This window comes from Lactuca serriola, chromosome 8 (genome assembly GCF_051521515.1).
Source record: "Lactuca serriola cultivar US96UC23 chromosome 8, Lser_US96UC23_V15, whole genome shotgun sequence".
Taxonomy (NCBI): Eukaryota; Viridiplantae; Streptophyta; class Magnoliopsida; order Asterales; family Asteraceae; genus Lactuca; species Lactuca serriola.
This window is the reverse complement of record NC_136415.1, coordinates 231,603,431-231,675,519: the sequence shown is the minus strand read 5'-3', so window position 1 is coordinate 231,675,519 and position 72,089 is coordinate 231,603,431. Positions and strand designations below refer to the sequence as shown.

The 72,089-nt window shown below is 33.0% G+C and overlaps 1 protein-coding gene across 1 annotated transcript; it reads left to right on the top strand.

Annotated features, from left to right (window-relative positions):
* The first annotated feature begins 20,309 nt into the window (after positions 1 to 20,309).
* LOC145071384 (wax ester synthase/diacylglycerol acyltransferase 4-like) lies at positions 20,310 to 54,089 on the top strand. The gene is made up of 5 exons (XM_079018279.1): positions 20,310 to 20,666; positions 20,856 to 21,431; positions 53,082 to 53,441; positions 53,536 to 53,673; positions 53,815 to 54,089. Exons 1-5 carry the CDS (start codon positions 20,457 to 20,459, stop codon positions 53,959 to 53,961), a joined length of 1,431 nt encoding a protein of 476 aa, XP_078874405.1. The 5' UTR covers positions 20,310 to 20,456; the 3' UTR covers positions 53,962 to 54,089.
* Positions 54,090 to 72,089: the final 18,000 nt, after the last annotated feature.

Here is a 72,089-nt window from a genome sequence, read left to right as displayed (position 1 = left end):
AGGATCTCGAAACCGAAACAATCCATATCCTTTGGGGTAGACGTAACGATCGTGCCAAATCTGCGATTACCTACTACCGTAAATGCATCATAGGGATGTAGATGGAAGCAGTAAGAATTATACAACAAGATGCAAAATTTCTAGAGTACAAAGAGGAATGACTATCATTACTTACGATCTGGCTTATCAACATGCAGCAGGAAAATGCCACCCCGCAAGAATAACAAGCGCACCCGCGAGACACCGCTCCTGCAGATGGACTCTACTACATTCCAAGTTGTTGTAACGGCAAAAGTAACCGCTGTGATGGCGCAAATCAATGCAAACAACCCCAATGGAGGCGGGAATAGCATTGACAACTCCAGCCAAAGGAACGAACGTGGAAACCAACAAGTGACAACCTATCAAGGAACTCCAAACCCCAGGCTTAAGAGCAGGAAGCAAAATCCTGGAAGTAAGAGAAAGGGACAGCCCACTCAAGGGTTCTCAAGGAAGCAACATGTTGTTGTTGTTCATGCGACCATGAACCCTATTACACCAGCAACCAGGAGACCATATGCTGGAAACCTTCCAAAACGCAACCAGTGCAAATTCCATCATAATGGAGCCTGCCGGGAGATGCGTTGTAACAAATGCAACCGAAAGAATCACACCGCCAAATTCTGTAGAACTTATCCATGCCAGAATCGTCAACCAAATGAAAATGACAACAATCGCAACAACCCTAACAACAACACCAATGATGAGACCATTCACACCTACTATGGGTATGGAGGAACCGGTCACTTCAGGCGTAGTTGCCCCAAGGATAACAATCAAGGTGCAGAAGGATCAGAAATGGTCCTGACCTGGGGTCAAGGCGAAGCAGTCCAAGACCCAACGGTTGTTATTGGTATGTTCCCACTTAACAACTCTTTCGCTTATCTCTTATTCAATAGTAAAACTGAGTGATGCTTCGTTAGTAACATATTCAAACACTTACTAAAACCACAACCCCGGAGGCTAAACTAAGCCTTAACGGTGGACCTAATAACGGGAGCCACATCAATTGCCAATTCACCCTATAGGTTAGCTTCCGGTGAAATTCAGAAGTTATCCAGACAATCAAGAAAATTTCTGAGCAAAGGATTCATCAGACCAAGCTTCTCATCCTGGAGAGCTCCGGTCTTTTTCTTCAAGAAGACGGATCCTTCGGAAGGTACATCGATTTTAGGAAATTGAATAATCTCCCTATCAAAAATCGATACCCACTTCCTCGGACTTACGATCTATTTGGCCAGCTCCAAGGAGCTAGTTACTTCTCTAAAAATAGATCTAAGAACCGGTTATCATCAACTTCAAGTCCGAGAAGACGACATTCCAAAAACTGCCTTCCGAACTCGTCGCGACCATTTCAAATTCATTGTGATACCCTTCGGTCTAACGAATGCTCCCACGCTATTCATGGACCCTACGAACCAAGTTTTCTGAACCACTCCTAGTCAGCCTTTTCATTATTTTTATCAATAGCATACTCGTCTGCTCACGAAACAAGAACAAACACTGTCAACATCTACGACCAGCCTTGAAGGCATCAAAGCCAGAGAATATCGTGAAGAAAACACTACATGGATGGATAAAACTCTTGAAGTCGAGGGACGAACTTATAGTTACGTGAGTTGAGATGGGCATTATCCGGGTGATCGTCGATAGGTTAACCCAATCCGCCCATTTCCTGCCAACACAGAAATCAAACAAGACGGAAAGATTAGTTGGGATTTATATCAAGGAGATCGTGAGACTCCATGAAATATCGGTATCTTCTATCTCGAATCGAGATAACAGAATTACTTCAAGATTTTGACAGTTACTTCAGAAGGCTATGGGAACATAGCGACACACAATCGTTGTTTACTACTCTCAAACCAATAGCCAAAGCAAACGGACCATTCAACCAATCGAATTCATGCGACAAGTCTGGGTGTTTGAATTCAGCAAGTCATGGGATACCCGGTTGCCCTTGATTGAATTCTCATACAATAACAACTATCGCACGAGCATCAAGATTGCTCCTTTCGAAACTCTTTATAGTCATAAATGCAGATCACTCGCTAGTACTCTCATGAGACCAGAAACCAGTTGCGCAACAACAGAGAAGATAATCCAAATCAAAGCTTGACTTCAAGCATCGAGAGACCGACAGAAGAGCTATTCTGACAAGTGGCGTAAGCCATTAGGATGTCAAGTCGGGGATCACGTGTTATTAAAGGAATCTCCTCAAAAAGGAATGATTCGCTTTAGGAACCGAGAAAACTAAACCCGTGATACATTGGACCGTTCGATATTCTTACTCAGATTGTTCCAAAAGCTTGCAGGCTGCAGCTTCCTGTAGAGCTCAGCAATGTACACCCCGTGTCCCATGCCTCGAATTGGAAAAAGTGCCTATCAGGCAAAACCCTTAACATTCCTTCAAGAGAGATCAGAATAAACAAGAATCTCCTGTTCGTCGAAGAACCTGTCGATGTATTGGGTAAGGAAGTAAAGCGTACAAAACAAAACCGCATTCTGACAGTGAAGGTTCGATGGAACGTCAAGAGTAGATCGGAATTCACATGTGAAAGCAAAGACCAGATGAAGCAGAAGTACCCTCACCTATTCTATCATTCATAAACCTACCTTTCGAAAGAATTTCGAGACGAAATTCCCTCTAACGGGGGGATGATGTCACAACTAGCATTTTTAGCTAGGAAATTCTATTCTCATATAAACATCATCCATTGTAAAATCCTATACTCTAAGTAAATACTATACTCTATTCTCGTTCAAATACGTCTCATATGTTCAACTAAGGGTTGAAAACCTTAGAAATCCCGGTTCAAGTTCTTTATGGACTAAGATTTTATTATTGGGCCTAAAACGAATTAGTTTACCTCTAATGTGCCATGTGGGCCAATTTGGGCCACAACAAATCCCAATATCCCTAATGGACCCTAAATCTCTTTAATTAGACTTCATTGGGCCGTGAACATCAATAAGGGCCCAATGGGCTGAGAAGTGATTATTGGGCCTCATGATTTCGAGCCAAGGCAAGTAATAGCCCAATTTAAATTCTCTTCTTCATCTAGCCCAAAATTTTCAGCCCATATTCAAAATAATAATAATAATAATGGAAGAATGCATGGACTAGGCTAATGACAACTCATAATCTCATAACATACATCTAGGTGATCACATGTATCAAGAAGTGTATTACCCTTCATGCAAAACTCCTTATCTCTTCTCCCTCTCTTCTTCTACCCCTTTGGCCGAAATCCCACCACTCCACCTCCATTTTTCTCATTCAAACTACTTCAAACTCTCTCAAGAACTCCTTCATCTTCCTCTAAAATTTCGAAAATTAGTGTGTGTTTCAAGAGGAATTTTTCATCAAAGATCATCATCATTGGTAATATCTCACAAGCTAAGTTGATTTACTACATCTTTAAACTTAATTCACTCCTCTTACCACCTCAAATTCGTGACCATGCTCCCTAGAACTTATCAAGATTTGAAGATCACTTCAAGAAGCTAGCTAGAGTCATAACTTACACCACCTTCTTCTTATCTTCATCAAAACCGAAATCCAAACCCCAAGGTGAGTTCATACCCCTTGTTTTCTGTTTTTATATGATTTTTGGGGGAGAATACAAGTTGCTTTGTGTAGATCTATGTGTATATGCATGTCTATGTGTGTTTTCCATAAATTATTTGGTGATTATGTGTTGATTTCTTCACTAATCTAAAAATATGTTAAGAAACTTGAAGTTTATCACTAGGATCTTCATATGAATCTTGAGAAAAGTATGTTTTATCACAAGTATTACATGTGAACATGTAGATCTGGGATTTGTATACTCGATATAGCAAAAACAAGTGTTGTGTTCAAAGATCTATAAACTTAACCCACAAAACAGCCCTTGACAGAAAACATATGGTCCAATCTCGGACTGTTTTGACCATTCCAATGGAAGTATTTTTCAGAACTGTTTTACATGGATAAATTTCAGATTTATACCTTTAAAATGACTACTCTCACATTTTCATACGATTTTTCTACAATATTTGGCGAATTTTACAAAACTGCCTATCATATTTGAAATAATTTCGGACCAACCTGTGAAGATGAGTAATTTCACACTAGTTTGAAGCCATCAAAAATTATGAGAAAAATTGTGAACAAAGTAGACACAATTTCCAAACTTCCAAAATTTACGGATCCAGATTTCGATTTACGATGAATTTTCTACAGATTTTCTAAAAACTAGTTCGGAAAAGCCAAAAACCAGAAAAATATGTATTTTCACAAAACGAAGCCAAAAATGATATTTTTGACAAAAATGGGTTTAAAATGCTATTTTTATCACAAAGTAGTCATCAACACAAGTTTTTAACAAAATTGGAGATTGAAGTGTTATTCATACAAAAATTGAGCCTTAATTGTAAATTTTTGGCTTATTGGGCCAAGAATGTCATTTTTACAAAAAGTGAGTTTTAGATATCAATTATGTAAATAATCAAGCTAAAATAAACAAAACAATAACAAACGGGTTAAAAACGACATTCATATCCTTATTGGGCCTGGAAATAATATACATGTTTAGTGGGCCTTAGTGTCCTTTTACATGTATATTGGGCGTAGGATAGACATTCACATTCCTTTTGAGTCTGAAAATAATAGACACGTGTAGTGGGCCTTAGTGGTTCGCTTACATGTTTATTGGGCATGGGAATGAGTTTTATATGTATTCTTTTTATGCTATTTTAGTCAATACTTGAGCTAAAACCAATGATAAACCAACAAATGGATTTAATTTGATCATTTTCTAGGTTATTGGGCCTTAGTGGCCCATTTTTATATGTTAGAGGTCCTGTATATGTTTATTGGGCCTCATTGACCCATTAACATGTGCGACGGACCTTGGATACTATTTGTGTGCCATTTGGGCCTGTAAATACTTTACATGTGAAATGGGCATTAGTTGTCCGTTCATATATAATTCGGGCCCATGTTATATAATCTCATTCCATTTGGGTCTTGAAATGATTTACATGTTTAGCGATGCCTTAGTGGTTCACTTACATGGATCATTGGTCCTGGAATGAGTTTATACCTTTTTCTTCGCATAAATTCGATTAAGGATCTACCGAGTTTTTGTCGGTTGGCACCTATTAAGTGTACGATCGTAGCCTGTAGTTATAACCAGAGTCTCTTGGAGGGAGAACGGGGATTTGTGTATAGATCTATACGGGGATGACACCCCACACCTGAGCTGTTCGCTACAGTTAGACTAACTCAGTCTAGGGTGACAGAAACCATATTCTATTTTCCGTCGATGTCCAACGACGCCAAGACAGGCGAAATTGTCATTATTTAGTATGGTTATGACGGCTCGCTTAGAGGAATTAACGTTATGAAGTTTACGGAAGACCATTCACCATTCACCATTCACCATTCACCATTCTCTTGGATTACTCGGAAACATTCTCTTACTAGTACTCAACCTCGGGGGTTGGTACGACAACTTTCTCTTGTACAGACAACATCGGGTTGTCTGGGAAAATTCTCTTTACATGCTCTTACATTCTCTCTACATTCTATTTACCTTTTTAGTCAATTAACAATAACATACATGCATTAATACAAGATCTTATGCAAACACAATAAACAGTTTTCAGAAAATATCGGATTTTCTGGTGGTTTTCAAAGTTATACAAATCATTTTCACAAACATGCTTATGAACTCACCAACATTTTATGTTGACCGTTTTCAAAATAACTTGCATTCTCAGGAAATCGTTGAAGCAGGATGAACAAAACAAACTAACGGATATTGTGTTATATTTTGTTTCATCGTACTCTTACTATTTTGGCATGTAATATTCGAATACAAAGCACGATGTAAACAATGAATGTTGTAATATTACATGTGTGATGATGATGATATTATGTTTCAATTATATTCACTGTAATGATATTTCAAGATGAAGTCACACGCGCAAGCCCCCAAACGTTTCCGCTACCATCATTTAAACCCTAACCCTAAAGCATTATGTTCAGCCGACGTTAGTAGCTTCTAGCCGCCGTCGAGTTTCTATTGTGAACCACCGAGGTAGCCACCTCCTCCCTTGCTACACCGAGTTATCGAGCAATTGCGGTTTCCTTCCTTCCGGAGAACTCAAGTGACCATCCATTCCCGTTACTTTTTCTCCCTCTCTTTCTCCAACCGCCATATTAGAGCCTTAGCCGCCACTACTGTCAAGTTATACTCCTGTGGAGGTGCAACCTCCCTTCCACACCTGCATCGGCCTTCTTCTATGACTTCTACTACCATCGTAAGATAGCCGCTGGCAACGCAAAACACCACCAGGAGGGTGGCTAAATCCATTACAAGCAAGAAATGTGTAGGTGTTTGTTTCTGTTGTAGTGTGTGTTGTGTGTAGTTTATTTTGCTGAAAAACCAAGAATCGCCACCACCACCACTATAAGGTGGTGGCTGACACCATGCACCACCGTGGATGTTTGTGTCTTAGTGATTATGTGTGTGTGTGTATTATTTGAAATTCAGCATTTGTAAAGTGTAATTAGACTTGGAATAATGAAAAGAAACCCTAACCACCACAGTGAGGTGGTGGTTGCCGCCTCCTGCCGCCACCGGCAGCCGTGTCAGGTGGCGATGTGCCTTGTTTGGTTTGTGACTCGTTTGAATGTTTGGTCAAAGCGACTACTAAACCCTAATGGGCCCAAGAAACCTTAGTGGGCCCAATGAGACCTTAATGGGCCCAATGAAGCCCTAATGGACCTAAAAGCCCAACCATTTGATTAATAGGCGAGTATTGGGTTGGAAAACCCTAACGGATTGAAACCCTAATTTTGGGGATTTATCGGGACCCGCACTTGAATTAATTAACAAACTCAAAATATTAAATTATAATCATTGGCAAATTCACCTAAGGCAATAATGGACTAAATCCTTAATGGGTTAAGTAGGAACACTTAACCCTAAATGTCATTTCATGTGAAAACCCAAATTTCACTTGGGCCTTGAGTTGGGCCCTTCTATTGGGCTTTCGTAATTGGATTATTAATGAGCCATCCAAGAATAATCATATGGACTGGAATATGTTGATGGGCTTAGGGGAAGGCCCATATGAGGGTTTGGGCCTAATTTAGGAAATTGGGCCATAGTTGGGCCTTGCTGATTATATGATATTGGGCCATTGGAAATGCCAAATGTCTGGACTGGACTAAGTAGTTGGGCCTTTAATTATGACCATGTAAAGGTTTGGGCCCAATTTGGAAAATTGGGCCATATGTTGGGCTTTGGCCCATTACTTGACTTTTGGGTCTTTGGAGGGTGAGTTGGACCTTGGGCTTGGAACCCAATTATTAATTAGGTATTAGTTGATGTTGATAGTTCGGGAATCTGTCAACCAACAGCTGGAGTTTTATATGCAGGACTTCAGCAGTGCCAGGTGAGTTATCCTCACTATACTCAAGGGTCTAAGGCACCAAGGTCGGCCGTTTTGATTGTTATTTGGTTATGTATGCTAGTATGATCTATTAGATCGGTATCCTAGGGGGTAGGATAATACTATGTGATACGTGGTATGATCGTTTAGATCTATATCCTGGTAGATAGGATGCTATTATGTACTATGTAGTATGATCCGTTAGATCATTATCGTGGTAAATAGGATATTATATGTTGCTATAATCCGTTAGATCAGTATCCTGGTAGATACGATGTGTTATGCTGTTATGATCTGTTAGATCGGTTTGTCTGCTTATAGACTATCATGTGATTATCTATTATATATGTGCACATGTTTGTTTGGCGGTTGAGGCTTATCTGCTTTGTGTAAAAGCCAACAGCCCTGGGCATTCCAACTTGTTGGTTGTGGGCCGTGAGTATTCCATCCCGAGGATGATTGGACTCATAGTATGTAGGCATTCCAACCTGTTGGTTGTGCGCATGGGGTATTCAAACCTGATGGTTGATTGGACCCATAGTGTGGTGGCATTGCAACCTATTGGTTGATGGCCTAGGGTATTCCAACCTCATGGTTAATTGGACCCATAGTGTGTTAGCATTCCAACCTGTTGGTTGAGGGCCTGGTATATTCCAACCCGATGGTTGATTGGACCCATAGTGTGTTGTTGGTGATTATATGTGTATTGTTGTATGTATGGGTATTTTGGGGGAACTCATTAAGCTTCGTGCTTACGGTTTCTGTTTATTGTTTCAGGTATTTCAGATGACTTAGGAAGGCGAAGGCGCGATCGTACACCTCCTCATGTTTTGGACTTATGGTTTCTGGGATACTCTGATATTAAAATATTTTGAAAACATTTTGTAATAACTATTGGATTTTGGGTGTTTTAAAAAGTTTTAGATTAGCTTGATTTTTATGGGTGTGAAAAAAATGGAAAATTACATGAATTGGGTGTTACAATTCTCCCCAACTTGAATTAGACTTTGTCCTCGAAGTCTACCGTAGCAAACAGATCTGGGTAATGCTCCCGTATCTCAGCCTCTGGTTCCAAGGTCCACTCGAAGCCCCTCTAATGCTGCCATCATACCTTTACCAGAGGTACTTCCTTGCTCCGCAACACCTTCACCTTTCTCTCCAGAATAGCTATGGGCTTCTCAATATAGTTCAGGCGCTCATCGACCTGAATGTCATCCAATGACACAACTGCATCCTCATCCAACACACACTACTGCAGCTGCAAAACATGGAAAATGCTATGGTTCGGACTGAGCTCCTTAGGAACATCTAATGTTGCCAACCCTGGCAACAATCCAGAATGGTCCAATATATTAGGGACCCATTTTTCCCCTCTTCAGGAAGCGAATCACACCTTTCCAAGGTGAAACTTTCAACAATACCATGTCACCGAACTGAAACTCTAACTTAGATCGACGCCGGTCGGCATATCTTTTATGCCGATTCTAAGCAGTCTGCAACCTTTGTCTGATCTACTGAATCATCAATGTAGTCTGAAGAACCACCTCAGTCCTACCCATGAATCTGTGACCAACCTCGCCCCAACATACTGCGGTACGACACTTCCGCCCAATCAAGAGCTCAAACGACGGAGCACCAATGTTGGAGTGGAAACTGTTGTTGTAGGAGAACTCAGCAAGGGGGACCAAAACCGATAACCCAAGCTCGCAACATATCCTCGAGAGTCTGAATGGTCTGCTGGCTCTGACCATCGGTGTATGGACGTTAAGCAGTACTGAAATGAAGCCTCGTGCCCAGTTCCTCATTGAACTTATGCCAAAATCGAGAGGTGAACTGAACATCACAGTCTGAAAGAATAGAGACCGGAACCCCATGGAGAGAAAAGATCTCTTGAATATACTCATCGACCAATGATACTCGACCTTGACCATCCTACAGGTCAAGAACCTCTCGACGTACTAGCCAATCTCTTTTTTCAATCATGACCACCAATAACTAAGTCTCAAATCCCAATACATTTTGGTGGCCTGTATATGGATAGAAAAGCGAGACTTTTGAGCCTCCTCCAACACAATATGTCTGACTCCACTAGACACAGGAAACCACACTTGACCGCAACGGGTCAACAAACCATGGCTTTCCGTCACAAATCTGGTGATCTTACCCCTGATTCTCTCAATCTTCCAATTCTCCTGTCGAACACCCTTAGTCTGAGCCTTCCGAATCAAACCCACAAGTGGAGAATCCACAGATGTAACAACCCGAAGTTGTTCATCGCCGAAAACCCGTTCTACCCGAATAACTCGTCGGAAATCGAAATGTCCCGTTATCGTTTTTGGGCTTAGTTATCTAAAATTTTATATTTATTTTCATTCAATGAGGGTCCAAATCATTTAGGAACTCATGAATTTAGCCCGAAACATTTATTTCATAAATTTTAGAAATATCCTCGTCGGGTGACGAAAACTCAATCGGGTGCGACCCAAAGCATCGTTTAAAGCCGGTATCGGGTAGAATTCCACCATGTCCAAGTTTTAGGGACTATATAAACATGTTTAAACACTCATTTGAAACTTTTTCCTTCTCTCTCTACTCTCTCTCTAACCTCTCTCCTAAATCCAAAGATTAAGTGTCCAAAACTCAAATTTAAGGCTTCAAATCCTTAAGGTACCTTCCTAGCCTTAATCTATAGCATGTTTAGCTTCCAAATTAGACACTTAATCATAAAATTGGACATCATATGTGAGTTTACGGCCCAGGAGGCTGCCTAGGCCGTAAACACCATTTTGAAGAGTTTTAAGCCCTTAAACTCCCTCCTTAACTCATTTGGACTTTAGATATGGCTAAGGGACTTCAAGATATGGACTTAGAACATTTAAAACTATGATTTTGGGGACTTTGAAGGAGTTTACGGCCAAGGCATAAGCTTGGGCCGTAAACTCATGTTAATGGGGTTTTTCATGCCCTTAAACCCTTCCAAATCACCTCTATGGCTTAGATATGAATTATAGGGCCTTGGTATTAGCATTTGGACACTTGAAACATGAATTTTGGGGGATTTAGATGAGTTTACGGCCAAGGATAGTTCTTGGGCCGTAAACTCCCCAAAACTTGACATAAAACCAATTCTAAGGTGTTAGAAAGTCATCCAACACCACCAAAAGCTTTGGAATAAATCAAGGGACCAACCAAAAATACTTTGAGGGCCTAAAACACATATTTTATGGGGTTTCTAAGAGTTTACGGCCAAGACCTGTTCTTGGGCCGTAAACTCCAAAACTTTTGGTGTTAGAATGCAAACTACACACCCCTACAGCCTTTAGATGAATTTTAGAAGTCCATTCATGCAAGTTTTAGACCTTGAAACACCTTGTAGCCCTCTATATTAGAGTTTACAGCCATGAAGGGGGTTTCATGGGCCGTAAACTCCATAAATCCCTCATATGTCACTTGTAAACTCATTTCTAGGCTTGTGGGAATTTTTAGAATCACATGTGATTTGTTCTAGCAACATTTAACACCATTTTCTTGGAAAAATAGTAGTTTACGGCCAAGGAGCCATGGTAGGCCGTAAACTCCCATATAACGGATCTATTTTATGTTTTAAAACTATTCCAAGTCCCTAAACCAAGTCTAGAAAATTTCCCTTAAGTGTTAGAAGCCATTTAGCACCATTTAAACACCCAAAACCACACCCACATGAGTTTACGGCCGTAAACTCATGTATGTGTGTGTTTTGTGGTTGTAAGCTCATGTAAAAGTTTACTCATGGGGAGTAAACTCAAGTCCCAAGTCCCTAGTGTCAAATTCCATCCCTAAACGCCACCCGGGTCCTTCCAAACACTTGTATCGGAGTGTTTTCGCGACTAGAAGCAATTGTCCCTATCCAACAATAAACTAAGTCCTAATTAGGTACAAATGTGTATCTTTACATTATAATTAGGAACCTCGTGTATTTACAAGCCCCGGATCAACTCATAGCATTCAAACCGTCCTACTTCTCGTCCGGTGAGTTCATACCCCTACGCCTTTTTCACTGTTTTTAACTGTTTTCAGGGGGGAATACAAGCAAACCAAAACTATTTTCAAATCATAACATTTATGTGTTTCAAATAATATCTGGCAAGCTTATAAACTCTTTTACTCCTTATGTATTATGTTGAGCATAAGGAAAGGTTTATCAATTACAACTAAATGGATTTTAGTTAAGAAAATAACCAAACTAATCAAATTATTATGGGAATAATTTGGGGTTCTATGTTTCTCTTTATATCATGTACTAATATCTGTATTAAGTTATTAGATAAACTATGTCTGATTCAGTTTAACTCCGTATCATTCGAATGTTTTGCCAGATAGTTTCAGTGTATGTATCTATTTTTCATTGTATCATGTCTTAAAATCTTTGTATGTCTGTTATCGTATGAAAATCCTGTGAATAGTTTAATACTAGCTTGTGAGATAGTCACTACCCTTTATGGATGATCAAGTAAATCCTCTCCGGAAGTGTAACCAGAGTCTCCTGGAGGGAGAGCGAGGAATTTGTGAATAGATCTATTCGGGACTGACAATCCCACACCTTAACTGCTAGCTACAGTTGGGCGGGCACGCCTGGGGTGACAAATTCTGGATATCATTCGACGTCTGACTAATGTCAAGGAGGTCTCGTTGTCGTATCAGTATGGTTACCCGACTCACAATACGTATTAATATAAACTTATTCACAGCTATGATTTCATTTTGTAATCTATATCTCGTTCGGGATGGTAATCCCATGGTTTTATGTCTATACCTCGTTCGGGATGATAATCCCATGATCTTGTGTCCATATTTCGTTCAGGATGGCAATCCCATGGTATTGAAACTAAATCTTATACGGGATGATAATCCCATGATTTTATTAATCTATCATATATCTAGTTTCGGGATAGTGATCCCATGGTTTATCAAGCTATCTTATAGCTACTTTCGGGGTAGTGATCCCATGGTTTTTATCGAATTATCTTATAACTGGTTCGGGATGTAATCCCAAGGTTTTCAAAATGCTTTCTATTTACAGTTCATCTAAATTATAGTTTTGTTTATTAAACTATACTATGTGCTATTCTATAAATCTTGCATTCAGGAAAATATGGGATTTTCCTGGGGTTAACTTATATCTGATAACAGAACTGTAACGAAAGATAACTTAACTACTTTACATAAGAAAATATGGGATTTTCTTGGATATCAAATCTTTTCAGAAAACTAAAGGAAATCGATACATTTTCACAAAACAAAACCGCTTATGAACTCACCAGCTTTATGCTGATTTTCAAACTGCTTGTATTCTCAGGTCCAAGTTAGACAGGTACCCGGCGATATCTTTTGGTGAAGATGGAGTGCTCCGAAGACTCGTCTCTTTTGTTCATATGATATATGTATAACTTTTGTACAATTTACTTTTGAACCAAATGTAAATTATCATATATATATGTAATGTAATGGTTGTTTACTGTGATTACTATGTACATTGGATTTGATACACAACATGGAGTCAACCCCGGAAACGTTTCCGCCTTTGGTTTTCGGGGTGTGACAACAGATGTCCTCAAACATGCCACCTCAACAAAAGGTCGAGTCGACTTGCGGCTCAGGGCAACCGCCACCACGTTCACTTGACTACATCCAGCCACTTGCACTGCCTTATGTTCAGGTTCGGCTGATCCATAATATGCCTGAAATGCTTGTGATCCGTGGAGATAGTACAACGGACCCTATAAAGATAATGCCTCCAAATATTGAGAGTGAAAACCACCGTTCCCAAATCAAGATCATGTGTTGGATATCTCGTCTCATGCGGCTTAAGCTGCCGCGAAGCAATAGCTATCACCCATCCTCTCAACATGAGGACTGCTCCCAAGCTGATGACGGATGAATCACAGAAAACCACAAAGTCTCAATTCCCTCCAGGAGGGTCAAAATTGGGGCCTCGAAAAGTCTCTTCCGAAGGGTCTCAAATTTGGAATGTTGCGCACGGCCCTACAAAAAATCCACCCCCTTCCTCGTTAGATGAGTGAGGGGTACTGTAATATTAGAGAAATCCTAAATAAATCTCCGGTAGTACCCTGCGAAACCCAGAAAACCCCTGATATCTGAGGGAGACTTCGGAACCCCACAATGCATCACCTCCTTGATTTTGGCTGGATCGACCAAAATTCTATCCTGGTTAACAAGGTGTCCAAGGAACTGAACCTCTCGCAACCAAAATTTGTACTTCGAGAACTTATTATAAAGTCGGTATCGCCTCAAAACGCCCAGAAACTCACGAAGATGCTCTTCATGTTGCTCTTTGGTCTTGTAATACACCAAGATATCATCAATCAACACGATAAATGAGCGATCGAGCATCGACCTGCATACCCGATTCATCAAATCCAAAAATATCGCAGGTGCATTCGTGAGCCCAAATGGCATCACCACGAACTCGTACTACCCATAAGATTCTGGATTGTGGTCTTCTCCATGTCCTTCTCCCTCACCCTGACCTGATGGTACCCAGACCTCGGGTCAATCTTAGAGAACCAATAGATGCACATCCGGTTCTTCACCGTTGAGTTGTTCAGCTCCCTATAGTCGATGCACATCCGGTGTGAACCATCTTTCTTTGTGACGAAAAGAATTAGTGCTCCCCACGGAAAATTGCTCAGAAGGATGAACTTCTTGCCTAGCAGCTCATGCAGCTGAGATAACAGCTCTTGCATCTCAGGCGATGCCAATCGGTAGGGTGCCTTCGCAATAGGGGTCACACCTGGCACAAGGTCGATCTTGAACTCGACCTGCCTCTCAGGAGGCACTCCGGGTAACTCCTCTGGGAATACATCAGCGAACTCCCTAACAACTGGAACATTGGCCACTGACACCTAATCTCCAACCCACGTATCCACCATATAAGCCAAATACCCTGCACGCTTGTGCTAAATGTATTACCAAGCCCTGGCTGACGAACAAAATACTGAACCCAACCTGGTGCCCTCTCCATAAATAACCAGTTCTTCCCCACTTGGGGTTCGAACTACCACACATTTTCCCTCACAATCGATCGTGGCACCAAAATGGCTCAGCCAGTCCATAGCCACGATCACACTGGCATCCCCCATAGGAATCGGAATCAAATCGATCAGAAAGGATAGGTCAAAGATCTCTAGAAAGCAACCCTGATAAACCGAAGAAGCAGATATCCCGTGCTCGTTGGCGAAAGGGACTTGAAACGAACACTCCAATTCCCCCATAGGAAAAAAAACTCCCTACTGAAGGACTGAGAAACAAAATGACCGACTCGCACCCGAGTCAAACAACACTAAAGTAGGCAAAGAATTCAGTAGCAACATACTTGATAGACCTACAATCATATGAATATACAACAAACATAATCAATAAGATAAAGGATAGAAACATACTAGTCACAACATCTGGTACTGTCTTGGCCTCCTCGGGCAGTGAGCTAGAAAGCACGACCTCAAACCCTCAGGGGCTCCACCTTGCCTTGACACCGATCAGTGATCCTCAATGTAGCTCACGCGGGAACCTGCGCTGGATTGGCAGCGAGCAACGGACAGTTGACCTTCACATGGCCAACCTGATCACAATGATAGCAAGTCCTCATACCCTAAATCGGGGAGGACTGGCGGTAGTCCCTCACATAATGCGCCTCATTGCCACATTTGTGGCACCACTACTAGATCGACATGCTCCAACATGAACCTTTCGACACTTCCTACAAGCACGTCCTCGTTGATCCCCAGACCTAGAATTAGCGACTTTTAACCGCTTCGGCACTAGCTGCTACTGGGTCAGGGCCTGCCTCTGCTCTGTCAACTAAAACTCTATCTCAAGCTCACGCCGTCGGGCGGCTTCCTGTAACTCCAGCAAGGGATCATACCGTTCAGAAGAAACGAACTGCCTAATATCCATCTTGAGCATGCTCAGATAATGGATCATCTGAGCCTGCTCTGAAGCAAACTCAGGGTAAAACATAGTCCTTTCAGTAAACATCCGGGTGATCTCCATCACCGACTCCGATCCCTGCCTTAGGTCTAAAAAATCCTGAGCCAACCTCTCACGCTCAACCCGAAAAATGCAGTAAGTATGAAACATCTCTCTGAACTGATCCCAAGATACCACAACCCTCTGCTCATCAGAGTACGATCCCATAACAAGTCTCCACCAATCCTTATCTCCAGACCTCAGAAGGTTTAGAGCACATCTGACCTTCTTGTTAGCAAGGCATAAACACGTGAAGAAACACCCCTCTACATCGGATAGCCACCTCATGGCCGCAATCGGGTCCTGGACTCCATCGAAAGTCGGGGGCTTCGTATTATCGAAGTCCCAATAATGAAAGACACGTCCCATCCCAACACCTGCAGCTGCCACGGCTTCGGAGGCTGCAGCAGCAGCCGTCTCAGCAATGGTTGTGTAATGATTATCAAAGAACTCCATCATTGCAGTCTTGATAGACCCGAACATCTTCGGAATCTGATCCCGGACGATGGCCACAACCTCCTCATGGAGGATCCTTTTGAACCTGGCATCCAACTCATCTTATCTCATCTGACTGTCAGTCCCTGATCCCGACCTGGATCCGATGTCAACTGGTCTCGTAGTTATTACATCCTCATTTAGTATTTTTAAAACTTTTTGAAAATCATTTTGAAAATCATTTTGAAAATCTTTTCCTTAGTTTAAAACTTGATTCGCACGAGTGTTCCTCCAGTTCACTCAAACAAAGGCTATGATACCAACTTGTAACATCCATAAAATTATGAAAATTTTTAAACTTTCAAATAAATTCAAAACCATCATTTATTACATATTTTTTCCAAAATATGTTTCACATCAGAGTTTTCCCAGAAATCATAATACAAAATACGAGGAGGTGCAAGATCAAGCCTTCGCCTTCCTGCGATCATCTAAGGTACCTGAAACATAATCAAAAATTGTAAACCTAGAGCTTAGTGAGTCTTCCACAAAATACCACCACATAAACATACCCGAAAACATTATGCATAAATGAACCTTCGGCTTGAATGGATCACCTCATAGGCCTACGACCTATCTAGACCGCTCCCGAGCCTTCAGCATGACTTGACCGATCGTAGGGCCTACAACCTATCCGAACCACTGGCCGGACATTCGGCCTGACTGGACCACCTCGCAGGGCCTTCAGTCTATCTGGGCAGCCCTGAGTCTATTGGCCTTCAGCACAAATCAGGACCGCTTCAACCTGACCACACACACACACATGTCAACATATACATAAGTCATAACCACATAATAAATCAACATGCAAGTACAAATCCTACAGATCAATAAGAATAGCGTTATCCTATATATCAGGATGCAGATTTAACCAATTACTATAGTACTCAATTACACGATAACCAGGTAACAATCCGAAGGGTCGGCCTTGGTGCCTTCGACCCAACAAGTACAGTGAGGAATAGTCACCTCACAATGTCTTTTGTAAGTTTTCCCAAGTTTAAGACTCTCTTTACTAGAAAGTAGTTTTCCTTACCTTTTATGTGAGATGATCACTATATGAATGTAACGGGAAAATGAAAGTATGCAGTAATATTGTATAAGTAAATACTGAATCACTAACTACCTTAAAAACGAGTTTGTTAATTAAGGTTAAAATGTGAGATGGTTGTAACCATACTGATATGAATAGTGTTTAACACGATGACCTAATGGCGCCGAATTGATATGATATTTGTCACCCGTAGACTTGCAAGTCCCACTATAGCTAGCAGCAAGGTGTGAGGTGTCAATCCCGTATAGATCTATACACAAACTCATGCTCTCACTCCAGGAGACTCTGGTTACAAAACGCGACCTAACAAGTATATTTCTAAGTCGTGAAGTAGGGGTTTCACATTATTTTTATCTTGTTCTTGTTATCGTATGTTCCTTCTGTTCTTGTTATTGTATGTTCCTCCTTGTTTCTCTTTATAGTATGTTCTGAACCCCTAAACTATACCTATTACAGTTTACTAGAATGTTTGTTTTGAACTGTCTCTGATTTGTTAGAAAAGGGTCGATTATCTACTGAGTTATGCTCATACTTTAAAAACGGAGTTTTATAAACAATAAAGTAAAATAACTTAAAAAGAGTTTTTGAAATGATTTTGATTACTTATAAAAACATGAGAAATCCTTTAACATGATGGTTATCACAAATAACATTTACACAGTTATCATTGTGTACAACTTGCATTCCCCCCCCCCCCCCCCCCCCTAAAAGCATTTAAAACATTTAAATGATTAATTATAGGGGTACTCGCCATATGTGGGTGATTCAATTGCAGATTCGAGTAAGGATGAGATGATCGATGAATGAATTCTCGGGACACAAACGAGTCTTAAATGACATGTAATGGCATATATATCTAATTAGTGCTTAAACAACTAATATGCAAGGAAACACCCTTAAGGACTAGGAAACACTTGCTAGGAAGTGTTACAATCACATGTGACTGACTAAAGAGAGTTTACGGCCAAAGGGGAGTGTGTTCACGGCCACACTTGAGTTTACGGCCAAGGGAGATGAGTTTACGGCTAAGGGATACGAGTTTACGGCCAAGGGAGATGAGCTTACGGCCATACCAAGTGTTTACGGCCGTAAACACTCCAAAATGATTCATTTGGGTATTGATTCTTGCTTGTAGGGTGTTCGTCTTATGAGGGTACAAGATCTTCTAATGAATTACAAGATGATAGAAGAAATACTCACACTTTGAATGACTTTAGGGTGTTCACGGCCCAAGAAGCTAGTAGGTGTTCTTGGTGAAAAGATGAAGGCTTGAAGATCTTTGAAGGAAAAGTGATGAATCAATATGAAATCAAAGACCTTTCAAGTGTACACAAGTAAAGGATGAAATACATATGATTTTGGAGTGAAATGAGAGCTTTCTTGGATGATACTTGAGAGAGAATGGGTAGTGTGCCACCAAGACTTGGAGAAATGAAGAAAAACGAAGCAAACTCTTATATATAAGGGTTAGTTCACGGCTAGAGGGTGTTTATGGCTGTGAATAGAGTTTACGGCCGTAAACCTCAAGTTTTGGGTTTTCTGGCTCGTTTTCATTCCTCAATAACTAAGTTAACTCTTCTCAACTTCCATTCCATAAGTGTACTAGACTTAAAATTCATTAGAATGACCCTTAACAAGGTTAAAAGGAAATAGAATATAGTCCGACTTTTGGTTGATTGGATTGACTTTACAAGATCAAAATAATTTCGGGTTGTCACACCACATGTCATCATCTAATTATTATTTGGATCATCATCTGCTAATTTAAATTATATCACATGTCATCATTCAAGTAGATGTTAAACTTTTTCAACATTTATTATATTTCCTAAAATATATTAACGAAATTAAAATTAATAATTCATAGATCGAAAAATGTTAATTTTAATTCAAACATTCAAAACAATTCGTAATCCGATTATTTTGGTTACAATATCAATTGCATTTCAAATATCCAATATCGAATAATATCCTAATTTGAAAATGGTATTTAATGTTGTCTACCAAATCAAATACCTTTTGAATCTTTCATAATTTTAATAAATCCTAAAAATAAGGTTTATATTACTCTACATATCTTCTTTAGACACAAATCTCCATTTAAATACATGTTGCTAGCACAAGGTTTTGCCTTGCAATCTAATTGAAAAAAATATTTTGTTACAATTTTTTTATGACATTTAATATATATTCATTTTTATATAATAATTATAAACATATCAACTATGGTTTTCTCTTCAAACCTCATAATCTTATATAAATAAGTAATTTTTGATAATTAATAATAACTAAACAGAAGGTTCTCTGTGTAGTGATGTTGGAAATATATTTTTATAAATGTCATATTTACCTGTATTATTATCAAAAAATATTTACCTACATGTTAATATTTTAATAGCACATCTTCAATTTACAACATATATACACATTCATGCATTTAAGTATATTTCACTCTAAGTCCTACATAAATTTAATTAGCAACTTATTACATTATGTACAACATCTTTTCATCATAAATAAATATTTGTAGACATAACTATACATTTTTACATGTTATAAAAATAACCAGAATTTTATTTAACTTATCACATTAATCCAGCTTACTTGCAATCTAAAAATACATTGTTTTCTATTCTGTTGACATTTAATATTATTTTTTGCCTATATAATAAAGTTTTTAAACACATCAACCATGGTTTCCATACATTATGATATATTCTTTTGTCCTTGAGCTTTTTTGAAGTTTAAATTTTGGTCTGAATTAACGTAGTTTTCTTTTGCAATTTTTGTCTGTAATTTTAACTGTAGTAACAACTTTGGTCCTGAGTTTGTTCAAAAGTTCAATTTTCAATATTGGCCTGTTGCAATTTTGGTGCGTATGGGACCGGACCCATATCTCATAACATAGGCACAAAATCGAGAAGAGAAAATAATCTGCCAACCAAAACTGAAATTCTAAAGTGTTATGTTTATTTTGTATAAATAAAGTTTGTGGCTCTTAGTTTTTCCAAGAAAATATTGAAAACTGAAAAGCATTAATTGGCAAAGAACTGAATAGAAGAGAATCTTTCCAATTAGTATTTAATTACTGTGGTGAAGGGTAAATGTAATGCCTAATTTAATCGGACAATACCTACCATGCATGTGCCGGTCTTAACTGAGATTGACCCCATTGGCATAACACATTCGTTTTAATCCACAAAGAATAAATAATATCTAAGGCTGATTCACAAATAACATGCTGCTTTTAATCTAACAATTTTTTAATATGAAGAAGCATCTTTTCTAGCTAAATAAATTGTGAGATCAGCAGGTCAAAGAAGTAGTTAACAAGCTGGTTATAAATCGAACGAGTTTCTAGAAAATTAGCAGCAAAACCGAGAGTGAGATAGATATGGATTTGAGGGTTAAGGTAGAATGTGTGCAAGATGTGGAAATATCAGAACCGGTGAGCCCAACGGGGCAGTACTTCAACACCTCGGTGCTTTCTATATCTCTAATTTGCATCTTGGAGTTTGAGAACCCCATTGATGACGCTTCAAGGCTTGCACTTCATATTATCGATGCCTTTCTTCACATTAACCCTCGTTTCTCTTCCATCATGGTAATTCCACCAGTTCTCCGTCTCTCTCTCTCTCTCTCTCGCTCTCTCTCTCTCTCTCTCTATGAATCTCTCTAGGCTGATTTCTTAACAAACGTGGATGATAAATAGGGTTAGAGTGTGTAAAAATGACACAAGATGTTTAATAGTGCTAAAGAAATCACTTTCAATAGTTTTTGGTTCTATGAACAGGTTGAAGACAAAGAAGGCGGAAAGTGCTGGAAGAGAGTTCAAGTGACGGTGGAAGACCATATCAAAGTTGCTTGTTTTCCTGAAGGATTATCATCCGAATCTTATGATCATTATTTCAGAGATTACCTATCCAAAATGGCGATGGACCCACTCCCACAAACAAAGCCATTATGGGAAATTCACATCATCAAGTACCCAACAAGCAATGCATCTGGAAACGTTATTTTCAAGCTTCATCATTCACTTGGTGATGGTTACTCTCTTATGGGTGCCCTTCTCTCTTGTCTACAACGAGCAGATAATCCTTCTCTCCCCTTAACATTTCCAGTTCTTCGGAAAACCATCAAGCCAGAAAATGAGCTCAAGAACTTAATTAGTGTCATAGCACAGTCCCTGACTGGTGCATTAAACACTTTATTCGATTTTGGCTGGAGCATTCTAAAGAGTAGTTTCCTGGAAGATAGCCGGAGTCCGATACACTCAGGAAATGAAGGGCTGGAGTTTGGGCCGATCAATATTATGGCAATGGCATTCTCTATGGATCAAATCAAGCAAATTAAGTCCCGCCTTCAAGTGGTATGCGTTTTTAAGACACACACACACACATATATATATATATATATATATATATATATATATATATATATATATATATATATATATATATATATATATATATATATATATATATATATATATACTAGGCGAATGCCCGCGCGTTGTGCGGAAACACCTATATAGTTAAAGTCTTTACAAATATATATTTTAAATATAACAATAACGTTGTTAAATTTGATATAATAATTTGTATATATATACTAAATTGATATAATATATTGATTATTTTGATTTATATGATAAAATATACATTTATTATCACTTCATAATCTTAATCGTTTGAATGACTTCTACCCGCGAGTTATACAGGAATAAAATTAAATATAATATATGATTTGATGTTATACATAGTTGTTTTTATTATTAATTAATCTTTTAAAACTTATTTGCTTAATGTTTTAATTTCTATCATTATAATTATTTAAAACATCAAACATTGTTTTTTTTTATTTTAAAACTAACAATATAATCATTTATATAGAGTTGTTTTTAACTATTGTTATTGTAAGTTATTTTAAGCTATTTATTTGAAAATTTTTAACGATTATAAAATATATTTAACAAATATTTTAGTTAAATTGAAATTAGAATTTAATTTTTGCTTTTATCACTACAATTTATCACTTTTAACTATTTACAAAATATTCTTTAGTTTTTTTAAATATAACTAGAATTTATATTTTAGTTGATAATATATATTTTTTAAAATATAACACTAACGTTGTTGTTAAATTTGATATAATAATTCGTATATTAATTTGATATAATATATTGATTATTTTGAATTATATGATAATATATAAATCTATTATAACGTCATAATCTCAATCATTTGAATGACTTCTACTCGCGAGTTACGCATCAATAAAATTAAATATTATATATGGTTTAATATTACTTATAGTTGTTATTTTCAACTAATTTTTTAAATTTTAATTGCTTAATGTTTTAATTTCAATCATTATAATTACTTAAAACATCAAACATTATTTTTTGATTTTAAAGTTAACAATATAATCTTTTATATAGAGTTATTTTTAACTGTTGTTATTATCAGTTATTTTAAGCTACTTATTTGAAAATTTTTAACGATTATATAAATATATTTAGGAAATATTTTAGTTAAACTGATATTACAATTTAGTTTTTACATTTATCACTATAATTTATCACTTTTAACTATTCACAAAATATTATTTGGTTTTTTTAGTGGAACTGAAATTTATATTTAAGTTGACACTATAATGTTATATTTAAATTAACAATTTAAGTATTTTGTCAAAATTGTTCAAAATTTGTAGCTTTAAACTGATAATGGTTTAGATGTAACAACATTTTTAATCTAATAAATTAAGTATAATATGTTAAAATTTAAAGACATAACTTTATAAATAGAAGTAAAGATATTATTTTAAAATTGAAATTTAGTCTATTTATGATTACACTTTAGATTTGATATCTATTTAACCTTATTAACCAACTTACAATCATTATTAGAAAGACACTACAATTTATCATTTTTAACTATTTATAAAATAATCTTTGGGTTGTTTAAGTTAAATAAAATTTATATTTAAGTTGAGCCTATAATGTTATATTTTAATTAATAATTTAAATATTTTATACCAATTATTATAAAATTATACATTTAAAATGATAATGGTTTACATCCAATAATATATTAAAACTAATATATTAAGTATTATATGTTAAAAGTTAAAAAACATAATTTTATAAGTAGAATTAAAGATATTATTTTAATATTGAAATTTAGTTTATATATGAATACACTTTAGATTTGATATTTATTTAACCTAATTACCAAATTATAATTATTATTATTATAAGGAAATTGAAAAGTCATGGAAGTTTCAAATGAATGTGGTGAAAGGAAAAAAGAATGGGGGTTTCAAAAGCATGAGATTTAAGAAAAAATGCTAGCTTTATATGTATGATATATATATATATATATATATATATATATATATATATATATATATATATATATATATATATATATATATATATAGGGAAGAGTTCAATTGAGAAAAAAAAAGTTGAAAATCGGGGAATCATTCTCAGTCAATCATTTATTTTTGCCGCAAAATCCTCCATTGTACCGGCGGAAATGGGAAACGAATGCACATGTGTTTTCCAACATAACATATTTCCTTAAACTATGCTAATCATTACCTTACTATATACAAAAACATAGTTTTTTCGTTTTTTTTTTTAATTTTTATAAGCTATTTTTATCAAAAAATGATTTTAAATATACCAAAATTCATGATTTTTTATTCTCTACAAATAGACATCCATATTGATATAGTTTTAAGATAAAATAATTTTTTTTTTATATATTTTCAGCTATCGTTATTCATAAGTGAATAAAAATGAATCAGGTTTTTACTATAGTACATTCGTTATTCAGTTATGAATAAAAACTATGATTACTTTTTTTTTTTTTTTACAATTTAAGTATCATTCATATATGAATATAGCATATAATAAACATAGTATATTCATATTTAAATATTAGACGATTATGCATTCAGTTATGAATATTACATAGTATATTCACTTGTGAATATTAGATGGTATATTCACTTATGAATATTAGATAATATTTTCATATCTGAATATTACATAGTATTACATGGTATATCACATGTGAATATTACATAGTATATTCATTTGTGAATATTAGATGATATATTCACTTATGAATATTACACAGTATATTCACATATGAATATTACAAGGTATTTTCACAAATATATATAATTTTTATATGTTATTCACATATGAATAACATACAGACTTGCATATTTGTTTTTTCGTTTTAATAATCATATACTGAGAAAACATATTCATATATGAATATAACGTGGTAATTTAGTTCATGCATTTCATCAAACAGTTGGAGTGCATACAATTTAACTTTTTTTAAAAATGTTAAAAACATGATATTGTGAACATTTAAATCTTACAAAAGAATAGATTGATAGAGAATTATATGAAATTTTTCAAAAAAAAAATATTTGATATTTTTCTCACCTCAATTTTCAAGTTTTATTTGATAATCGATGTTGAATGAATGATATGAAGTGGATTTTTGTTGATTATCGATGATGTTGATCTAATAACGCTAGGAGAATAATTAATCATAGATGTTGAAGATCTGATCGTATTCAAACACAATTGAAGGTTGAATTAAAAGAACCAAAAACGAATTTTTGTTGTTAACTGTTGAATCGTGTTGATTATTGACGAAGATCGATGATTGATTAGAACTTGATGATGTTGATGATGGTTTAATTGAAGAAATCTGAATGATTGTTGAAAGTTAGAGAAGAAATTTGGATGATGAACGATGAATGGGTTTGAACTATAGATATGTATTTGAGATTGAAGGTTGTTCTCATATTTACAAGTTTGCCACCGTGTCTTTTTATGCTTGAATAAAATGAGTGGCTGAGAATGATTCCCCCATTCTCAACCTTTTTTATTTTCTCAATTGAACCCACCTCTCTCTCTCTCTCTCTCTCTCTCTATATATATATATATATATATATATATATATATATATATATATATATATATATATATATATGGGCGAAGCCATAATTTTTTTTTCAGGAAGGTCCTTATAAATTTTTTCGAGGGAGGTCCTTATAAATTAATTGAAATATATATATACATATATATATATATATATATATATATATATATGTATATATATATATATATATATATATATATATACATATATATATATATATGTATATATATATATATATATATATATATATATATATATATATATATATATATATGGCTTAGGGAATATATGGGTGTTATGTACCTAAGCTTATATATAGAACCCTCCAAAATATGTAGTTTGGATCAATTATATCTAAATTATTCATGATATCTCACTTACTAAGTTTTTTAATCATATTACTTGCTAAACCGATCGAAATTATGTTCTTTTTATTCATTGTGTCTAAGAACTTAGAGCATTAAATGTCATGACCATTTACTCAACCTTACTAAATTTTAAATAAAAGAAAATACAATAGAAGATAAAAGAAGAACATCCAATAAATCAATCAAGGTTTTCACAAATAATTGGATAAAGTTTTTCAATTGAAGGAAAAATCATTTGAGTTATATTCATTGAAAATATATTTGTTTTTTACTTTCCCTATAAACTTTAATGATTTTTTTTCGCAATAAAAAGATATAGAGTTGATCTTTTTCATTCCATAATTTAACTCAATTCAATGGTAATATATTAAAACAAATTTAATAGAAAATGCAATTGGATTTGTTTTGTTTAAAACTATGCCGTTTAAGAGGTTCTATACCTAAGCTTAGGTACATAACAGCCACATATTCGCTTTTCCCTATATATATATATATATATATATGCAAAAAAAAGCTACCTATGGGCCTACCCTGGCCCATAGGTAGCTCCGCCCTTTTATATATATATATATATATATATATATAAGATCAAATTATATGTCTAAGGCGTATGGTTAGGGGTGAAATGGTGGCCATGTAATTTGATAAGCCATTTCACAAAACACATACTACTTCTTAAAACGGTTTTTACTAGTGACGTGTCAAGAATAATAGAGAGAGAGAGAGAGAGAGAGAGAGAGAGAAAGAGAGAAAACGAAAGGTTAGTCTACTAAGTATGGGCAACGCCATAAGGCGTTATGCTGATTTGGCAGCTCCCATAATGACGCCATAACACCGGAACACCGTCCCTTTCTCATGTTATTTGGTGTTATGTTAAGAAATATTACCATGACCACGGGAAGTAACGTGAGAATCAACCAATCAGAAGTCATTATCTCACTCTCTTTTTATCTCTTAACATGTTATAACATTTGCACATCATTTCCTACATAAATGAAATGGTGTTAAAGATGACGTGGCTTATGAGTTGGCAATTTTGGGTATGATAACATGTCTTAACATCTTGCCCACACCCACCAGCCTAAGGAGACAACGAGAATAAATGAACTATCATGAAACCCCCACTCTACCATACACAACTACTACTAGAAACCCCTCTCAAAGTCGGTTTCTATGCATACACAAGCATCCATACCTCATAGTGTAACCAGTTATTAATTAGATAAGCAGAAAACAAAGTATATTTTTTGTACACTTTTTTTTACTTTAAAAAATATAGAAAAACATAATCCTTACAGAGAAACGTTTAGAAGAAAAATACAATAAAAAACCCAATTAAAAACCTTTTTTTTTTCGAACATGTGAAATTCTTTATATATGATTTTTTATATATTTTTTCAAAAAGAAAAATATAGAAATACTATAATTTACTTTTTTTAATGTTTTAAAATAAGGCATATATCATCATATTATATTATAACTAGGTGTAAGATTCATGTATTAAATGAGTTAATTAAAAAACATTAAATATGAAGGTCTAAATATTTAACAACTTTAGATTTATAAGAAAATAAGAAAACAATGTATTAATCAAAGTAATTTTTTTATCTTTTAATTTTAAATAAATAAACAAAGTAAACTAATGAGTTTTGATTTGAGAATTTTAAAATAAGAAGATAAGTACATTATTAAAATTGATATTCATTTATTACTATATTTATTATAATTATTACATTAAAGTATTACTTGAAATTCATTAAAATAGAAAAAACCAATAGAATAACATGTAGAAAAGAAATTAATTCAAAATAATCATAAAATGACATTCAAGAAATTGAATAAAAGTATAACATTTGGCAAAAAAAACCTTCATTTATTAGAATAGAGGATGAGATATTTTTCGAATTGTCATATGCATTTAAAACGTTTATAATATTTTTAAAGTTTCAATTTTTAATTTAATATAATTGATATATTAATTTTAAGATATGTTATTAAATGCAAACTATTATCTTATTATTTATAGATGCATAAAATAATTATACATACTTATAAAGCTAACATTTTTTCTTGAATATCATGCATTTGAAACCCCCATTTTTTAACTTCCTTTCACTACATTCATTTGAAACTCCCATGACTTTTCAATTTCTTTACAATAATATTATAAATAAGTTAAATAATGTTCTATAAACAAGAAAGGGTGTTTTATTACATTGTCTTCATCCCGCATCGATGTTGAGAGTAATAAGAGAACGTTTCATCTTCTATAAATAAGAAATGTTGTGAAATGTTTCAAAGGGATCAGACAATGAGAACTTCCTTATGCCTATCTTTTTAGGATGGTGATGGTATTCTTTGGTGAGATTGTCTTTATTGGCAATTGTCCATTTAAGTTTTAGAATCCCGAAAATGGTTTTGAAAAAGATTTTTTTAGGTTCAAACAGAGTTTCAGTTGAAAAACCGTTATGTAGTTTGGTATATTGAGCTGAATCGGTCTGAGTTTGATCAATTTGGACCGATAAAGGAAGCATTTTCCTTTCAGCACATGAAACTCCCATGATTTTTTCAAATTGTTTATAATAATATTATAAATAAGTTACCTAAACATAAAATTATAATTGTTTGAAAAATAAATTTGATTCAAAAATACAAAATATATACAAACCGGGTTTCAATAGAAAAAACGTTATGTAGTGTGGTATACTAAGCTGAATCGGTCCGAGTTTGATCAATTTGGACAGTAAATGAAGCATTTTCGTTTCACCACATACATTTGAAACTCCCATGATTATTCAAATTGTTTATAATCATACATACTTATAAAGCTAGCATTTTTTCATGAATCTCATGCGTTTGAAACCCCCCCCCCCCCTTTTTTTAATTTCCTTTCACCGCATTCAATTGAAACTCCCATGACTTTTCAGTTTATTTACAATAATATTATAAATAAGTTAAATAATGTTCTATAAACAAGAAAGGGTGTTTTATTATAATGTCTTCATCCCACATCGATGGTGAGAGTAAACAAGAGAATGTTTCCTCTTCTATAAATAAGAAAGGTTGTGAAATGTTTCAAAGGGACCACACCATGAGAACTTCCTCATGCCTACCTTTGTAGGATTTTGAAGGTATTATTTGATGAGATTTTCTATATTGGCAAGTGTCCAGTTAACTTTTAGAATTCGAAAAATGGTTTTGAACCGAATTTTTTCAAGTTTAAACCGTTTTTCAGTTAGAAAAAAAATTATGTAGTTGGGTATATTGAGTTGAACCGGAGCTGGATCAATTTGGACCGATAAATGAATCATTTTCCTTTCATAACAAACATTTGAAACTCCCATGAATTTTCAAATTATTTCTAATAATATTATAAATAAGTTACATAATTTTATATAAATATAAAAAATCATCTACCTAAACCTAAAATTATAACTGTTTGAAAAATCACTTTGATTCAAAAGCATGAAATATATACAAACCGGGTTTCACTAGAAAAAAAATGTATTTTGGTATATTTAGTTGAATCGGTCCGAGTTTGATCTATTTGGACCATAAAAGAAGCATTTTCCTTTCAGTACATACACTTGAAACTCCCATGATTTTTCAAATTGTATCCAATGATATTTTAAAAAAGTTACATAATGTTATATAAATATAAAAAAAAACATCTACTAAAAAATAAAATTATAATTGTTTGAAAATTCGATTTGATCAAAAGCATGAAATATATACGCATATTATATTTTATAAATGAATTCCTTTTACAATGAACTTTTGAATCTTCAAAATACATATAAACAAGCTTTGTATATTAAGTACCTAACTGAATTTATGATTTTAGAATTGAACAAAAAGTTATTCAATAAGAACTTACTTTTTTGGATAGCAACTTACGAGATTATAGAAAAAAAGAACTATTGAACAATAAAGAAAGGGTAAACAAGAGAAAGGGTGTCTTACTAAATAAGTTAAATAATGTTTTATTAACAAGAAAGCGTCTTTCATTACAATGTCTTCATCCCACATCGATGGTGAGACTAAACAAGAGAACGTTTCCACTTCTATACATAGGAAAGGTTGTGAATGGTTTCAAATGGACCAAACCATGAGAACTTCCTTATGCCTACCTTTTTAGGACGTTGAGGGTATTCTTTGGTGAGATTGTCTTTATTGACAACTGTACATTTAAGTTTTAGAATTCCGAAAATGATTTTGAACAAGATTTTTTTAGGTTCAAACAGAGTTTCAGTTGAAAAACCATTATGTAGTTTGGTATATTGAGTTGAATGAGGTATGAGTTTGATAAATTTGGACCGATAAAAGAAGCATTTTCCTTTCAGCACATACATTGGAAACTCCCATGATTTTTCAAATTGTTTCTAATAATATTATAAATAAGTTACCTAAACATAAAATTATAATTGTTTGAAAATAAATTTGATTCAAAAACACAAAATATATACAAACCGGGTTTCAATAGAAAAAACATTATGTAGTTTGGTATATTAAGCTGAATCGGTCCAAGTTTGATCAATTTGGACCGATAAATGAAACATTTTCTTTTCACCACATACATTTGAAACTCCCATGATTATTCAAATTGTTTATAATAATATTATAAGTTACATAATGTTATATAAATATAAAAAATCTACCTAAACATAAAATTATAATTGTTTGAAAAATCACTTTGATTCAAAAGCACGAAATATATACTCGATTATATTTTATAACTGAATTCATTTTATAATAACATTTTGAATCATGAAAATACATATACACAAACTTTCTATATTAAGTACCTAACTGAATTTATGATTTTAGGATTTAACAGAAAGTTATTCAATAAAAACTTGATTTTTTATAGCAACTTACGAGATTACTAAAAAATGGAAGTTTTGTACAATAAATTTTATGGATAACATTTTATTTTTATTATTTAATATTTTATTTAACAAAATGAAATTATTGGCAAATAAAGAAATGAGTTTAATTAAAATGTCTTCATCCCACATTAATCGTGAGAGTAAACAATAGAATGTATTCTCTTTTATAAATAGGAAAGATTGTGAAATATTTTAAAGGGACTAAGCCATGAGATATTCCTTGCATCTAACTTTGTAGGACGTTGAGTGTATTCTTTGGTGAGATTGTCCTTGTCGACAAGTGACCAATTAAATTTTAGAATTTCGAAAATGATGTTGGATCGTATCTTTTAGATTTGGATCGGGTTTAATAAGGATCTGAGTGTCTTCTGGCTGAGTTAGGCAAACTCGCTTCCATTGGAGGCCGAGTTTAAGTAACATGTCGAGTATTTGGTTGTGTTAGTCAAGTTTTACAACCCTGTTTGTAATACAATTTAAAGTTTTAACCTTATAAAAGATGTCACTATTATCATATGTTCTACATAATTATGGTAATATTTATTATACAAAACATTTTTTTTACTATTTAAGATAAAAAGTTGTCTCTGTTATCATATGTTGTACACAATGATAAAATTTATGATAGATAAAAAGATGTCTTTGTTATCGTATTTACTACATAATGATAATATTTAATATAAATGTTTTAATTTAATATGAAATTATTATTTAATAGATAACAATAACGATTTATTTATTTTTTATTTTTTTTCTATTTTAATCATATAACTTTATATATGCAAAACAACTTCAAGTTCCAACCTTATCTCTTATAATATAGTTCAACATAATAACAATACTAAACATCATTTTTTATATTTTTTTATGAAATTATTATTTGTAACATTCAAAATTTCAAGCAAATTTAAACTTTTAAAAACATGTCATGTTCATCAAAATATTACAAATTTGGTTTTCAAAACATTGATTATCAGAGTCTTTTCCTAGAAACATAACAGAGTAGGAGGAGCCGTACGATCACGCCTTGGCCTTGCCGCGATCCCCTGAGGTACCTGAAACCATAAAACTGAAACTGTAAGCCCGAAAGATTAGTGAGTCACCCCAAAATACCGATACACATATAGTCCACATAGCAATATCAACATTAGCGTATCATATCAATCAAAACAGAGCAGCATACACTGGGTCCCCAGCTTTACAAGCTGGACTACCCCCCGCAGGCCCTCAGTACGAGTCTGGAATGCCTACAAGGCCCTCAACTCGTATTTGGAATGCCATCGATCCCTCAGTACGAATCTGGAATGCCTACCGGGCCCTCAGCTCGTATCTGGAATGCTCTCTATTCCTCAGTATGAGTCTGGAATGCCTACCGAGCCCTCAACTCATATCTGGAATACTCCCGGGTTTGTTAGCTACCGCATGGAGCAGTACAGCCTCAACCCACCCCACCTAACATGTCGACATGTAACAGATAAATGCACATACAGGTAATCAATCAATATCACAGGCAGTCCTACACATCTACCCGACTAGCATATCAGCAGGCATACATTACTATCTCAACTAAATATATCAATGACTACTAGGATATCAAATTTAATGCGCCAGCCTTGGTGCCTTAGACCCCTTTAGTATAGTGAGGATAACTCACCTCGAAACGTCGACTCATAGAAATTAGCTCCAACCTTCGGGTTACTATCACAAATCCCACCACCTATATTGATTACGTATTGCATACATAAGATTCTGATCCTTCTAGAACTGTCCTCAAAAGTCAACAGATCAACTTAGGTTAATGGTCAAAATCCACAGTCAAGCTCAACAGTCCATGTTGACCTGACTCACCTAGTTTCCTTGGCTTCCGGTGCACTCGCCGAGTCCTCGAGTGACTTGTCGAGTTTCCCTCATTTTTCGAATGAACTCTAAAGCCATTCGTCGGGTATCCTAAGCGAAACTCGACGGGTGCATACGTGGGCATATCCTTGGGAAAGTTCATCTGACTCGCCGAGTTGTTCATCAACTCGCCGAGTTTCATGACGATCTTCATCGGACTCGCTGAGTTGTTCATCCAACTCGTTGAGTTTCATGACTTCCTTCATCGGACTCACCGAGTCATCCTTGTGACTCGCCGAGTTCGTTTGGTCTTTTTCCATACAGACTTATTTTGAGCCATGTAGTGGCTCCAATTCATAGATCTAGGCTTCTATGGTATACTTATTACGTAAAGTCACAAACTTTACGTACATGCATTGCATTTAAGGCTCTAAATGCCAAGTCTAAGCTCTTAATGGGGCTTCATGCCCAAGAGGGACCTCATACATGATCAATTTTGAGACTTTATATTTCTAGAGCTTAGAGAAGGTTCAGATCTAAAGTTACAACTTCAGATCCAACTCATTGTTCAACTTATTAACCTTTAAGGTCCATAGAAAACCCTAGAACTTCAATAAAAGGAAAACTCACAGAAGAGATGGTAATTTAGGATACCTCTGGAAGATGACAACTGAAAATAGTGCTGATTTCCCCACCTAACCTACTCCAACCTCCTCTTCCTTCAAGCCTTCTCCTTCAAAATCTTCAAATAAAGCTCCACATACTCAACAAGGCACAGTCACTCAAATCAGGGACTCTCTAAGACTGTAAAGAGACCCAAAGGAGGCTAAGGATCCTTTAAATAGGGACACAAACCCCGGGAATTAGGGGTTCACTTGCCAGATCCTACTCGGCGAGTCCCACTAGTGGACTCGCTGAGTCAGTCACTAAAGTCGCGATCGAATCCCGCTGCGACTCGACGAGTAGGGCCAAAACCAAGAAACTATAATTTGAACAATACCTGAGAATCGGGGCGTTACATTATTTAATTGTTAATAACAATGATTTGGTTATTTTTAATATAAAATATTTTTTAATATCTCACGCAAACCACGGGCATTCACCTAGTTATTATAATATGCCTGTTGGGAATTGCCCAATCGATACATGGATAGCCTCTTTGTTTGCGAAAATAGAAATATCAGAGTTTGATCTTTGGTACTAACAATAATTTGAGTATTAATATTAACACTTAACCAGTCAAGCTAACGTTCAAAAAAATTATATTATAATATATTTATTTATTATCTTAAATATTATGTTAAATCCAAAATATAAACGAAAATATAAAATAAACTTAAAAATATTTATTTAAATACTATTTTTTTAAATAATAAATATAATAAATGTAGAACGATATAATGTCCACAAAATTAATTATTAATTAAATAAGGCTTAAATGTATTCAAACATATGATTCACCAAAGTTTAATATATATATATATATATATATATATATATATATATATATATATATATATATATATATATATATATATATATATATAGATAGATAGATAGATACTTAGGTTAATCTATTCTAACTAATTATTGTGCGGATATATGATATGTGAATTATTAAGAGAATAATTTGTTTAGCAATATGAATACGTTCAATCTTACATAACTATTGTCATTAACACACATTCTCACTAATTAAATTGTCTATAAGGTTATTATACACTAATTATTATTATTCTTATTTTTGTTAGAATGTTTATTGGGTCGTATTCTTTCAGAATGAAAATGAGTGAAAAACCATGTGTGGGTACAAAAATAAATAATAATTAGTGATAATGCATGAAAATGACGATATTTTTGTAAGTTGGACGTATTCGTACTGATAAACAATTTATTCTATTAGTAATTCTCATAGCATACGATATCCGTAGAATAATTAGTTAGAATACTTGAACCTAGTTATATATATATATATATATATATATATATATATATATATATATATATATATATATATATATATATATATATATATAAACTAGATCTTTTGTTCTTAAGCTATCCCGATATATTTTGTTTTAATCTGTTCCTAATAGCTTTTAAGCTCGTTCTCAAGAAATGTGCCTTTATAAAAAGTCAACAGATACATGAATAAATGTATTTTTTTACCTAAAATGCTGAAAAATATAATACAAATGACCAAATTATGTTTGAAACTTATACAAAAAACAATGAACATAAATCTAAAAATTATCGATTACAACTCATGTTTTAAAATCTTCTAAATCACAATCATAATATACATGACTAAAAACATACAATTGTTTGCTATAACCCTAGGAGAATTTGGTTGCTTGCCAGAGAGAAGCATCTAATAAATTTGATCATTTGGGTTGCGAGTTATGATTGTTGTTTGACCATTGGGAAAATGAATTATTAAGGTAATTAACTTTTCGATATGTTTACATATGGGTAATTATCTTTTTTTTTTGTTTTTGTACACATCTAGGTAACAAACTTGTTGAAAGTGTTTATATATGATCATTATGACCTGTTGTTATAACAGGTTAAATCCTAGATGTGAACATTTTCAACAAGTTCGTTACCTAGATGTGTACAAAAAGTAGGTACCCAAGTATAAACAAAACCAAAAGTAAAAGTAAATTACACGAATGGTCCTTGTCGTTTGGGGGAATTGGTGTTTTTGGTCCCTAACTTTTTTTTTTTTAAACTTGGATGGTCTAAAATATTTATTTTTGTTGCGCATTTGGTCTCTGTCTTATATAAAAAGACTATTGTGTTCTTATTAATTTATTTTTAATTAATTTTCTTATTTATGTATTTATATTTTACATATTTAAAAATATTAATAGACCCCATATATATATATATATATATATATATATATATATATATATATATATATATATATATATATATATATATATATATATATATATATATATATATATATATATATATATATATATATATTATTAAATGTTTCAACTACATAAGCATTCAAATCATCTTCAGGGGAATTTTATATCATATCTTTGTATCGGTCTCAAGCATTATATGAATTATCATCTTCAAGTCGGTGGAAATTTTGGATCTTCATCTTTATCTTAGCCATCTTTGATGGTGGGATAAACTGATTTATGAACTTGTCTTTAAATTGTGTCCATTTAGAGATAAAATTGTTGGTTTAGATTTTAACCAATATATTCCAGTTGCTTTGTAGTGTTATTAGAAACTCTCTAAGCATCACGTCATCTTTAGTGGCCCCGAACATTTTGATGAAATCAACAGTCCTTACCACGTTCTCCACATATTAGTACGCATCTTCATTACTTTTCTCTCTAGAGAGGATTTTCTCTCAACAAGTGCAGCACTTGCACCTTCATCTCAAAATTGGTTATAGTAGGTGACATAGGTCAGACTATTCAGTCCCTAACCCATCTTTGATATGGTTTGTGTATTCTTCTATTGAAAGATTCGCCAAACTGTCAACGATGACATCTTCGTTTGTTTGTGGTTTTTCGTGAATTTCTTCAGGTGTTGACCCATCTTTGATATGCTTTGTTTACTCTTCTAATGAAAGATTAGCCAATCTGTCACCCATCACTTCTTTATTTGTTTAAGGTTCTTTGGGCATTTCTTTTTTGTCGATCGTTCTGCAAAACAAATAGTAAATAGAGTTAAGCATAACTGAAAATAAAATGAAATATAGAAAGTTTTTGAACATGAAATAGGTTGTGTAAAATAGGGGTACGTATCGCATTAGTCGTCATCACAGAAAATGACATGAAGATAAAAATTAGATAAGAGAAATAAAACGAAGTGCATAAATATAACTTTTTCTAGGAAAATCCCACATAGTTAAATAATAAGTAATACTCTAAATCAAATAACATCCTTTCCCGAAAACCCGAAAACTAAATCAACCTTAAATTTATAAAATGTTTTAACACAACTCGAGATTGCTACATTACTTAGATAAATGTACATAACTGTTAAATAGTATGGTTGCGATAAGCGTGGGTTGTCAACATTACTTAGACAAATGTACATGATCGTGAAATAGTATAGTTATGAAAAGATCGGGTTGCCTACCACTTAAAAATTCAATTGATAGTTAAGTGGACAAGACACAAAATTAAAAAAGATTTTTCAAAGATAATACTAAAACAGGAAATCCTAGCAAACACTAAAGGAAACAAAAACAAGAAACTTGATTATGAACAATATACGTAAAGTACTTTCACTTAGACTCGACTCGCCCCTCAATTATGTTTTATTTCATTGAAATGAAAGGGATTTCTTTGTTATCTACATATTCTTAAATTGATTAGTTCTCTCTAATTAATAACCAAATATTTATGGACGTTTATATTAAATAGTCCAATAATTTACTAACCTTATGACCTATATTGTATAATTAGGCGAATCCCGAATAGAATTATATAGTTAAAATAATAAATTTTACCAAATTCTTATTTAATATTTCTACTTTGAAACAAAATGTTAGTAGTAAAGCAAACATACAGTTAACATATTAGTTTTATTAAACATTATAGTTTAATTTTCAAGTTATTATGATATATACAATTATTTGATAATTTTATAAACCATTTAAAGTTGTGTAAATTATATATCAAATGAATGATAATATAACGGGTAACAAAACGTATGAACAAAAATATGAACTACAACTTTAGTAACATAAAAATAAAAATACATCTATTATAACATTTATATTAAAAAAGATATATATACAACGAATAATAAAAAATATGAAAAATAAACACTATAACTTTTAATAACATAAAAATACTAAAACATCTATTATAACATTTATATTAACTCTTTATATTTAATTGACAAATCTCTTCAAATACATTAATGTTTTTAATAAGCAAAACTTTACAACCTTATAAATAAAGGAAAATAAAAATTTATTAGTGATTACTAATTAATAATCATAAGTTAAAAACTCTTGAGTTATAACTAATAAATATACATAAATTAGAAAACTCTTGAGTTTTAGTGTGAGTTTCAAATGAATGTTGAAATGTATTATTATTATTATTATTATTATTATTATTATTATTGTTATTATTATTATTATTATTATTATTATTATTATTATTATTATATTCTTCTAAATAATTGGATTTGATGCATCATTTTAATCCCTTCAATAATTAAACATAAAAATATTTAATTATAAATTTATAACATACATAGGTGCATATACATGTTAAACAAATCACATAATATATATATATATATATATATATATATATATATATATATATATATATATATATAATGATAAGTCTATCATAATTACATATCAAATGTTCAAAATTATGTTATCTTTTAAATATTGTCTTTTAAATATGTTTTGTAGGATAACCCAACAAAAAAATAATAGAAAATAAACATAATCAAAATAAAAAAACTACAAGCAAATAAATAAGAACATTGGTGGTTGAATATATAAATAAAGATGTTACATAAACATACATTTAAATCAAAAGAAAAAACTAACATTCATCAACTTTGCTCAAACAAAAAAAACCTATATCCATTTTCTGAATCTTCTTTCTTCATTTAACATCTTTCAACCATAGAAACTTGATGACAATTCTTCACTAACCTGCAATGAAAATATTTTTCTTGAAAAAAAAAAGAAACAGAAAGATATTCCAAGCAAAATATTGATGTTTGGAGAGTCACATTCAATATTAAGTAATACACACAAATCACATATAAAGATTAAATGAGAAACTGAATATAAAAAAAAAAAAAAATAGAAATGCTTCATTTGTTTTGGTTGAAAGAAAAAATCATATTACAATTATCATCTATGCGACATAACTCATTTCTTCAAATCATCATATTTGGATCGTGAATGCTTCGACTATATGAAAACTTTTGAATCACAATATCCTTAAATCCTTCTTACATGTAAGATTTTATATAACACAAAAGACACAAAATATTGGTCTTTTATAGTAAACTTTTCAATAAATGCTAATTAAACATACTATAAGTTATAAAACTTTTTAGTGTTAAATCATAATTAAGAAAACTTTTGAGTTGCATTAGTTAAAAAATGGGGTTTCAAATGAATATGGTTTGAGAAAGTTAAAAAAGGGGGTTTAACATGCATGAGATTCAAGAAAAAATGTTAGCTTTATAAGTATGTATGTATGATTCATAACTTAATCTTCTATGGGTTTGTTTATTCTAAGTGAAACTAAAAGGTGATTAGCCCATAATCTTATAATAAGACTTGTAAGAAATCATCATAAATCTGCAAAACATGATATTAAAAGCAAATCAAATGATTTCCACTTGACTTCGTCTTTAATTCCTTAAGATCTCGCTCGAATGATGATTTCCAACTTTGAATTTGCTCTAGAAAGGATTATGGTCAATGACAAAACCTTTGACTTGTAGCACAAGGTTGCATCCCATAAAAATAGTTGGATATACTATATTTATAATTTTCCATAACAGATTTCGTACCTGATGTCTTAGATGTAATTACACATTGTGCTCTCTTGATAAGTTAGGACTCTTCTTGCTACACATAATATTGTTTCATTTTGACTCATCACATTTGTGTATTTTTCTCCTTTTGTTCTGGCTCTAGGTTTCAGCTTCTATTCGATTAAGAAGTTCCTTTTATTTACAAACATCATACGAAATACATGTATATAATAAGTGATATCAGACCGACACAATACTAAAATACCAAATAAGTATATTTATAATATGAAGAAACAACATAAACATAAATATTAAAAATGCATACTTATTCATGATCAATGTATGGTAATTTTAATTTAGTGTTTAATTAATATCATAACTGAGAATTTAATTCGTGTTGTAATTTTGTTATGGGGTATTTTAATTTAGTGTTTGATTCGTATTCAGAACATTATAATGTATATTATTAAATACTAATATCAATATGAAGATATTTATAAGTTTAGTAAATAATATAATATATTCTAAATAATGCTTTCAAATGAGAGGCCATGAGTTTAAGACTCATTAGTAGATATATGTGGCTTTAGAGTAGGTTAGTTTGTCAGTTAAAAAAAATATATAATATATTGTAAATAATACTTAAAATTAATTATATATTTCTAATAATTGAGTTTACACATAATATAGAATAATGGTTACAACTAAAATTTTTAAAATTAAAAGATATAAATAAAACGATAAATAATAATTAGCGAGCTATAATTATAACTAGATAGGTCGTATATTGTCAATACCAGACTAATTCCCGCGCATTATGCGGCGCGGGTTAAAAATATATTGTTAAAATATTAAAAAAATAAATGTTTAAAATGGTTATTTATTGACATTAACTTTGACATAATATTTTTACAGTATATATATATATATATATATATATATATATATATATATATATATATATATAATCTTAACTATTTTCAACAATATTATTCTTTGACATCAACTCACATTCATCATTAATAGAATTAAATATAATTATCTATTTAGTATTATTTATAACAAATGTTATGATTGATTAATTTAAATATTTTACCTATGCGATTACTTTTTAATTTCAATAATGATGATCATTTAGAGTACGATTTATTTCTAGCTAATGTTACCTAATTTTTAATTAGATGTTATTATCATTTAAAATTATTGTTCATTAATTTTAAACCACTTATTATTATTAATAAATTAAAGAAAACTTTTAAGAAACACTTAATATTATTATTCAAATATGAAACATATACTAAATAATAAAGTGATAAGATTGACAATTTCAATTTCAAAAGAGACTTTCATGGATAATATAAAATATCCATGATTTTTATAATTTACCATTTATTATTATTAATAAGTGAAAGAAAACTTTAAAAAAACACTATTATAATTAAAATGTTAAACATATACTAAAATATAAAGTGATAAGATAGACAATTTGCATTTTAAGAGAGACTTACATGGATAATATGACATATCCATGATTTTTAATTAATTATTTCTTTGAAGCAACACAAATATACAAACATATATACAATATCTAATTAAATACTATTTATATCACATTCCATAATATATGATCCATAATATAAATCTAATCTAATTTGCATTAAAATTTCAACCACAACATACAATGATTGTCTTAAAAGAATACTTAAACCAGAAATGAATATATATATATATATATATATATATATATATATATATATATATAAAGAATTAGTATATATAACAAACTTACAAATTAAAAACTTCAACATAATAACATGGCTAGAAAATGGTTCAAAGCCCTCAAATCAACACAAAACATTTAAACTTGTTTTGTTTGTGAATTTTGTATGTGATATGTATTCGTGTGTCTACTCAAAGAGATTGGTCTTTTTATAATAGACTATCTATTAATTACTTATTAAACATATTATATAAATTATAAAACCTTTGAATAATTAATCATTATTAAGAGACTTTTGAGTGATATTCATTCAAATAGGAGGTTTCAAATGAATATGGTTTGAGTAAGAATATAAGTTGAATAGCCTTGGGAGTTTCAAATGCATGAGGTTCAAGGAAAAATGCTAGCTTTATAAGATATATATAATAAGGGCAACATGACTTATTAAGGTAATTAATTTTTCGGTTTGTTCACATTTAGGTAACTATCTTTTTTTGTACATATCTAGGTAGACTTGGTAATGGGGTAGGGTTGGAGCAATCCAAACCCGCTCCGTAACCCGCAATGTTTTCGAGTAATCAAATCTATACCCTTATCCAGTGAATCAACAAATATCCAAACCCGCCCCATAAACTGTAAGTTTTTTGAATAATCAAACAAAAATGTTTATCTAGAAAATGCATTACATACTCGAGGACTTTCGATTGGAATTAAATTCACTATTGTAGTAACTTCCAATTGATTTTTGAATGTCGAATGCGTAGATAGAGAATAACAATTGCAAACTTTCTTCCGGTTGATAATGACTTTATTGGTTTATAAATAAAATTAGTGGTTGCTTGATGAAATATTAATGAAATTATACCATGATTCTTGTTAATAGACCGTCTACAAGTTGACTCCTCGAGTCCTATGTAAAAATAGTTTGGTCTTTTGGCTTTTTCCCTTTGGATTTTTTTTTATAATTAAAATTAAAATTTAGACATGATAAAATATAAACATATAATTATAAAATTTATAAGGGGGGGGTTATAAATGGATCAAATCGGTGATGATCCATAGCCGACCCTTTTGATAAAAAGGTTAGCGGGTACAGATCATTAATGGGTAACGAATCAAAAACTATACTCCAAACCCATATAATTCTTAAGGGTTTGGATCGGATTAGGGTCAAAACCCGCTCCATTGCCAGACCTATATGTAGGTAACAAACTTGTTGGAAGTGTTCATATATCACTGTTATAACCTGCTGTAGCAGGTTGCATCCGGCTACAACAAGTCATAATGGTCATATGTGAACACTTTCAAAAAATTCATTACCTAGATGTGTATAAAAAAATAGTTACCTAAATATGAACAAAACGAAAGTAAGAGTAAATTACACAAATGGTCCCTGTGGTTTGGGGGAATTTGTGTGTCGGTCCCTAATTTATTTTTTTAACTTAGATGATCCTTACTGTTTATTTTTGTTGTGCGCTTAGTCCATGTATTACCTAAAACGACTATTGTGCCCTTATTAATTTATTTTTTTAATTCATTTTCTTATTTTTTATTTATTCTTTATATATTTAAAAAAAAATAATAGACCCCACATATCTGTATCTCCTCACCATCCCATCTCTCATCCTCCTCAACTTCTATTTATTTTCCATCTTTAGCAATATCGACATTTTCACCATCCCTTCTTTTTTTGATCCTTCAACTCCGTCGAATCAACACCACAACCCACTAAAAATGAAGAGACAGTGGGTTATGGTGTTGGTCGGTAGAATTGAAGGACCAAAAAAAGAAGGATGGTGAAGACGTCGATTCCACTAAAGATGGAAAGAAAATAGAAGTTGAGGAGGATGAGATGTGATGGTGACCGGTGAGACCCATACTAAATTTCTCAAATGTGGTTTTAGGTTTACGGTGATGAGAAATATATATATATATATATATATATATATATATATATATATATATATATATATATATATATATGGGTTCTATTAATTTTTTTAAGATATAAAAAATAAATACATAAATAAGAAAACTAATTAAAAAATAAATTAATAAGGGTACAGTAGTCTTTTTAGGTAAGACGTGAATCAAACGTGCAATAAAAATAAATAGTAGGGACTATCCGAATTAAAAAAAAATAAGTTAGAGACCAAAAATATGAATTCGTCCAAACCGCAGGGACCATTCGTGTAATTTACTCTTACTTTTTGTTTTGTTCATATATTTAACTATTTTTTGTACACATCTAGGTAACAAACTTATTGAAAGTGTTCACATATGACTATTATGACCTGCTGTAGCCGGATGTATGCTGCTACAACTGGTCATAATAGTCATATGTAAACACTTCCAACAAGTTTTTTACCTAGATGTGTAAAAAAAAAAAGATAGTTACCCAGATATGAACAAACCAAAAAGTTAATTACTTTAATAATTCATAATCCCATATAATAAGTCTCATGACGAGAGTAATGTGGCCCCTCCTAACACTGTTTCTACTAGCAAATTAAAGAACCTTTATTTCTAGCAAGTTTTTCTTAAACACCTATACTTCTCAAAAAATAAAAAATAATGAGAATAATAGAGGGGTAATGATGGCCACCACCATTATCACTAGTTGCAACAGAGACAACCATTTAAGATAGAGTAAATTGCATGGATTTGGTGTGTGTGGATTTAGGGTTTGAGTGGGGTGGAGAGATTGTGGAACTACTTAAATCTAAATCTATCCTAATAAATGAAGATTTTTTTGCCACATGTTACACTCTCATTAAATTAGACAAATGTTACTTTATGGTTAGTTTGAAGTAATTTCTTTTACACATGCCATTTTATGGGTCATTCTATTTTAATAAATCTCACATAATACTTGAATATAATAATTACAATAAATGTAGTAATAAATGAATATCAATTTTATTAATACACTTATCTTCTTAGTTCAAAATTCTCAAATTAACGTTCATTAGTTTATTTTGTTTATTTATTTAAATTTAAAAGATAGAGAATCAATTTTAATAATTCATTATTTTTCTTATTTTCTTATAAATCCAAAATTCTCAAATATTTAGACCTTTATATTTAATTTTTCTTAATTAACCAATGTAATACATGGGTCTTACACCTAGTATAACATAAAGTTAATGTAACAAATCTTTCATATCTTGGAAAATATTGTTTGAAAAAATTATGAATCTATCTTAATTGATAAAAATTATTTTAATTACATTTCATCTTCTTAATGAATTTTCCAAATATAATTTGTGAGTTTTTTGTTTTTTTGAATAAATTTAGATTCATACGGCATTTTGTCGTTTATTGTTTAATTAAAATCAATTTATATGTCACATCATTCCTATGGTGTATATGCAAACCCTAATAGCTTTTGGATTTAGTTTGTCTAATAAACATGCAATTGAATATCCAAAACTATAAACCATAGATCTATCATATAAGAACTGAAATAATGGGTTTAGTAATTACCTTTGATTGTTATATAACAATAACAATCAATCTCTGGCTTCAGAAAGCATAGTGCCTCAAGTGTTGCACCTCTAATGGAGTCACAAACACCAAGAGGAACAAGAATGATTAGGAGAAGTGAAGAGGCACTCAAAAATGTATAGAAACCCTAATACAAGTGTTAGTCAAGTTTTTGCTGCCTAAGGGTTCCTTATATACTTATGCTATTAAGGTTATCAAACTAGGAAACCCTAATCTGATTGCTTATGCCCTAAGCAGCCCATGGACCCCTTTAGAATATCCTTTAGACGAATTCCTTATGGGCTTCCCATATAATTCGTCCAACCTATTATTTTTAAGTGATCCATAGCCCAATTGCAATTATCTTATAATTACAAATCCAGTCCCCTTAAGTTCAATTAATCTCTTTTAGCCACAAAATTAATTCTTAATTAATTCTTGACTAATATTAATTAAACAATATGATTTCTCCTTTAATATATTATTCTCATAATAGATTAATAAATCATAATTAATCCTCTCTCTTCCCATAATTCATTCAACATATTGCTATGGTGAAGGCAACCCAAGAGGACCATGCTCATAATCGGGTCAAGCACATACCAAAATAGTTATGGACTTAGAAACTAATCTAACAGTCTCCCAGTTGGATAAGCCTAATAACTATTTTGCATGACTTCAGAACCCGATCAACAATTGTAGCTTTCAAAAGCCGCTGTCAACTCTGATCTTATCAGATACACGTGTCCTTTAGATAAGGGATCATATATTCCTCCATTCTCAAGATATCGTATAGACACAAGACATGAATTTCGATCATTCTCTCTATATTTTTTCCTGACTTCCGATTTATGACGACTGACAACGGACTACAATTGAACACATCAACTTAGTCCCTGCTTGGCCAAGCGCTTAGGGTGTCATCACTAAATCATCGAGGGGCCCAAAAATATTGCTTTTATCCCACTTTGGGTAAAAGGAATGGATAAAGTTTGACTCAAATGTTCGCTTGTAGTTACTCGTCAAATCACACACAACAATAAGTTTTATAACACCAAGTTACTGGTGCGTTTACTTATTATCAGTGTGCAACCGACCAACAAATAACAACTCACACGTCTCGGTTTCAAGAATATACAATATTATCGTCTCACAATCACTCGTGATAAAATCCATAAAGTGATTCAAGTGAGCGTGAGTTTAATCCAATACTATAATCTTATCAAAGTACTCATGAACTCTGGAGCAAACTTGTGCTATGTCTAAACACTTTAGACAATCTATAGACAGATTCTTGACAGTCTTCTTTTATTCCTACTTCCAACGTATAACCGACTGTGGAGGTTTGAATAACCCAGTTATTCTGGAAGTCAAAACATGCAAAATTGAAACACAATAATAATACTTAATCCTATATGGCCCAAAACTTTTGAGTGTAAATAAAACACTTTTATTTAAACACCATATTGATTACTCTTTATTAATTGTTTTAATGTTTCAGCTAATCAACTTATTACTTGAATTACAACAATAGTTGTCCCATGCTACGAGCATGCACACTATGTTTACCTATGGTCCATACTTTGTGAAATAGATCAACTGAAAACTTTTCCAATGATGCTCATTTCATAATTCCTTATCCTTATCATTAGTGTAAGAATACAAATTTCTTACCACTATTAGAATATGTTAGATTCTAACATTTTATGCAACGATCCTTTCGTAAAGTTATAGCAAAAAATTCACAAAGACTTGGTCAATGAAATTACTAAGTACTCTACCAGAAATTGTTACAAAACAATTCTATATGTGTGATGTCTCTCACTCAAAGTACATTCCTTTGAACATCCTTTTTGCATAAAATTTTCTAATCTAGACATAAATTCTTAATTTCCAACTCCCAATATGGAAACATTTCCATATTTGCCATACGACAACTCATGCTTTATAGAATCTTATCTATTCATAATAATGTCGATATGGTCAATCCAATACTATACTTCCAACTACTCACAAGCGACCAATCCTCAGCGAACTTTGGATCATCCTTTGATAGTTGTTTATTTATTTTAGTCAAAACCGATTCTAATCCCTTTTCCCTCTTAATGCACTGGCCATTTGGAAAATTTTAGAATGATCAAACATTATAGCATATGTAATCGATCCTATACCCGAAGATGATGGGACACGATTCATAATGTCTTACATAAATATGTGATACTTTACCAGTCTTTTGCTATAATATTTCTAATTGCCATGTTCTCACAACTTTTTGATTATGAAAAGGGATGCCGTAATCATAACCAACTTTTTTGAGAATGCAATTATCCTTTCCATATATAGAATTTCCTCATGTTGAACCATTCCAACATAACATTCATATATATATATATATATATATATATATGACTAAATTTGATTAAAATTCCACAATCTAAGCCTTTAGATTTGAAATGAAGTATAATATTCTCTCCCTTAATTATAACAAAACAACTTTTCAACCCTTGCAACTCTGCAAATTGAATCTTTGTTTTTCTATAATTAATATTGCTAATTTGCAATAAATAATAATCATGCTCCCACTAACACAATGATTATTTCCTTATTAGCATAACACTTATCCTCCCACTAGCTTTGACATGTATTCAGAAAACGATTGAACTTTCAGAAGACAATGCTTATTGAATTCCTTAAGTTCATATTTCTAATACCTAATGCTTTGATAAGCCTTTATCTAAGCTTCTTAAACTCATACACCTTTGTCTTAGAAAGCTCATATGTGTGTCTAAACAAATTCAGAACTTATGTTACTAAGTCCCAAAAGTCCAGACTAATTGCCAAATCTCACAATTCGAACTATGATAATCGAATTTGAGAATACAATTTACACAACTGCTATCTTCTTAAAATATCTATTAGTGAAAGTATTTCCTCACAATCATTTTTCATGAAGGAGGGAAACCTTATGACACAGATTTTATTGTGTATGTTTTCCTATCCATATGAATTTGCCAAAACCAAGGTTTGCGACAAATCCAACCTCATATGGACTGAACTTGTTTAATTTTGATTTCTTGCCTCATGGTAGCACAAGTGCCCACCATGTCTTCCAAGTAACTCACCCCTACGTATCAATGTACTTTCATTGATCAAGGCGCTTTGTCTTTATGCATTCAAATGAGAACTCATAGAACTCATATGCATAATTAACTAACTGGAATGACATAGAAACAAAATTATGTCAACCTCGATAGGTTACAAACCTCATGTCAGGAAACATTTCTTGACAAACAAATATTCAAGAATTAGTGTAGTTTTTATCAAGACTAAACACTTCACAAAATTGGTCCTAGTTAGTCTTTATCTTATCCAAGACATCACAACTTACCAATTTCAAATGTCCAAGAATAAGAAAACTTTTCCAAATTCCACATTTGATGTGTGTTATAAACCTACTTAAGACTTGTCACTCAATTCACAATCTTGGAGTATAACTCTAAAACTCGATGTTGGAACGAATTATGATTGACTTCTTGATTTTAAACATTTCCACAATTCTCGATTCCTCTTCTTAGCCATATAAATGCACTAAGACTTACTTAGGGGGTCAATTGAGATATGGTTCTTAATCATTAAGACTAATCATAAAAATACAATAAAAGGTACTCTCCTTTCTTCTTAGAATGGAGAAACCTTTATCTTTTTGCCTACTTGATTCTTCTTGTTCGTTCTGTTATTGATTGAAAATGTTTCAATCAACTCACAATTACACTTAATCTTATAAGTATAACCATATTTACCAACCTTTAGTAAATCATGACGAATGTCTTTATCACTCTTGTGGTGGACTTGATCAACATACAACCTAGTATACTCAATCTCCTAGTCTTTCATTTGACACTTTGTAAAAGAATTAGTCTCAATTTCCCAAATATGAAATTTCTCATTCATCACGAAACCAAGTTGTATGATTCCAAGTTTCTGTCCAATTGGAAGTTGGGCGATGAGAAACTCTCCCTATTTAGTAAATTCTCGACATTTCCACAAATAACCAAATTAAAAACCAAATCATCATTGCTAATAATAGAAACATTCAAACATCAATTTTTAATACACACCATTGCAAGGATAAATAAATAAGATAAAATCAAAATTTATTTTATTGCGGAAAAAATTTGTCCTTACAATGCATTCAAATGAAAAACTATGCTATTACATATTTCTTAGCAATCTATTCTAACTCCATGTAGTAGCTCAAGAATCCAATCTTCAAGCAATGCGATCAAAATCCATTTCTTCATGATCAGATTCAACTCACTTCTTCCCTTGAGCTTCCTCTTTTTTTTTTTTTTCGATCCTACAAAAACATCAAAATGTAATCTTATCACATCATGTATTATGAATCTAGAATAGGAACTCAAAAGAGCTAGATAGTGGATTTTACCTGAAATAGAGCCATACATCTTGACTCTCCCATCTCATAGATCTCTCAGGTAGATAGGGTAGCTTCGTCTCCAATGCCCATTCTCTTTGCAATAGAAACAAATGGACTCTTTTGTAATAGTACAAGGAACTATCTCAGAATTTACGCTTTCTTGATTTCCAATGTCACCATTTTCAATGTCCATTGAAGTTTGGGAGCTTGATTCATCAGACAAATTTGCTTGATCAGCACGCCAGATCATTGATGATTCAGCTGCTATAAGCAAATAGGTCAACTCAATGAGGGTCACGTCGTGGTCCATCATATAGTACTCTCTAACGAACTCACTATATGATTTAGGAAGCAACTGAAGAACCCAGTCAACAGCTAACTCACCTGAAATCTCGACACCCAACATCCTTAACCTGTCAATGTGTGACTTCATCTCTAAGACGTGTGCACATACAGGTTTCCTATCTTCGTGTTTACTTGCCAAAAGGGCATGAGTGAGCTCGAAGTTTTCAAGCCTTCGAACTTGTGGGTTAGGGAGAACAATTGGAGGAGGTGGAGGAAGTGAAACATGATTTCTTGTTCCTCGACCATATCGTGGAATATCTTCTTCGTTTGGAAACCTTGTTCCAAGGGATTTAGGAAACCCATAGTTGTTTGACATCTACAAAACGAGAGAAAGTTCAAGTTAAGTGATTAGAATCATTAATAAAATACCCAAATGAAATATGAAGGCTAGTATTCAACACAATACTCTACAACCTAGAAGAGGGATGCCATAATCTAGTTGCAGAATATTTGAAGGTAGATAAATGACGATTTACCAATTTCCACCATGAAAAACGAAAAAGAAGTTTAAGTTTTAAATGAATTGAAATTCCTAGATCTTTTGAGATTCATTGTACCTTTCAATGGCATGTTTAATCTCGATTATGCCCTTCTATTTGTTACTGGGATGCCCAGGATCACAAATAAGGTGTGAATAACCATACAAATCTACGTGGTGCACTCAATGTTACTATCACCTAATCAATGTGCCGGTTAGCCACACACACTCCATTTATCTATGATAAACATCGAGCCACCCTTCGCTACCAATGCCAAATCCAAATTAGTGTGCCGGTTAACCACACACGCTCCACTATCGTCTCGGCAAGGGTACAAAGTGTCATTCCATGGATTATCACACATTTCACATTTTTCCTAAAGTAACTATGATTTGGGAATTTGAAAAAAAACATTTAGTTAATATATACTTCATTATACTTATAATGGAAGGTTTCGTCCTATCCTACCTGTTCGGCTAACGACCCTCCATTAGTCAAGAGTGCGGTGGGTAACAGTGGATACCCATTCAATCGCCATTTTATAGGCAATTTCCATAAACACTCCTTATAGACCAACTTCGTGAATGTGTCCTACTAACGGTAATACTGACTTTTTACTGATACATATATATAATATTAGGCTTTTAATGTTATATATAGTATAGGGTGTATTTTACACTTTTAAAATATTAGGTGGTCTAATTTAACAAATTGCACTTTTAATTTAAATGTAAACCAAAACTTATGGGTTTATTAAATCTCCTTTAATTATACACTTTATTTAATTAATAAAAACCATAAGGGTGTAATTTGAACTTTTTCAAATTACTTGGGTTTTAGAATTTTAAATTTCAAATTAAGACTTTGAATTAAATTTTAATATCCAAAACTTGAGGGCAAGTTTTGAAACTTTTTCAAACTTAGGGTTTAGAATTTAAACATTTCAAAATTAACCTTTTAATCAAGATTTAAATTCCATAACTTGAGGACAAGTTTTGAAACTTTTCAAAACATTTGGGTTTAACTATTTAAATTTCAAAAACAAAACTTTTAAGTACAAATTTAAACTATAAAACTTAAAGAGGAAAATTGAAACTTTTATCACAAGATAATTCAAATATAAATTACAAATAATCAATCTTTATCTAATAAAACAAAATATTATCTAAATTTTGACAATTATCTTCTATTTTGGCAAGGATAATATCCAAATATTGATAAAATATGTTTTTTTATTAATAAAAAACGTTTTAGGTAATTATCCACAGCCAAAACAGGTCAAAATCCCACGAAATCAGGTATCTGTGACTCTGATTCGTCGAATCAGCATATGACTCGTCGAGTTCCTAGTGGACTCGGTGAGTTCAGCTATGGACTCAGCGAGTCCAGCCCCCAGAAACCAAAAAATTTCGATTTTAAGCATGAATAATCAACTATAGCATCAAATACTCAACAAATAGCCCTCGACACTGATACCACTGAAGGGTTTTGAGCACTACATCATTGCTATGGTGTACATGCAAACCCTAATAGCTTTTGGATCTAGTTTGTCTAATAAACATGCAATTGAATATCCAAAGCTATAAACCCTAGATCTATCATATAAGAAATGAAATAAAGGGTTTAGTATTACCTTTGATTGTTATATATCAATAACAATCAATCCCTAGCTTCAGAAAGCTTAGTGCCTCAAGTGTTGCACCTCTAATGGAGTCACAAACACCAAGAGCAAGAAGAATGATTAGGAGAAGAGAAGAGGCACTCAAAAATGTCTGGAAACCCTAATCCAAGTGCTAGCTACGTTTTTGGTGCGTAAGGGTTCCATATATACTTAGACTATTAGGGTTATCAAACTAGGAAACCCTAATATGACTGCTTAGGCCCTAAGCAGTCCATGGACCCCTTTAGAATATCCCTTGGACGAATTCGTTATGGGCTTCCTATATAATTCGTCCAACCTATTATTCTTAAGTGATTCATAGCCCAATTGCAATTATATTATAATTACAATTCCAGTCCCCTTAAGTTCAATTAATCTCTTTTAGCCACAAAATTAATTCTTAATTGATTCTTGACTAATATTAATTAAACAATATGATTTCTCCTTTAATATATTATTCGCATAATAGATTAATAAATCATAATTAATCCTCTCTCTTCCTATAATTCATCTTACATATTGCTATGGTGAAGGCAACCCAAAAGGACCATGCTCATAATCGGGTCAAGCACATACCAAAATAGTTATGGACTACGACACTAATCCAACACACACACACACACACACACACACACACACATATATATATATATATATATATAATTTATTAAATACACTTAATGTGATAATAAATGCAAAAAAATCTTAGAAAAAAAATTCACCCTAATAAATAAAGATCATTTTTTTCAAATGTCATTATCTCATTAAATTTGTTAAATATAATTATGTGATGTTCTTTTTAATAAATTTCAATCCACATGTTATTTTGTAGTTTTTTTAGTTAAATGCAATTAATATGACACATCATACTAATATTTATATATGTAATATTATAATTTAGTTTAGAATAACTAGTAATGATCAGTTAATTTTTATTTTTTTCAATTAGTGTCAATTTCATTTAAACGGTAAAAAAAATTGAATATTCATGTGAATTTGATAATGCAAATAGAACATTTCATAGTTGATGTAAATACATAAGCATAAAGATAATATAAGAAGTGAAATGACCACATATAATTCCGGTGATTAATAGAGTGATTTAGTTCAAGCTATACCAAACTATGTTTGATATTTCAACGATTTGTTTTTTAGAGTCATTTAGTTCAAGCTATAACAAACTATGGTTGATATTTCAACGATTTGTTTTTATTAAAGGTGCTTACTAATTCATCATTTCTTGATAACTAGAGTGCTTTGCTTGCCAATGTGGGACTAGCCCATTTAGTAGATGCTTTGCATCCTATATTAGAGGTCCCGAGTTTGAATATGAGTGTTGATGAATTCTACTAACTTAATGATATTAACTTCTAACCACTAACCGGCCATTAAAAAATAGAGTGATTTCGTTGAAGTTATTGCAAACTATGGTTAACGCTACAACATTTTCTTTTAAAAAATACCTAATAATTCCCTATTTCAGTTAAATCCTAATGAAATATATCTTTTTAAAATGTGTTAATGTTTAATCCTTAGTTTTAAATATTTCTTTTCTAAATCAATTCATATAATACATGAGTTTTTAATATAAGTAGACAAAATATTGTGAATGCTTCATTAAGTTCTACAGTTGGTCAAAATGCAAAGTCTTAAGATTAACAAAAAAACATTTGATATTGAAGAAACAACAACATTTTCAAACTAACTATCAGACAAAAGAGAAGGAAATGTTGATGGTTTAAATGATGGTAATATAATTATTGATATTTTGGATAATCTTCTTATTAGTGATTCTTTTGATCCTAATGGTTAGTTGAAGATGTTTATTTATTTTAAAATTTTATTTTAAAAAATACTTAATATTTACATCTTAATATTTATTTTTTTTTAATCAATTTGTGTAATACACATGTTTCACACCTAGTTTATAATAACATGCAAATAGAAATAATGTATTTCTTATGAAATTTAGAAAAAAAAATTATTGATAATTAATTGAATGAAAATATGATCTGTCTATCCTTTTTATTTCTCATATTATCTTTATGTATTTACATCAACTATGAAATGTTCTATTTGTATTATCAAATTCACATGAATATTCAATGATCATTAATTGGGTTGTTAGATCATTTCCATTTATTAATGATAAAATAAATGATTATTAATTGAATAAAAATATGATTTGCCTGTCCTTTTTATTAATAAACTAACTATTAGTTTGAATGTATGGGTATGATCTCTAAACATTATGCTTCATGGAGATGGACAATTATGAAATTTTGTTCTTATATTTTTTTTCCATCTTATTGTATTGGCTTATACAGACAATAAATGATGTGGTCAACGGAATGATCTTCCTGGGGACAAGATTATACATGGATTTAACTAGTAAAGAAGAAAGAAATACAAGGCCCACAGCTTTGGTAGTGCTTAACACCCGATCTATTGGTGCTTATAAGTCTGTGATTGAGATGGTTCAAAATAAAGAAGCTAAAAGTCTATGGGGAAATCAGTTTACTTTCTTACATGTTTCGTTACCAGAGCTTTACCGGAATGATGAGTCTTTCAATCCACTTAAATTTATTAAACAAACACAAACTATCATTAGGAGGAAGAGAAATACCTGTACGGTTTATCTTACTGGAGTTCTACTTGAGTATTTGAGAAAGTATAGAGGCCCAGAGGTATCTTTACATCATTAGCATTCTAGTGTAATATTATTTTTCTTTTTATCTAAATCTAATTCGTATTGAAATGCTATTGGTAATACATATAAAGGTAACAGCTAAATACATTCATGGAATCATTAAGAATTCAAGCATGGGGGTGTCAAATGTAATCGGGCCACTTGAAAAGATGACTCTTTCTAATCAACGAGTTAAAGGCTTGTATTACATGCCCATCAATGGCCCACAGGTATCAATCATCACATTTTTTTTACTAACTAATTAATTTTCTATCTGTTCCAATGATTTACGATTCTCCATACTGGTGTCCATGCACATTACTTTATTAATTAAACTCTAAAGAGTTTTCTTCAATATTAACTTCTGGCAGAGCCTTACGGTGACAACAATTAGTTACATGGACGAGTTGAGGGTCGCAGTAGGAACGGAGAAAGGTTTCATAGATCCTGAGAAGTTCCAGACATGTATAGAGAAAGCTTTCAATATGATTTTTGATGCTGCAGTTAAGTCTGAATGATTTGTGTGTTTATACCATGTCCATGGATTTTATAAGTCATTTCAGGAAAAAATTATTGATCTTCGTTATCCCTACGGATGATCAAATATTATCGTAATTAAATATAAGACAAAACTTCTTGATTATTTATTGATTTGACTATTATGTAATGGTAGTATGTGCTTTCATTAGCGAGTGTTAAACATCATTTGTAATTTTCAGTGTGTTCTTTAATTTTGTGTTGATTGTTAAACTTATAATTGTTAAATGATCATTTTCCTTTTGATGAGTTGTTAAATATAAAGGGTCTTATTGTACTTTATAGAAGGTTTAGAGTCTATTATGTAACTTAATGATAGTTTGTTAGATTACCGTCTTGTATATAACTTGTCACAATTTTCAGAGTAATGAAATCATTTCTTGATTCATCTTCATTTTGTATCTCGTAATATGGTATTAGAGTGGAAATTTATGCTTCCAATAAAATTTTTTGATCGTCTTCTTCATTTCTCCGATCAGCTGCCCCACTGATTGTGTTTCTTTTCCTAATCTGTCATTCCGCTGATTTTCTTTTTCATTCAACACTGATGTCGACAACTAAATATGGATCATCTAGTTTGTTTGTTGCTCCGATTGCATTTGCATCTATATTATCTGCATCATTTAGATGGTCATTGATTCGTACTCGTTTCTCAATTGATCACTTGTAAAGTTCATGGAGCCAACCCATGAACATTGCTCTCTCTATGAAGAACAAAAATGGATTTATTAAACGTTCTCTTTCTAAACCTAATTCTTTTGATCCTAACTATAGTGCATGGATGCGCACAACAAGCTTGTTATTTCTTGGATACTCAATTTCGTATCCAAAGAAATCACTACAAGTATTATGTTCACTGAATCTGCTTGAGAAATTAGGGAATATTTAAAGGACCAATTTCAACAAAGTAATAGAGTTTATTTCACAAAACTGAAATATCTCACTGAAGAACTCGTGAATTTTCCTTCTGTCAATCGAGTATTTTCTTTACGCCTAGTTCCCGAGTTTATCAAAAGAAAAGAAAAGAAGAGAAAAGAAAGTTATGAGAGAAAAGAAAGAAAGCAAGGGAAATCCTCCCAAATCGGAAGGAAAGTTAGGAGGGAAAGTCATTCTTTCAATTCCCTCTACTTCCTTCCACTTCCTCTCTTTAATGAAATTCGTGAACGCCAATTTCTTTTATTTTCTGCTCATTTCAACCCATTTCCTTTCCTTTCTCTAGTTAAGTTTAATTCGGGAACAGGGTGTTACTCAATTAGGAAGAGAAATAAAAATCTATGACAAATGCTTCTTCTCAATCTATGGCTTTCAAGGCTTGAGCTACAAGTCAAAACAATTCGCGTAAGCCTCAAAACAACAACAAATCTTATACTAATAAAGATAGACTTTTTTTGTAGTAACTGCAAGTTTCAAGGTCATATTGTTGATAAGTGCTACAAGCTCCATGGATATCCTCCTGGTTACAAACCAAAATACAAAACAAATTATGTTGCCGCAGTTAATGCCAATGAAGATCCTCAAATTCAAATCAATTCTATTTAGAATGATTTGTCAAACATGTTTAAAGGATTTTCTCAAGACCAATGTCAACAAATGATGTCAGCTTTATCCAATCATATTGTAGAGCCAAAATATCTTGTAATATGTCGAAGTCTTGTGTATTAGTCACTTCCATATGTTTTCTATGTATTTTCTAAGGCATCTTTTTCATGAAGCGTGATGTCTAGCCTTAGTATTTTTTGTACTTTCAGCCTCCTATAAATAGGAGCTGAACATAGAGTTGATAGTAGAGTTTTTCCCATTTTTACTATCAGTTTTGTACTCTAGTTCTCTGAAAGTAATATGAGCTAAACTAGATCTTATTTATGTTGTGTTCATATTACATCGTTTTACTCTGATTTGATTCTTATACTCGATTAAACACTTCTATAATTGGTATCAGGGTAGCAATCAATACTGCGAAGATCTGATTTTCAATTGAGTCTCTAGTTTTTGAGTTGTGAGTTTGTCTCAAAAGTTTCCGCAATGTTTGATTCTGAAAATCATCTCTGATCTACAGTTTTGATTTGATTCTGCATTTGAATTGTGTAATCGAGTAATCGATTTTGAGTTTCTGATCAATTTATTCATTCAATTTCAAATTTCTTCAAGTTTTTCTGAAAAATCTTATACGTCCGTTAATGGCAAATTTCAACATGAACACGATGACTTCAGTTTCTCATCTGTTAGGATCTTCTACGAAGATTCATATGTTGATTCCTAAGTACTATGATTAGTGGGACGATTGAATGGAGGATTACTTGAATGGATTGGATGAGGAACTCTGGAGCTGCATTACAGGAATCGCTCAACCTCCATCGAATGTTCAAACTATTGGATCATCTGGATCAACACCTGTAGTTACTGATCAATCCACCAGGCTGAAGAACAACGAAAAGCGTTGTTTGAGAGAATTGCGAGGTGCATTGTCGCCTATTGTTTACAATTACGTACGTGGTTGTAAAACTGCAAAGGATATTTGGAACACTCTTAAGGAAAAGTATCAAGGAAGCGAGAAAACGAAGATAAATTCTATTAAGCAGTGTCTTGTGGAGCTGAAAGAGTTCAGACAAAAAGAGAATGAAACAATTAAAGTTTACGATGATCGTCTTAATGAACTGATCTATAGATGCAATTGTTATGGAATCATAAGGTCATTAATGGAGTTCAATCTCACTTTTGTGATGGGACTTTGTAAGGAATGGAGAAGTGTCAGTATGATAGTAAAGAATCCACAAAGCTTCGATACTTCATCTCTGAATGATTTGTATAATCAGTTGAAAACTCATGAAAGTGAAGTGAATGAGATGGCTGAAGAGTCGAAACTTAGTTTAGGAGGCTCTTTAGCTCTTGTTTCGATAGTGTCTGAGAAAGAGGCAGGTGAAAAAGATAATTCTGATGAAGAAAGTTTTCTAATGAACTCTAATGATGAAGCAGTTGCTTTTTACTCGAAAAATCGAGTTAAAAAGTTCTTTAAGAAACCATTCAACTCCAAGGTGAAGCAAGGTGATGCTAAAGCAAGTTTCGATAATAAATCTGTAGGTGAGGAGAAGAAGAAATTCGTGAAGAATGATGTGAAGGAAACTGAAGCCAAAATTGAGAAGAAACATAAGGGATATTTGGGCATTGACTGTCACTACTACAACGGAGCAAATCATTTGGCAAATGATTGTATGCTTCGTAAGAAAGATGAGAAAAAGAATAAGGTCAAGGACGAAGCATACTATGTGGAGAAACTGGAAGAGGTTCGTACAAAAGCGAAAGGGATGCCATTGGTTGCAAGAGGAGAAGGTGAGGAAGATGGCACGTATCATATCTGGTCTTCAGGATCTGATGACGAAGAGATGCGTAATCTGACGCATGGGGATATGTTCGCACAATTTGCACAGGATAAGGACGAAATGGTGACTGGTCATTGTTTCAAGACCAAATTAGGAGAGAAATCACCGATGACAACGAAGGTACGTTCTATTCTCCAATCTTTTAACATTCCTTTACAAGGTTATGATTCTGAAATAAATGCATTTGATGATACTGTTTCTTACTTTGATACAATTGTGGTGTCTGCTAGTAATGAAGCTAAGAAACTAAACATCTAGTTGCTAGAGACCCAAAAATTGCTAGATTCGAAATGAAGCAGGGTAGAGTATCTGGAATTGCAATTGAGTAATGTGAATAAGGATATGGAATGTCTAGATAATGATGTTCGAATGTTACTTGCTCAGCGAAACATTTACTGTAATTCAACAAAAATATTATATGCTAAATTGACTACATTGCATCATTCATCTAATATAAGAAAAGAACAACATAGAAAATTGTTTCCTTTTCTTGTTTTCGAAAGAGAGAAAGTTGATAGTTTGTCCTATGATTGTGAGAAAACCATAGCAGAATTCGATAAAGTGTCTGATAATCGATTTGCTTATGGTATTGTTAAGATAGACGAATATTTGAATGCTGATGAACTTGTTGAGATAGTGAATGAAACTTTGACCAAAAGTGAACAAATCAAAATTTTGAAAAGAACTGAGAATTCGAAACTTGACTCTCAATATAATTTTGCTCATATCAATGATAATTCTGATAGTTTTAGCGTAATCAGTGAAATTGAGGAGGAGGAAAGTATTGATTGTTCTCAGTTATCTGTCATTAATGTCACATCTAAGTCAAAAGGTAAAGAAATTTGTGATGATTCGATGGTTGAGGATGACATTGATAGACCCTCTACTTTTAATGTTTGCGACTTTGATAATGTGTCACACCCCAAAACCAAGAACGGTGGAAACGTTCTGGGGCGGAGGATGTCATGTACAGTATCATAACAATGCAAAGTAGTAAATAAGCAACAACATCATCCATTGCATTAATAGTATAATTTCATACAAATGTGTTCTTTAATAGTAATAAGACACCAAAAACAATTATCAAAATAAAAGACGAGTCTTGAAGAAGCTCCGTCTTCTCAAAACCTGGTCATCAGTACCTGTCTACTGGTGACCTGAGAATAAAACTTATTTTGAAAGCATAGATCAGCCTTAAAGCTGGTGAGTTCATAAGTATTAAGTGTCAACAATTGTATAAGTTTGATGAAAACGTTTGTATTTGAACAATGTAAAGGTTTGTATATGTTTGAAAACCCCTAGAAAATCCTATATTTTCTACTAGTATAAAAAGTAGTCTTCTACCAAGACCCAACTGTTTGTATGTTTGTTCCTTTGTAAACGTGAGTGCTTTTCCCAAGAATGACTATCATTTCCAAAACATAGTTTTATATTACCCTTTATGTGAGAAGATCACAATTTGAATATAATAGGAAAATGTGTATGTGTACTACGGTATTATTTGTATTAATCACCGAATTAATAAATACCTTAAAAACAATGGTTAAATTAAGGCAAAATGTGATATGATTGTTGCTATACTAATCTGAATATGACACGACGATGAAAGACGTCGGAAGATATGACATTTGGCACCCGTAGACTTGCAAGTCCCACTGTAGCGAACAACAGAGGTGTAGGATACTCAATCCAGTATAGATCCATACACAAACTCACGCTCTCCCTCCAGGAGATTCTGGTTACAAAACGAGACATAACGAAATAGTCGATGTGTTACGAAGTAGTATCTCACAGTATGTTATCTCTGAATCTTGTTATAGTATACTTGTTATAGTAATAGTATTCTATGTATAGTATTCTCTGTATAGTATCCTTTGTATAGTATTCTCTATATAGTATCCTCTATCTAGTATTCTCTGTTATAGTATTCTTTGACTAGTATTCTCTGTCATAGTAATCTCTGTTATAGTATTCTTTGTTATAGTACTTGTATATGATAGTATTCTCCTAAACTATACCTCTTATAGTTTACTAGTAAGTTATGTATATGAATAGATGAATGTATACCCTTGCTACCCAAAGGTACTGAACTAATTGAATAGAACTTTTATGTCTACATATGTATACATAATATACATCTAATATTTAGATGACATTCGGACAACTGATCGATACCCTAAGTCCACATCCAAACAAGGAAAAGGAAATAAAGCGAGCTAGCAGTCCTAAGTCCTTTAAACATTATGTATATAACCATACATATATATACATGCTTTTGATAGTATATATAAGTTGAAAAGAGGTTTTGAATTACAGTTAAAGAGCTTTGAACAATGAATAAATAATGACTTGATGTCAGTTTATAAAACGATTTAAAAGTAGATTGTTTTGAAACACAGTTTGAAGTATATGAAATCCTTGATTGAAACACAGTTATAAATCACACGTGATTGATCTTATAACTAACATGTTTTCTACTTGTATCCCACCTATAAAAGCATTTAAAATCGTTTAAAAGATAAGTTTAAGGGGTATGAACTCACCTGTCTGTGAATAAGTCGAATGTAAGATTGATATAGGAAGTTGAGTGTCAATTGAAGACTTGAGCACAAACGAATCCTATTAACCATATAATGACATATATATATATATATATATATGTGTGTGTGTGTGTGTGTGTATACAATTAGTGTATGTAATAACTAATTATTGATTTGGAACCACCTTAGGGACTAGTAAACACTTATTATGAAGTGTTACAACCATATATGATTATATATGAGTGGTATATAACTATACAAGGGAGTGTATGGTCAAAATGCACAACAAATGTGTGTGTGCGGCCAGGGTGTGCGCCCAAGAAGTGTGTGCGGCCGCACACTCCTTATGGAACGTGCCAAAACATGATTTTAAGCTATAAGGGATATCTAGGAAGGTTTCATTCTTCATGCCTTAGCCTTAAATGAAGTTTGTTGCCATTTTGGGATCTAAAAAGGGTGTGTACGGCCACCATGAAGGTGTGCGGCTGCAAACACTTGAATATCATACGAGATGATGTTTTCATGTATAATTTCAAGTGTTCTTAGCATATAACTAGTTGTGATAAGTGTATATACGTTATAGAGGCTTGAAAGGGGTGATTATGGTCCAAAACTTAGTGTGTGTTCTTGGTGTTTTTGAAGATCTAACACCAAAATGTGTTTTTCATGGATCATAGTAGGGAAGAAGGCTAGATAAGGTTTTGCATCAACAAATCAAAGGGAAGTATTACTTACTTTTATGAAGATCAAGATGAAGATGTGGATGGTACTTGAGAGAGAAACATGCTCTAACTTTGAAGGAGTGGAAAAAGTGTTCAAAATGACTAAGTGTGACATTTATAGGTGGGAGTGTGTGGCTGGAATGGGTGTGCGGGCGGACACACCTGTGTGTGGCCGTACACTCAAGTGTGCGGCCGCACACTCCATGTGTTGGAGTGTTTGGCCCGAGTGTTCTTGACATGCATTGTGATATCCCATTTCTAGGCTCCTACCTTGATTGTACTAGGTTTAGAACACTCAAATAGCCCCTAAAAATGTTAAAAGATAGAAAAACGAGTCTAACTTTGATTACGTTGGTCTATTATACAAGATAGAAGTTCTGGGTTGTCACATAATGTGAGTGTAAGAGACAGTCAAATGGATAGTAGTGATGATGAGAATGAAGAAGAAGTGTCGAACAATTTTGAAACAGAAACTTATGTTTCAAAGGAAACAACTATTAAACGAATTGTTGTTGACCAAGTGTTTGGAGACACTGAAAATTTCGACAAAGTGTTATCTGAAAAAGGTGCTCATTTTTTGAAAACGAACACTGTGATGTATCCAAATTTTAAGTGTTCAGATGATGTTGTATTCCAGAATCAGGTGTTTGTCACTACTCGGAATGTTGAAAACATCAAACCAGAGTTCAACTAAATAATTGAAGAAGATAACAAGAAAACATCAGACGAAGGATTCTTTTCAAATCAAATCACTGTTGAAAATAATCTAACAAAGAATTCGTATGTTTTTCAAAGACAAAAACCACAACAAAAATGGGTTGAAAAACAAGAAAATACAAAAGAGATTTTGAAACAAGAATCTAATGAAACAATGAGAATGTGAAACTTAATTCACAAGAATTTAAGGATCTTGTAGAAAAATTTTCGAATGAAAAAGGAATTTCGAAAAGACAAGCACAAAAGACAATTTTTTGGCAAGTTGTGTCAAAAGAAAATCAATCAAAAATACCAATCAAGAAAATATCTGAAAAAAGGGTTGTCTAAATCAGTATAAACAAAGTTTTCAACTCATTCAGATAAAAAGGAAAATCCCACTCAACCAATTTCATCTGATTCTCAAAATTATTCAATGAAGTTTTTAAAATCAACACCTTCAAAGACATTTCAAGCAAATGCTCAACAAAAGATTTTTCTTTCAAAAAGCCAACAAAAGTTTTCACCTTCAAATTCATCTTCTCCAAAACCAACAAACGCTCAAAACAAATTTTCTTCAAATAGAACAAATCGATATTTTGCTAATGTTTGTCAATTTGAAAATATTCGAAAATTTAAGAATGTTCAAAAATTTGAAAATGTTCGAAAATTTGAAAAACTTTGAAGGTTTGCAGACAATCAAAGATTTGTGAATGATAAATCCAACATATCTGCAAAGTTTATTCCATAAAAACAAAATTTTCCGAATCCATCTGCACACAAAGCCACTAAAGTATCGTACACAAAATGTTCATCTAGGGTGGAAACAATCATTAATTGGCTTGAGGAAAAAGGGGAAAAGTATCAAATGGGAAATTTTTCGCAACATCAAATCAAGAAGGCCTATGAATAGTATTTGAATGATACTTCATCTGGAAATTCATCTTCGAAAGAATCAAATACTCCAGTTCAATAATGGCAACCGATCTCAAAAGTACAACATACTTAGAAGCATGAGAAGAAAGTCAGTGAAAGTCCAAAACTATTGAAAAATTATGTTTCAATATCTTTAACTGATGATGTCGACTTAATTGATACTTTCAAAAACAAAGTTCAAAATTGGGCTTTAGGTTCTAAATTTCATTCACTTTTTCAATCTAATGACCAAAGACCCAAACAGCCTTGCGTACCTAAATTCTTTTAATGATTGTAGGTACTGTGTGACGAACAATATGATGAGAAATGGTACATTGATATTGGTTTCTCACGTCACATGACTGGAAGGAAGGAGAATTTGCGTGATTTTAGAAGTTTGTAAAATGCAGGAGTAGTGAAGTTTGGAAATAATCACTAGTGTCAAGTTAAAGATTATGGTAAAGTAACAAGTGGACAATTTACAGTGAATTGTGTTGCTTATGTTGAAGGTCTTAAACATAATTTGATAAGTGTTTCACAACTTGTTATGGGCACTGGCAATCAAGTTGTGTTTACTGATGAAGGAAGTATCATTTCTAATGTTGAAAAGAACAAATTTTGCTGAAGTCAAAAAGATATGACGATATGTTCACTCTTGACATCAAACCTATTGTTAGGAAACCCTCAGTTTGCTTACTTTCGAAAGCTCCATCTGATGTTAGCTGGTTGTGGCATCGATGTTTATCTCATTTGAACTTTCGAAATCTGAATAAATTGGTGGTAGAGGATCTTGTTTGAGGTTTACCTGTTCTAAAGTTTAACAATGATACTTTATGTGCAACTTACGAACAAGGAAAACAGCATCGTAAAGGACATCCAATTATCATAGATTCGAAAATTGTTGAACCGTTGGAACTTCTTCATATTGACCTTTGTGGACCATCAACCATTGAAACACTCAACAAGAAACAATACATTTTTGTTATTGTTGATGATTTTTCACGATTCACTTGGGTGTATTTTGTCAGGTTAAAATCTGAAGTCGCTCAAACAATGTCGAATTTATCAAGAAAATTGAGACAATCCTAAAGAAGAAAGTTCAAAAAATCAAAAGTGATAATGGTTATGAGTTTAAAAAAAATGTTCTTGATTCGTTCTTAACTGAGAAAGAAATTTCGCATAATTTCCCATCGCCGTATACACCACAAAAAATGGTGTGGTTGAAAGAAGGATTAGGTCTCTTTGCGAAGTAGCAAGAACAATGTTGACATATGCGGATATTCCTCAATATCTATGGGTAGAAGCAGTTTCGACAACATGTTTTACTCAGAATCGATCCTTTATTTGTTTTCATCTTAATATAACTCCGTATGAAATCATAAATAACCGAAAACCTAATGTCAAATTTTTTCATGTTTTTGGTTGTAGGTGTTTTATCATGAATCTCAAAGATAATCTTTCGAAATTTGAAGCTAAGTCTAATGAAGGAATATTCTTGGGATATTTGAATAACTCAGTTGCATACATAGTCTTAAATAAACGAACACGAAAAGTTGAAGAGACATTTAATCTCACTTTTGATGATTACTATGTGAAACAAGTTAAAAAGTTTTTCGAACAAAAACCACTTAATGAATCAAATGATGAGTCTGAAAGTTATAATTCATCTGATTTTGATTATGATTTAATTTTTGGTGTTCCAGAAAGGGCTGCTGATGCTGAAGTAAATGCTGCTGATAGTCAAATTCTTGAATCTTCGAAACATACTGATGATTCGACAATCACATTAGATACAACTACTATTGGAGAAAGTATGCAAGATGCACAAGTGGAGGGGGAGCACTTTCATATTCCTTCAAACGTTGAGGGGGATCATCCTTTCGAGGGGGAGAACAGCAGTGTAAATGAAAGTTTCGAGGAGAGCATCAGAATGACAATTATGTTGAGGGGGAGCATAATGATACTTATGGTAATAAATATTGATCAAAACGATGAATTTGATGAACTAAATGATAATAATTTTGTTACAGTATCTAAAAATGAAGAATTGTACGAAGATGCACCATTGGACTTTGATCCAGCATATCCACCATTGAAAAAATGGACAATAAATCATCCAAAAGAACAAGTCATTGGGAATCCACAAGATGGTGTTTTGACTAGAGCTCAAATTCGTACAAAGAATATTGTACTGAATAATCATCAAGAATTTTGCATGTTTAATGTTTTTATTTCAAAAATGGAACCAGGGACAGTAAAAATTGCAATGGAACACTCTGACTGGGTTGTTGCTATGCAATCTGAACTTGCTGAATTTGATCGAAACAAGGTTTGAAGACTAATTCCTAAGCCAAAAGATGTTTTGATAGTTGGATGATAATGGATTTTCAAAAATAAAAACAGACAAAGATGGTAATATTGTTCAAAATAAAGCTAGGCTCGTAGTAAAAGGTTACTCGCAACAAGAAGAAATTGACTATGAAGAAACCTTCGCCCCTGTCGAAAGATTCGAGGCAGTTCAAATATTTTTGGCATATGCAACTCATAAAGACTTTGATGTTTATCAAATGGATGTGAAATGTGCATTTTTAAATGGAGAACTTGAAGAGACAGTTTATGTGGAACAACCTCTTGGTTTTGTTATTGAAGAATATCCTGATCATGTTTATATTTTAGATAAAGCAGTATATGGGTTAAAACAAGCACCAAGAGATTGGTATGCAACTCTTACCAATTCCTTAAAACAGTCGAAATTTAAACAAGGATCATTTAACCCCAAATTATTTCTAAAGAAAGTTGGGAACCATCTAATGCTGGTTCAAATTTATGTCGATCATATTATTTTTGGCTCCACTGACTCTGCTTTGTCTAGTGAATTCGAAAGTTTGATGAAAAGCCAATTCGAAATGAGCATGATGGGTAAAATCAATAATATTCTTGGTTTAAACATTCATCAAAGCCGAGAAGGAATTTTCATCAATCAAGAAAATATACCAGGGATTTGATTGAAAAAATTGGAATGACAAATAGCACGAAGTTAAGAGTACCAATGGCGGTTGGAACAAGGATAACACCTTCGTTAGACACACCTATTGTTGATCTTACTTTATATAGGAGTATGATAGGTTCATTGCTTTATCATACAGCAAGTCGACTTGATTTCATGTTTTTTGTATGTAATTGTGCTAGGTATCAAGAAAATCCAAGAGAACCACGCTTGACTGCAGTGAAAAATATTTTTCGTTATCTTAAGGGAACAATTTCGTTAGGATTGTGGTATCCTTTGAAATTAGGATTTTTCATTCAAGCATTTTCAGATTCGGATTTGGGAGGATGTACTCTTGATAGAAAAAGTACAAGTGGAGGATGTCAGTTTTTGGATGGGAAGCTTGTAAGTTGGTAATCGAAAAAGTAAACATGTGTTGCAATTTCAACCGTTGAAGCTGAGTATGTTGCAGTTGCCGCTTTAAGGAGATGGGTCATCAGCAATCACTCGTTAAGATCAGTGACTTCAAGAAGTATGGTCTACCTTGCATCTGGAATTTCTTAGTTGGGATATACCTTTGTTGCTTAAATGGGTGAAGTGTAGGAATTGACAAGGGGAGAATAGAAGTTTATGCTATGGTAGCAGGATTGTATTATGACTTAAATGTGGATTTTTCTACTCAGATGTGGAAGGAGTTCGTTAAAAACTTGGAAAACACAAACATGGTGAAAGGGATTTCATTTGCTCATTACTGGAGTTTAATCCTCAAGAAGATTTATGAAAAAGAAGAAATTCAAGTTCGTGCACATGAGGCTAAGGCAGAGTTCATGAAGTATCATTTTCCAAAGACTGTTGAAGATTACTCAAAAGTATTCCTTAAAGTTGCTCGGATTCCTGATGGTATGTGAAAGAAAGTTGATCCAACAAACTCCGTATTGAAGGTGTACTTGAAACGTGTTAATCCTTCAGTCGAAACTAGGATTTTGCTGAAAATCAGTGATGAAGGATCTTCTAAGAAAGTTAAGAAATCGAAGAAGGGAGCTAATGATGTTGTTCACGAAAGCCCTAAGAAACAAGCTAAGACTAAGTCTCCGAAGAAGATTACAAACGAAACTGAGAAGCCTAAGGAGAAGGTTGTTGCTGAATATTTGAAGGAATTGATCCCTTCGCAATCTGGTGTGTTAAAAATTGATCGAAAAAATTGGAATGACAAATAGCACGAAGTTAAGAGTACCAATGGCGGTTGGAACAAGGATAACACCTTCGTTAGACACACCTATAGTTGATCTTACTTTATATAGGAGTATGATAGGTTCATTGCTTTATCTTACAGCAAGTCGACCTGATATCATGCTTTTTGTATGTAATTGTGCTAGGTATCAAGAAAATCCAAGAGAACCACGCTTGACTGCAGTGAATAATATTTTTCGTTATCTTAAGGGAACAATTTCGTTAGGATTGTGGTATCCTTCGAAATCAGGATTTTTCATTCAAGCATTTTCAGATTCAGATTTGGGAGGATGTACTCTTGATAGGAAAAGTACAAGTGGAGGATGTCAGTTTTTGGATGGGAAGCTTGTAAGTTGGTAATCGAAAAAGTAAACATGTGTTGCAATTTCAACCGCTGAAGCTGAGTATGTTGCAGTTGTTGCTTGCACTTTGCAAATCATATGGATTCAGAGTCAATTGCGTGACTATGCAATTAATATGATAAGGATTCCATTGTATTGTGATTCACAAAGTGCTATACGCATTTGTCATAATCCAGTACAACATTTGAAAACCAAACTTATTTCACTTCGTTATCATTTCTTTAAATATCATGTGGAAGATGGTAACATTGAAGTTCATTTTGTAAAAACAGCTGATCAGCTTGCTGATATTTTTACAAAACCATTGGAGGAAAAATCATTTGTTAGAATTTTGCAACGTTTGGGGATGATTGAAGCAAACTCTTTTCTAGGACTAATTTCGAAAGAATGACAAAGAAGTGATAAGAAAATGTGTCGATTCAGAGGCAATAATGATTCATTCAGAGGTTGATAGTATTAATCATTCAGTGGTTATTGTTCACGTTCAATGCCTCGATACGCTTCGTTTTCGACATTTTGGAAATAAAAGTTTCGTTAGTTTGGTACACTCTTATGTTTTCGTTTATTCTTTAATTTTCAAAAATTTGAAAAACCAAAAATATTTTCGTTAACTTGTATTCTTTTCGAAAAATCAAAAATACCAAAAAGATTTTCTTTTGTTATTTGTTTTAATTTTCGAAAAACTCAAAAACTCAAAAATATCTTCTTTCCTTTCACAAATATAAAAGACCAAAAAGAATTTTGTTATTTTGTATTTTGCTTTTCATTCTTAGTGCAGATTCCAAGGAAGTTTTACAAGGGTCATGCTTGCATTTCTAGGGTAAGGTAAAATTTTGAAACTTTGTACTATTTAGAATGTCCCTAGAAGCATGCTACAACATGTCAACCTAAGCCTACGTGGATTCAATGTGTGATTGCGAAAGCCTTAATGAAATTTTTCATTATGAAAATTTCTTCCCAATCAGGCTTGTATGCACATTAGTCTACTGAGCTACCTAACTCTTCTCAAATGAGTTAAGAGGTTTCCGTTTGGTCCAAACATAACAAAGGTACAATTGAATTCGTGAAACAACCTTTTTCATCTTAAACTTCTAACACATTTCACACACAATGACATATGTCCATGAGGTCATTTATCAAACCAATCATGACTTAGACATATCAAAACTCTGTGTTTATGATCTTGATTCATGAGGTCGTGATGAAAGTGAAACCCAATTTTCTAAATTTTCAAGGAATTGACGGGGAACTATGTTCCAGATTTTCACGAAACATTTTGTCAGTACCAAATTTTCGATGCTCCAAATCATATTCTTTCGTTATGAGTGGTCTTCATCAAATGTTCGAAGCCCACGAAATTTGTTACCCAACAGGATCTAGCTGAAACTAATTTTTATTTGAATATGATTTTCGTGTGAGTATCAATTCTTTCAATTGTCACTTTCAAAATTAATCCAAAGCATACTTGTCACTGACTAGACTGGTCACACAAGTAATTTCTATTACAATTACTCACCTTATGTTTAGGTTGATATGTAACGAAATTTTTAAGCCATCCAGGATGCTTTGAAAAAGAAGCCCTCGATACTTCTTTATAAGTATTTGATTGTAACTCACGGGAAACCACACAAGCTGTTGATTATCTCTCTTGATAATTAACGAAGCAACCTTTTCCCGGGGTTTAACTTCCTTTGTGTCGAAATTTTATTTTTCGACATCACAAATCCCAAATTTTCGTTAGTTTGCTTCTTATCTTATTCTATTGGCACACTGCACTCACGAAATCCTTGAGGTTCTGAGTATTACCAACTCAGGCTGATGATTTCGACAGTCTGGCATATGACTTCGTTTCTAAAACCAAAAACTAAAGAGCCTAACATCCATGCCGAAGGTTTTCGATCTTATCCACATGGTACTCACGAACAGTTTGATGTGACTGTTTGCAACGTCGTGCGAGTTCTAAGGTACTTTATCTGACATGACGTGTTCAACGGCTAGTGGTGTGAGTTTCAAGGACAGACGTGTCTTACTCTTTAAAGAAAACGTTTGGAATTCAATTGGGGATACATATAAAAGGAAGTTATTATCTCCTTTTATAATTATGTGTTCAAATTATCAGACGATCAAAAAGCCCTATTCTCTGTTCTTCAAGAATTTCTCAAAACCCTAATCAATGGCGGCTGATCCAACCACTACTACTGAAGGAGTTGCGTCGCAACTCATCATGAAGATCTAAAGCACAAATTATCAGGTCGAGGGTGATGTCTCACTATACCCTGAGGAGTTGAAGATGTTGATTGTTGCTCTTCAACACTCTGTTCTTGCTACTGCCATGTTTAACTCCTTTGAAGTTTCGATGACCTGGTTATCCATGGCTGGTTCTATTGCTTCTTACAACAAAGATACTGATATTATCACATTTAATTTGGTGAATGAAAATAGAATTCGTCTCATGAAGAAGATGTTTACTCAAATATTGGAGATTCTGAATTCACCTCCATTCTTTCAACCTTCCAGTGCTTAGATTCTGTTCATGTTTAAGGAGATGGGTCATCAGCCATCACTCGTTAAGATCAGTGACTTCAAGAAGTATGGTCTATCTTGCATCTGGAATTTCTTAGTTGGGATATACCTTTGTTGCTTAAATGGGTGAAGTGTAGGGCTTGACAAGGGGAGAATAGAAGTTTATGCTATGGTAGCAGGATTGTATTACGACTTGAATGTGGATTTTTCTACTCAGATGTGGAAGGAGTTCGTTAAAATCTTGGAAAACACAAACATGGTGAAAGGGATTTCATTTGCTCGTTACTGGAGTTTAATCCTTAAGAAGATTTATGAAAAAGAAGAAATTCAAGTTCGTGCACATGAGGCTAAGGCAGAGTTCATGAAGTATCATTTTCCAAAGACTGTTGAAGATTACTCAAAAGTATTCCTTAAAGTTGCTTGGATTCCTGATGGTATGTGAAAGAAAGTTGATCCAACAAACTCCGTATTGAAGGCGTACTTGAAACGTGTTAATCCTTCAGTCAAAACTAGGATTTTGCTGAAAATCAGTGATGAAGGATCTTCTAAGAAAGTTAAGAAATCGAAGAAGGGAGCTAATGATGTTGTTCACGAAAGCCCTAAGAAACAAGCTAAGACTAAGTCTCCGAAGAAGATTAAAACGAAACTGAGAAGCCTAAGGAGAAGGTTGTTGCTGAATCTTCGAAGGAATTGATCCCTTCGCAATTTGGTGTGTTAAAAAGGTTAAAAAAATTATCTTATAAGAAACAAACTTCATTAGAAGATCAATATCCTATTATTCGCAAACCTCAACTTAACAGACAAGGCGTGAAAGTCGTAAGATTCCTGCTCCAGTTTCACCATCTTCAAAGAAGTGCAGAGATGAGGATGTGGCGAAGCACATCACTAAGAATAGAAAGAAACGAAAGCTAGTGATTCGTGAAGAGTCATCAGATAGTGAGATCGCCCCAGAAACACCTTTGGGTTCGAATTCTCCAAAACTCTCACAACCACTAATCCTCACAAATGATTCATTTCCAACAAAAAACAGTTCCACTCGAAATTGTTCTTACCAAATCGAATACTGAGGAGGTTCCATTTTCTAACATAGTTACAAACGTATCTGATACGGGTGTACATGTTTTTGTGATTGTTGATCCATGATCTCGAGGTATTCCTATTGCATCTTCTTCCTAACCTATTTGAAGTACTTTCGTTTCACTTCCACCTTTTATTCAACACATTTCAATCACCACTACTTCACCTACTTTCAATAACGTATTACAACAACCCATCACTACGCTTTTTCAATCACAATCCACCGATCCACCAAAACCAAATTCCGATGATGAAACAGATGGAGGAGGTTTCGGAGGAACATTTGTTGGTTTGGAATTTGATTATGAAGAGGATAACTTACCTGATCATATGCTAATGTTGGGGAAGCAGTTCAAGATTCTCAATCAAAAACTCAATTCTATCCTTCAATCACAAGCTAATTCTGGAGCTAAAAGTTCGATTTCAGGGATAGAAGTTGATGTGATGATCAAGGCTGTCGAACTTAGAATGCAAAAGAAGTTGGATGTAATTGATAAGAATAATGATTTCCAAGTCAAAGCTCAAGCTGATTCGTTTGATTTAGAAATCAAGGAGCTTCGCAAAGTTGCAAAAGAACACCATGTTCTTTTTGTTCAAGATGTTAAGAAAGTTCGTGAAAATGTCAAAAAGAAGATAGAAGAGTTAAAGCTTGATGTATCGAAAGAAATAAACACTTTGAGTACTAATTACTCATCCATTCTTTCGAAGGTAGACATCATTGCAGGAGCAGTTACAAATTTTATTCAGACTTTTTAGTTTACTATTCCTTCTATAGAAGCCAAGGGTAAAGACGATAAGGCTCAGTTCGACCAATTGAAGGTGTTACTTTGCAAACTTAAAGAAGTTGTCTCAAAGCCTTCTCCACAGCCCTTCTTAACTCCTGAATTTTTAAATAAGAAGTTACATAGTTTGGATCAAGCTATTCAGAAGGCAGTTGCTCCAGTTACGAAATTTGCCAACATGTTGCCAACTGGTGCCCCTCCTGTTGTCACAGGGGTGCAAGGGGGAGAAAAGAAAATTCAAGATGCAAATCTTCGAAAATTACAAAGGGTTTGCAAAGTTGAAAAAGATTGAGAAGATTGTAACTACTGGTGAATTAACGAAAGTTGTATCTACTTAAGTCTCAACACCTATTGTTTTAGAGGTGATTACAACAGAAGCTATCAAGACAACAACAAAACCTATTCTGAAGGGAATTGTTATTGGCTCTTCTACTGAATGAGGAACTTCAAGTTCTTCTAAACCAAAACCTTCTAATGATGATGGAAAAGGGAAGGGGATTTTGATTGAAAAATCAAAAGAAGAAAAGAAGGTCGAGACTGAAGCTGAAATGGAGAATAAAAGGCAGTTACAAAGCATACTAAGACTTCGTGAAAATGATCCACCTGGTATGGATAAGGGAGATCCAAAGAAGTTGTACAACTATGAGAATATTGAAGCACGAGTTGCTTTCAATTGCATGTATGCATTTGAGAAAAAAGCCAAAGAAAAGTTATTCTATCACTAACATTGACATGGGTCAGCTTGATTTTCCTGTGAATGAAATGATGTTTATCATGGCTCAGAACAAGATAGTTGAGAAGTTCGACAAAGAGGATGATTTTATTCATATGAAACTTAGGTTCCATGCAATTGTTGGAAAAGAACCAGAAGAAATATGGTCATTAGTGAAGATCAAGAAGGC

Bases quoted from the DNA above. Each gene is read 5' to 3' on its own strand.
- LOC145071384 (XM_079018279.1), top strand. From the start codon at position 20,457: ATGGATTTGAGGGTTAAGGTAGAATGTGTGCAAGATGTGGAAATATCA. The intron at 21,432-53,081 runs GTATGCGTTTTT...TGGCTTATACAG, and splicing joins TTAAGTCCCGCCTTCAAGTG to ACAATAAATGATGTGGTCAA. The intron at 53,674-53,814 runs GTATCAATCATC...AACTTCTGGCAG, and splicing joins TGCCCATCAATGGCCCACAG to AGCCTTACGGTGACAACAAT.